Consider the following 71,554-nt stretch of genomic DNA (forward strand, 5'->3'; position numbering starts at 1 on the left):
CCACCGGGTATTATTATTCCATACTCATACCCACGACAAAAAAATAATCTCGTCGGGTTACCCATATCCGCTAGCGGGTATAGATTTATCCCCATACCCATACCCGCATGGGTACGGGTCACCCGTCGGATAACCCATACCCGCAAAGATTCAAGCATCATCAAGTGTATCCATGATCCATCTAAATACCATTACAAAAAATTCAAGCATCATTCAAACATCCATTCAACATCACCATAGGTAATTGCATAAAGTAGCAACACTATGATAGTACCAAATATAGCATTATATGTTTTATTACATGGTCATCATAAGTTGTTAAGCCTTCTATGACATTAAGACCCAAAAGGTTGGTAAATAGTCAAAAGATAGATGACTGAAGTCCTAAGCTGCTAAAGTGCTAACAGCATGGCATCACTTGACTTGTTGAATGGACAGACTTGCTTTAGCTACAAGCTTAACGTTCAACTTCCTGTACACAAACATACAAACAGTGCAACAAATGTTAATCGTACTAAAACATACAAATATGACATCAGACTAAAACATAAATCACTGTAGAAAACACATGTACACAAACATACCTGAAGCCCCTCCTGAATGTCCTGGAGGCAAGACCAAAAGGTTGCAGCATGCTTTTCTTTCTCATCAACTAAGGAAATAAATTCAATGATTAGTTTATAGTCACATAATATAAGTAAATAAGCTGCAATAGAAAAAACACATACTTTTGTATTTGTTTTGAAGCCAATCAAATGAGCACATGAGAGCCTCTAACATCTTAGATGTAAGCCTACTACGATGCTCGCTAAGCACTCTCCCACTAGTGCTAAAAGCAGCTTCTGAAGCAACTGTGGTAATAGGAATTGCATAAATATCTCTTGCAATCCTCGTCAAAGTTGGATAGCGTGTTCCAACTACCTTCCACCAATCTAAAACCTTGAAATTCTTTGTTTCTAGAGGGACCAACTCATCTTCTAAGTAGCGATCTACCTCAGATTGCAACCTCCTAGATGGTGGCCTTGTACTTGCAACTCTTGCACTAAAGGAAGATAAAAACTCCATATCGCCAAGTGCAGGTGCTGATGATTCATTGTTACATTCATCCTCTTCCACATGATACTCAAGCATTAAATTCGTTAACAAATCTTTGACTTCAGCACACTTTTCCTCACAATCTTGACCAGATGTACCAAGCAGCCACTCAAAACACATTAGCAAACTCAAACCTTTTAGTCGGGGATCAAGTATAGTTGCAATGCCCATGAGTCCTTGAATATCAGACCAATATTTATCAAATTTGGTTACCATACTAGCTGACATGGCTTCAATTATTTGATTGCCACAAGTTGACCATTGTCTAATTTTCATTCTTATCTCACATATCTTGATGAAGTATAAATTGGCAGTGACATATTCAGTTCTAGAAAATAATTCAGTTATGTCATTGAACACTCGAAGACGTTCTACAACATCAGCAGCAAAGTTCCATTCATCCTCACTAGGCAAACAAATATATTGTTTGTCAACATGCCTTGCTCTAATAAAAACAGCCTTGTATGGTATAGCAATACTAAGTGTCGGCGTTTCGAGACCGGGGGGTCCCCAAGCCGACGAGTGAGTGTGCTGCGTGCCCCAGCCCAGATGGGTCGAGCGCGTGGGCGAGCGCGAAGGGGGGAGAGGCAAGGTGGCCGGAGACGGGCGTGAGAGAGGTGGAGATCCCGCGGCCTTCGTGTTCGTCCCGCGCCCAGGTCAGGTGCGCTTGCAGTAGGGGGTTACAAGCGTCCACGCGGGTGAGGGAAGCGAGCGGTCCCAAGAGAGCGCTTGTCTCGTCCTCGTCCCCGCGCGGCCAACCTTCTCTAAGAAGGCCCTGGTCCTTCCTTTTATAGTCGTAAGGAGAGGATCCAGGTGTACAACGGGGGGTGTAGCAGAGTGCTACGTGTCTAGCGGAGAGAGAGCTAGTGCCCTAGGTACATGCCAATGTGGCAGCCGGAGAGGTCTTGGCACCTTGCTGGCGTGATGTCGTGGCTGTCGGAGGAGCAACGGAGCCTGGCGGAGGGACAGCTGTAGGAGCGGTCGAGTCCTTGCTGACGTCGCCTTGCTTCCGTAAGAGAGCTGAGAGCCGCCGTCGTCATAGAGCTTGTGGAGCGCCATCATTGTCCATCTGGCGGAGCTAGCCAGATGGGACGCCGGTCTTGTTCTCCGTGACCCGAGTCGGCTCGGGGTAGGATGATGATGGCGCTTCCTGTTGACGTGGCGGGCCTGCGCCCTAGGTCGGGCGACGTGGGGGCTCCTCCGAAGCCGGGGTCGAGTCTGTCTTCCGTGGCCGAGGCCGAGCCCCCGGGTCGGGCGAGGCGGAGATCGTTCGGCCGAGGCCAGGGCGGAGTCCGAGCCCTGGGGTCGGGCGAGGCGGAGTTTCGTCGTCTTCTGGGGCTGAGCCCGAGTCCGAGCCCTGGGGTCGGGCGGAGCGGAGTTCGCCGTCTTCCGGGTCTTAGCCCGAGTCCGAGCCCTGGGGTCGGGCGGAGCGGAGTTCGCCGTCTTCCGGGTCTTAGCTCGAGTCCGAGCCCTGGGGTCGGGCGGAGCGGAGTTCGTCGTCTTCCGGGTCTTAGTCCGAGTCCGAGCCCTGGGGTCGGGCGGAGCGGAGTTCGCCGTCTTCCGGGTCTTAGCCCGAGTCCGAGCCCTGGGGTCGGGCGGAGCGGAGTTCGCCGTCTTCCGGGTCTTAGCCCGAGTCCGAGCCCTGGGGTCGGGCGGAGCGGAGTTCGCCGTCTTCCGGGTCTTAGCCCGAGTCCGAGCCCTGGGGTCGGGCGGAGCGGAGTTTCCTATGGCGCCTTTGGCCAGGCCTGACTGCCTGTCAGACTCACTCTGTCGAGTGGCACTGCAGTCGGAGTGGCGCAGGCGGCGCTGTCCTTCTGTCAGACTGGTCAGTGGAGCGGTGGAGTGACGGCGGTCACTTCGGCTCTGCCGGGGGGCGCGTGTCAGGATAAAGGTGTCAGGCCACCTTTGCGTTAAATGCTCCTGCAACCTGGTCAGTCGGCGCGGCGATTTAGTCAGGGTTGCTTCTAAGCGAAGCCAAGGCCTCGGGCGAGCCGGAGGTGTGTCCGCCGTAAAAAGGGGGGCCTCGGGCGAGACGGAAGTCTCTCGAGGTCGGCTGCCCTTGGCCGAGGCTAGGCTCGGGCGAAGCGTGATCGAGTCACTCGTGTGGACTGATCCCTGACTTAATCGGACCCATCAGGCCTTTGCAGCTTTATGCTGATGGGGGTTACCAGCTGAGAATTAGGCGTCTTGAGGGTACCCCTAATTATGGTCCCCGACAGTAGCCCCCGAGCCTCGAAGGGAGTGTTAGCACTCGCTTGGAGGCTTTCGTCGCACTTTTTTGCAAGGGGACCAGCCTTTCTCGGTTGCATTTTGTTCCGGTGGGTGCGCGCGAGCGCACCCGCCGGGTGTAGCCCCCGAGGCCTCGGAGGAGTGGTTACACTCCTTCGAGGTCTTAATGCCTTGCGTAATGCTTTGGCTGGTCTGGTTGTTCCCTCATGCGAACTGGCCGTAGCCCGGGTGCACGGTCGGGGCCCAAGCTCTCGGGCTGGTATGTTGACGCTGTCAACGGTTTGGCCGGAGCCGGGTTTGCGAGAGCAGCCCCCGAGCCTCCGCACAGGGCGAGAGGACGATCAGGGACAGACTCGGCTTTTTTTACATACGCCCCTACGTCGCCTTTCCGCAAGGAGGAGGGGGGAGAGCGCCATGTTACCCTCGATGGGCACCGAACATGGTGTCTCCGGTGAGCTGCAAGCGGGTAATCCGAGTGGACGTCCGTGCCCCGTTCGTTGGGGGTCGGCTAGGGGCCCAGAGGCACGCCCAAAAGTACCTGCGGGTGATTTGCCGGACCCGGTCCCCTGGCGACGGGGTCCGAGGGCTCGATGCCTCCCTCCGATGGGATTCCGTTACAAGATCGTTCCCGCTGGTCTCGGAAATGTCCTAGGGTACCTCGGGAGCGCAGCCCGAGCCTTGGTTATGTATCGAACGTACCCCTGGTCATCCCTCGCTCGGCGTCTGAGGCGACTGTGAACCCTTCGGGGGCCAGCCTTCGAACCCCTGATCAGTAATGGGCGCGGAGCCCGAGTAGCCTGAGGCGGCCATGGAGCCCTTCGGGGGGCTGGCCTTCGAACCCCTGACCAGTAGTGGGTGTCGGGCCCACGCGATCTGAGGCGACTGTTGAACCCCTCGGAGGGCCAGCCTTCGAACCTCTGATCAGTAGGGGGGCTCGGAGCCCGGTTCCTTCACAGAGAAGGATCCTTTCCTGGTCCCTGTTGCAAGAGATAGAGAAAGAGGAAAAAGGAAAAGGATACGAAATCGAACGACGTGGCGTACCTTTTTTGGCGCGGTTATTACGGCGAAGGCGAAGCGTCGCTCGCTTCTCCTGCCAGAGGCGCCGCGTGTCCCGCCGCGGAGTTAATGCGACGGGGCGAGTGGTTGGCGGGGCAGCCGTTGCGCGTGCGCGAGTCGTTCGAGGAACGGATCACGGGTGCACCGTCTTCACGCCATGGGAGGAGGCTCTCTTGCTGTCCCAGGATGGGACGTGAGCCTGGCTGACGACGTGACTTCTGCGCCCGCCCGCCTGCCACCGCCATTACTGCCGGCCCACTTTCGGCCGCTTTGACCGTCGCGCCAGGCTGGCGCTGCTGGGTCGCCTCGAGTCGCGGCACAGGCTCCGCGACCGAAGAGGTGCGACGGTGGCACAAGTGGCGGTGCGGTTGCTTGATTGCAGCAACTGGCGCGCTGGTTGCGCGACGCGTGGGCCTGGGCCTCCAAGCCGGCGTGTCAGAAGTCGGAGAAGCGCGTCCACCTGGCGCGGTTGCATGCCGCCTGCATGGCTGCCCGCCCCTTCCGCCCGTTGGTCTGGGCGAAAGTGGGGAATCGCTTGTAACCGCTGGGCGGTTGTGTGCACCGCGCGCGGTGGTTTGGCTTCTTCTGCTTCTGAGCTGGTTTGCATGACATGCGGGACCCAGCCCCCGCGCCGCAGGGGAGGGCCTTGGAGCGTGTTGGAGAAGACTCGGCCCATGGCGTTTGGGGGCGCACGTAGGGAGAGTCGCCTTTAAAAGGAGGGCGACCCCTTTCGGAAGGCAACCATGTCTTCTTCCTCCCTTATGCGTCGTGTCTTTCCATCTTCCAAGCCCCCGGATGGGGGGTACCCGCCATCTTTCCACCTCCTCGTTGGAGGAACGCAACTCCGTGGGAGTTGGTACCTTTCAGCCATCGTTCGGCTTCAAGGATTTTCATCATGCAGCCCGGTCGCACCCCTCCACCGGTGGTCACCCAGGATGGTGACCTCCGGCTTGATGGTGGGGGAAAGCGAGCCGGGCTGCGGCCCCTTCCCTTCCCTCAGCCTCAAGGATTTTCATCACCAAGGCTGGGGAGGGGAGAGTGCCGCGTTGGGGTCAGCCCCTGCGCGGGCGGTGGCCCGCTCCTTCACTCAGTGATGGGGGGGAGGAGCGGTTGTTGTCCGTGGCGCTGGCAGCTGCAGCGTGCCCGGTCTTCGGACGCGAGTGGCTTTGGAGCCGCTCGCGGCGCCGGCGTCCGCCACGGCAGCTGGAAGAGGTTCTTCCGCCGGCGCGACAGCCCGGGCCGGCCACGGACTGACCTCCAACTCTACGACCTTCTGCCCGTCCTTGCCTCACGAGTTTTGGCGTGGGCGGGGGCCTCCTGGCAGCAGCACCCGCCCTGAGGTTAGTGCTGCCGCTGTTCGACCCCCCGGAACAGAAGTCGTCGTCGTCGCCGCTGCTGGAGCAGGTGACGGCGCACCGTTCGTCGGCCTTCCGTTGCTCCGCAGGCCTTCCCCCTCGGAGTGGGGTTGTTCGTACCTGCGGAGGGGGAACCGGAGTTCCGTTTGTAATGGCACTTCGAATGCCAGTGTTTTTGTTCATTGTGGCTGTCGAGGCCTGAACATGTATGTAATTTCGGCACGGAGCCGTGTTTTTTCCTCATTTTCGAGCACTAAGTCTCGCCTGTTGATTATCTGAACCGCTTCACCAAGCATGAGTCGCCCCGTGTCAAGGTGACAAGTGAGGTATCCGTATCCCGGAGGCGTAGGAATCCCTCGGCTCGATCGGCCTTGTTGTCTGAGGCTCCTCTAGCTTAGTTAAAGGGACCCCTTGGCCGCTCTTCGATGAGCCGAGGCCAGGGGTAGCGATATCAGTACGAACAGAGGCGGAGTTGGCTCGAAAATGGGAACCTGGTTGGCCGGAGCCTAGCCGGGTTGCCCGTCAGCGGGGGTCGACGTCGGAGTCGATCAGCCGAGGCCTCGGGTCGGGCTGGCGCCCTTGGAAGAGGCTTGGCCGAGGCCCCAGGGGTAACCGGCCGAGCCGCCTGCTCGGGCCGGATTCCCGGAGAAGTCCCTGGACCGCGTCGCCGTCCGAGGCTGGGTCGGACCTCGCTGAAGGCGTCGTCGATGCCGAGGGTGCTACAGCCCCCTTCAGCGTGAAGACCCGAGCCTGCAGGATCAGATCGTCTTGTAGCGTGTGCCTTTTGCGGCCGCCGAGGCCAGAAAACACACCCTCGCTGCGTTGCAAAGCCGCGTCTCCTTTCCTCTCATGTCGAGCATCTAGACTTTCCGTCGGTAACAGGGATGTTTGTGTGGGCGAGAGTTGCTTCTCGCGGAAGGTGATGAGTGAGGTATCCGTATCCCAGAGGCGTGGGAGTCCCTCGGCTCGGTCGGCCTTGCCGCTTACGCGTACTTTCGCCCGTCCATGAGGCTCTGTCACCGATTTAGTCGAGAAGGCTTGAAGGACCGTCTCGGCAGAAGAGCTTCCGAGCGTGAAGACATTCGGTCCGCGGAATCACTTTATCCGAACGCGAGTTACTTATCGCAGAAGGTGATGAGTGAGGTATCCGTATCCCGGAGGCGTAGGAGTACCTCGGCTCGGTCAGCCTTGGCTGCTTACGTGTACTCCGTCGTTTCCAGGATCCGCTTTTCGAAGTAGTCAAAAAGCACGAAAGAAATTCTGCTAAAAAGAGATCCTTTTTCGAGGAAAATTTCGACGCAGAGGGGGTCTCCCCCCTTTTAGCCCCCGAGGGAGGGTCGGGCTTTGCCGAGGCGAGGCCGACCCTTCCTTGATGACTAAACTTTGCGTGGGTGCGAGGTATATGAGCAACTTGAAAACATCTTAAGGGTAGAAGCGACGTAGCTGTTTGATGTTCCAAGCGTTGTCGTAGATCTCGCCTTGATTGTTGGCCAGCTTGTATGTTCCGGGCTTCAGAACTTTGGCGATGACGAATGGCCCCTCCCAGGGGGGCGTGAGTTTGTGCCTTCCCCGGGCGTCTTGCCGCAGTCGAAGCACCAGGTCGCCCACCTGGAAGTCTCGGGGCCGGACCCCTCGGGCGTGGTAGCGTCGCAGGGACTGCTGGTACCGCGCCGAGTGTAATAAGGCCCTGTCCCGAGCCTCCTCCAGCTGGTCCAGCGATTCTTCTCGGCTAGCTTGGTTGCTTTGATCGGTGTAGGCCCTCGTCCTCGGGGAGCCGTATTCCAGGTCAGTGGGCAAGATAGCCTCGGCCCCGTAGACCAGGAAGAACGGCGTGAAACCCGTGGCACGACTCGGCGTCGTCCTTAGGCTCCAGACCACCGAGGGGAGTTCCTTCATCCATCGCTTGCCGAACCTGTTGAGGCCGTTGTAGATCCGAGGCTTGAGCCCTTGTAGAATCATGCCGTTGGCACGCTCTACTTGCCCATTCGACATGGGATGAGCCACGGCGGCCCAGTCCACCCGGATGTGGTGATCCTCGCAAAAATCCAAGAATTTTTTGCCGGTGAACTGGGTACCGTTGTCGGTGATGATGGAGTTTGGGACCCCGAAGCGATGGATGATGTTGGTGAAGAACGCCACCGCCTGCTCAGACCTAATGCTGTTCAGGGGTCGGACCTCGATCCACTTGGAGAATTTGTCGATGGCGACCAGCAGGTGCGTGTAGCCCCCGGGCGCCTTCTGCAAGGGACCGCCGAGGTCCAGACCCCATACAGCGAAGGGCCAGGTGATGGGTATCGTCTGCAGAGCCTGAGCGGGCAGGTGGGTCTGCTTCGCATAGAATTGGCACCCTTCGCAGGTGCGGACAATTCTAGTGGCGTCAGCCACCGCCGTTGGCCAGTAGAAACCTTGCCGGAAGGCATTCCCGACAAGGGCTCGAGGCACTGCGTGATGGCCGCAAGCCCCCGAGTGTATTTCTTGCAGGAGTTCCTGACCTTCGGTGATGGAGATGCATCGCTGGAGGATGCCCGAGGGGCTCCGGTGGTAGAGCTCCTCCTCATCGCCTAGCAAGAAGAATGACTTGGCGCGTCGCGCTACCCGTCGAGCCTCGGCTCGGTCGAGGGGTAGCTCTCCCTGGCGGAGATATCGCAGGTACGGGGCCTGCCAATTTCGATCAGGCGTGGCCCCGCTCTGCTCCTCCTCGACGTTCAGTGCCTTGGCCTCGGGGGCCGAGGGTACCTCGGGCTGAGCCGAGGGTGCCTCGGGCTCGGGCGCGTCGTCGATCTTGACGGAGGGTTGATGCAGATCCCGGGAGAAGACGTCCGGGGGGACCGTCGTTCGCCCCGAGGCTATTTTAGCCAGCTCGTCTGCAGTCTCGTTGTAGCGCCGAGCGATGTGGTTGAGCTCGAGCCCGAAGAACTTGTCTTCCAGGCGCCGAACCTCATCGCAGTAGGCCTCCATCTTCGGGTCGCGACAGTGGGAGTTCTTCATGACTTGGTTGATGACGAGCTGCGAATCACCGCAGGCGTCGAGGCGTCTGACCCCTAGCTCGATGGCGATTCGCAACCCGTTGACCAGAGCTTCGTACTCGGCCACATTGTTGGACGCCGGGAAATGGAGGCGCAGCACGTAGCGCAGATGCTTTCCAAGGGGCGAGATGAAGAGCAGGCCCGTGCCGGCTCCTGTCTTCATCAGCGACCCGTCGAAAAACATGGTCCAGAGCTCCGGTTGGATCGGAGCCGTCGGCAGCTGGGTGTCGACCCATTCGGCCACGAAGTCCGCCAACACCTAGGACTTGATGGCCTTCCGAGGGGCGAACGAGATCGTTTCGCCCATGATTTCCACCACCCACTTTGCGATCCTGCCCGAGGCCTCTCGGCACTGGATGATCTCCCCGAGGGGGAAGGATGACACCACAGTTACCGGATGAGACTCGAAGTAGTGTCGTAACTTCCGCCTTGTCAGGATCACAGCATACAGCAGCTTCTGAACTTGTGGGTAGCGGATCTTGGTCTCGGACAGTACCTCGCTGACGAAGTAGACTGGCCTCTGAACGGGCAGTGCATGCCCTTCCTCTTGCCTCTCGACCACAATCGCGGCGCTAACCACCTGAGTGGTGGCGGCGACGTAGACCAAGAGGGCTTCTCCATCAGCTGGGGGCACCAAGACAGGCGCCTTTGTAAGGAGCGCCTTCAGGTTCTCGAGGGCTTCCTCGGCCTCAGGGGTCCAAGCGAAACACTCGGTCTTCCTTAAGAGGCGGTACAGAGGCAGACCACTTTCACCGAGGCGTGAGATGAAGCGGCTCAGGGCCGCGAGGCATCCCATGACCCTCTGTACGCCTTTTAAGTCCTTGATGGGTCCCATGCTGGTGATGGCTGCGATCTTCTCCGGGTTGGCTTCGATGCCTCGCTCGGAGACGATGAACCCCAGGAGCATGCCCCGGGGCACCCCGAAGACACACTTCTCAGGATTGAGCTTGACTCCTTTCGCCTTGAGACATCGGAATGTCACTTCAAGATCGGAGAGGAGGTCGGAAGCCTTCCTTGTCTTGACTACGATGTCATCGACGTAGGCCTCGACTGTGCGACCGATGTGTTCGTCGAACACATGGTTCATGCACCGTTGGTACGTCGCGCCCGCATTCCTCAAACCGAACGACATGGTGACATAGCAGTACATGCCGAACGGTGTGATGAAAGAAGTCGCAAGCTGGTCGGACTCTTTCATCCGGATCTGGTGATACCCTGAGTAGGCATCGAGGAAGGACAGGGTTTCGCACCCAGCGGTGGAATCCACGATTTGATCGATGCGAGGCAGAGGGTAGGGAACCTTCGAACATGCTTTGTTGAGACCAGTGTAGTCTACACACATCCGCCATTTCCCCCCTTTCTTCCTCACAAGCACAGGGTTGGCAAGCCATTCGGGATGGAATACCTCTTTGATGAACCCTGCTGCCATTAGCTTGTGGATCTCCTCGCCTATCACTCTGCGCTTCTCCTCGTCGAATCGGCGCAGAGGCTGCCTGACGGGTCGGGCTCCGGCCCGAATATCCAGCGAGTGCTCGGCGACATCCCTCGGTATGCCGGGCATGTCCGAGGGACTCCACGCAAAGACGTCGGCGTTTGCGCGGAGAAAGTCGACGAGCACTGCTTCCTATTTGGGGTCGAGCCCGGACCCAATCCGGATCTGCTTGGAGGTGTCACCACTGGGGTCGAGAGGGACGGCCTTAACCGTCTCCGCTGGCTCGAAGTTGCCGGCGTGACGCTTCACGTCTGGCACCTCCTTGGAGAGGTTCTCCAGGTCGGCGATGAGGGCCTCGGACTCGGCGAGGGCCTCGGCGTACTCCACGCACTCCACGTCGCATTCGAACGCGTGTTTGTACGTGGGGCCGACGGTGATGACCCCGTTGGGGCCCGGCATCTTGAGCTTCAAGTAGGTGTAGTTGGGGACGGCCATGAACTTCGCGTAGCATGGCCTCCCCAGTACAGTGTTGTAGGTTCCTCGAAACCCGACCACCTCGAACGTCAGGGTCTCCCTTCGGAAGTTGGAGGGCGTTCCGAAGCAGACGGGGAGGTCGAGTCGTCCGAGGGGCTGGATGCGCTTCCCAGGTACGATCCCGTGGAAGGGCGCAGCGCCCGCCCGGACGGAGGACAGATCGACGCGCAGGAGCTTGAGGGTCTCGGCGTAGATGATGTTGAGGCAGCTGCCCCCATCCATCAGGACCTTGGTGAGCCTGACGTTGCCGATGACAGGGTCGACGACGAGCGGGTATTTCCCCGGGCTCGGCACGCGGTCGGGGTGGTCGGCCTGGTCGAAGGTGATGGGCTTGTCGGACCAGTCTAGGTAGACTGGCGCCGCCACCTTCACCGAGCAGACCTCCCGGCGCTCTTGCTTGCGATGCCGAGCCGAGGCATTCGCCGCATGCCCTCCGTAGATCATGAAGCAGTCGCGGACCTCGGGGAACTCTCCTGCTTGGTGATCTTCGTTCTTGTCGTCGTCGCGGGCCCTGCCACCCTCGGCGGGTGGCCCGGCCCTGTGGAAGTGACGCCGAAGCATGACGCACTCCTCGAGGGTGTGCTTGACGGGCCCCTGATGGTAGGGGCACGGCTCCTTGAGCATCTTGTCGAAGAGGTTTGCACCTCCGGGGGGCTTCCGAGGGTTCTTGTACTCGGCGGCGGCGACAAGGTCCGCGTCAGCGGCGTCGCGTTTCGATTGCGACTTCTTCTTGCCTTTCTTCTTGGCGCCGCGCGGAGTAGACGCCTCGGGAGCCTCTTCCGATGGGCGGCCCTGGGGCTGCTTGTCCTTTCGGAAGATAGCCTCAACCGCCTCCTGGCCAGAGGCGAACTTGGTGGCGATGTCCATCAGCTCGCTCGCCCTGGTGGGGGTCTTGCGACCCAGCTTGCTCACTAGGTCGCGGCAGGTGGTGCCAGCGAGGAACGCGCCGATGACATCCGAGTCGGTGATGTTGGGCAGCTCGGTGCGCTGCTTCGAGAATCGCCGGATGTAGTCCCGGAGAGGATCTCCCGGCTGTTGCCGGCAGCTCCGGAGGTCCCAGGAATTCCCGGGGCGCACGTACGTGCCCTGGAAATTGCCGGCGAAGGCTTGGACCAAGTCGTCCCAGTTGGAGATCTGCCCCAGAGGCAGGTGTTCCAACCAGGCGCGAGCAGTGTCGGAGAGGAACAGGGGGAGGTTACGGATGATGAGGTTGTCGTCGTCCGTTCCTCCCAGTTGGCAGGCCAGGCGGTAGTCCACGAGCCACAGTTCCGGCCTCGTTTCCCCCGAGTACTTCGTGATAGTAGTCGGGGGTCGGAACCGGGTCGGGAACCGCGCCCGTCGGATGGCCCGACTGAAGGCCTGCGGACCGGGTGGTTCGGGCGAGGGACTCCGATCCTCCCCGCTGTCGTAGCGTCCCCCACGCCTGGGGTGGTAACCTCGGCGCACCCTTTCGTCGAGGTGGGCCCGACGGTCGCGTCGATGGTGCTCGTTGCCGAGGTGGCCCGGGGCCGCAGGCGCGGTGTTGCGCGTGCGCCCGGTGTAGACCAAGGCTTCCCGCATGAATCGGGAAGTCGCGGCATGAGGTTCCGAGGGATATCCCTGCCTTCGGGAGGCAGTGCTCTCGGCCCGTCGGGCCGCAGCGCCTTCCAGGAGATTCTTGAGCTCTCCCTGGATTCGCCGACCCTCGGTGGTTGATGGCTCCGGCATCGCGTGGAGGAGTATCGCTGCGGCTGCCAGGTTCTGACCAACCCCGCTGGATGCGGGCGGCGGCCTGACCCTGACATCGTTGGCGACGCGGTGCTGGAGACCCTGGGGCAGGTGACGTATTTCTCCGGCCGGGGGTTGGCCCGCCCATACCTGCCCGACGTCCCGGCGGATCGTCTTAAGCGCTCCTGTTCCCTCGTCGAGCCTGGCCTGTGCCCCGCGGACTTGCTCGAGCTGTGGGTCGTGACCCCCCGTCGGAACGGGGACCACAGCTAGCTCCCGCGGGATGTCGGCGCGAGGCACGGGCCTAGGAAAATCACCGTCCTCCGGCATGCCAAGATGGTTGCCTTCGGAGGGATCCCCCAGCTCAACGTGGAAACATTCGCGGCTTGGGCCGCAGCCCTCGTCGTTGAGGCTGCGGCTTCCGTCGGAACAGTCGGAGAGGCAGTAGTCACATGCGGTCATGAAGTCCCGCATGGCACTGGGGTTGCCAAGTCCAGAGAAATCCCAACAGATGCTGGGATCGTCATCTTCCTCGGACCCGGAGGGCCCGTAGGTCGAGGCGTCCGTCAACCGGTCCCAAGGCGACCGCATACGAAACCTCAGTGGGGTTGCACTCGCCTCAATGAGAGCGCCCGCCAAAGCGAGGTCGCTTGGCGGGTTGAGGCCGAGTCGAAATGACGTAAGATGGGAGTTAGTCGGTACCTTTTGGTCGACGAGGAGCGACGTAGTTACATCGGGGACTGGTTGCACCGTCATCTCAGGGACAAGGGCGACGTCCTGCAAGCTCCTCGCGAGTGCGCCGGCGTCGTCAACTTGCTCGGGGTTGGCGTGTCGCGGGGGGAAAGCGCTTGCCTCCGTCTCGAACGCGAGGTCGACGCCCGGCGTGCCTTCCGTCGGGGCGCTGGGGACGTCGATTCGCTCGACAGCCGACGAAGCGCGGCCTCCCGCTTGGCCTTGGTTGCCCCGCCTCCTCCTCCGTTGGCGGGGGAGAGGACGGGGCGAGCTCGGATGTTGTTCTTCCACCACGCGGGGAAGATGTCGCCGATTCCGCCGCCGGCGGGCGGGTTGTCGACCGCCATTGTCGTTGTCGCGCGGCGGTGGAAGGAGTATCATGTCGTAGCTGCCGTCGAAGGACATGAACTCAAGACTCCCGAAACGGAGCACCGTCCCGGGCCGGAGAGGTTGCTGGAGACTGCCCATCTGGAGCTTGACGGGAAGCTGTTCGTCAACACGCAGCGTGCCCCTACCTGGCGCGCCAACTGTCGGCGTTTCGAGACCGGGGGGTCCCCAAGCCGACGAGTGAGTGTGCTGCGTGCCCCAGCCCAGATGGGTCGAGCGCGTGGGCGAGCGCGAAGGGGGGAGAGGCAAGGTGGCCGGAGACGGGCGTGAGAGAGGTGGAGATCCCGCGGCCTTCGTGTTCGTCCCGCGCCCAGGTCGGGTGCGCTTGCAGTAGGGGGGTTACAAGCGTCCACGCGGGTGAGGGAAGCGAGCGGCCCCAAGAGAGCACCTGTCTCGTCCTCGTCCCCGCGCGGCCAACCTTCTCTAAGAAGGCCCTGGTCCTTCCTTTTATAGTCGTAAGGAGAGGATCCAGGTGTACAACGGGGGGTGTAGCAGAGTGCTACGTGTCTAGCGGAGAGAGAGCTAGCGCCCTAGGTACATGCCAATGTGGCAGCCGGAGAGGTCTTGGCACCTTGCTGGCGTGATGTCGTGGCTGTCGGAGGAGCAACGGAGCCTGGCGGAGGGACAGCTGTAGGAGCGGTCGAGTCCTTGCTGACGTCGCCTTGCTTCCGTAAGAGAGCTGAGAGCCGCCGTCGTCACAGAGCTTGTGGAGTGCCATCATTGTCCATCTGGCGGAGCTAGCCAGATGGGACGCCGGTCTTGTTCTCCGTGACCCGAGTCGGCTCGGGGTAGGATGATGATGGCGCTTCCTGTTGACGTGGCGGGCCTGCGCCCTAGGTCGGGCGACGTGGGGGCTCCTCCGAAGCCGGGGTCGAGTCTGTCTTCCGTGGCCGAGGCCGAGCCCCCGGGTCGGGCGAGGCGGAGATCGTTCGGCCGAGGCCAGGGCGGAGTCCGAGCCCTGGGGTCGGGCGAGGCGGAGTTTCGTCGTCTTCTGGGGCTGAGCCCGAGTCCGAGCCCTGGGGTCGGGCGGAGCGGAGTTCGCCGTCTTCCGGGTCTTAGCCCGAGTCCGAGCCCTGGGGTCGGGCGGAGCGGAGTTCGCCGTCTTCCGGGTCTTAGCCCGAGTCCGAGCCCTGGGGTCGGGCGGAGCGGAGTTCGCCGTCTTCCGGGTCTTAGCCCGAGTCCGAGCCTTGGGGTCGGGCGGAGCGGAGTTCGCCGTCTTCCGGGTCTTAGCCCGAGTCTGAGCCCTGGGGTCGGGCGGAGCGAAGTTCGCCGTCTTCCGGGTCTTAGCCCGAGTCCGAGCCCTGGGGTCGGGCGGAGCGGAGTTTCCTATGGCGCCTTTGGCCAGGCCTGACTGCCTGTCAGACTCACTCTGTCGAGTGGCACTGCAGTCGGAGTGGCGCAGGCGGCGCTGTCCTTCTGTCAGACTGGTCAGTGGAGCGGTGGAGTGACGGCGGTCACTTCGGCTCTGCCGGGGGGCGCGTGTCAGGATAAAGGTGTCAGGCCACCTTTGCGTTAAATGCTCCTGCAACCTGGTCAGTCGGCGCGGCGATTTAGTCAGGGTTGCTTCTAAGCGAAGCCAAGGCCTCGGGCGAGCCGGAGGTGTGTCCGCCGTAAAAAGGGGGGCCTCGGGCGAGACGGAAGTCTCTCGAGGTCGGCTGCCCTTGGCCGAGGCTAGGCTCGGGCGAAGCGTGATCGAGTCACTCGTGTGGACTGATCCCTGACTTAATCGGACCCATCAGGCCTTTGCAGCTTTATGCTGATGGGGGTTACCAGCTGAGAATTAGGCGTCTTGAGGGTACCCCTAATTATGGTCCCCGACACTAAGCATCTTGAATGTGGAATTCCATCTGGTCTTACAATCAAGGTTGATTTTATGATTCAAAGGGACTTTAACAAACTTAGTTATCTCCTCAAATTTCTCTACCCTTTTTGGTGTTGCTGTCCAATAAGCTACACTTTCATGAATATTTTCTATTGCGGTTTTGATATGTTCTAGACCATTCTTCACAATCAAATTGAGAACATGAGCACAACAACGCATGTGTAACTGCTTCCCATCATTCAAAAGCTTAGTTTTCCCAATCTTTCTCACAAGATAAGGGATTACTGCATCGTTTGTGGTGCAGTTGTCAAGAGTTACCGTTGATATCTTCTCATCAAGGTTCCAATCAACCAGGGATTCATATAGTTCATCGCCAATCACTTCAGTAGTGTGACGAGATGTCGCAACAATCGATGGATCTGACAAGGTACGAAGATGAGAAGGCCCTTGGCTGTTGATGCCCTTGCTGTGCTCGAGATCCGATGGCCGCCGCGTGAGATCTTTGACGCTCCCGCGGTCCAGTGGCCTGCGGTCGAGTTCTTCGATGTCCCTTTGATGTGGGACGAACACATGTACATTGGGATTCAGATACTCCAAGCTACAAGAGAAGGAGGCTAAGTGGAGGAGGAAGAAGGTCACCGTCCATTGTCTTCTTCACCCATGAGCTGTAGTGCCACCATTCACGCCTGCAGCTTGCTGCGATGCGATCCGTGAAGTCATGCTCGTGACTCCGTGAGCGGCGGCCGCCAGCCGGCTGTGAGCCTGTGATGTGATGTGTGCTACACACTCTAGGAACAAGGGTTAGGGTAGAAACTAGATAGTAAAAATCATATATGGGTATTACGCTTTCATTTGTTTTGGACTTTTGGGCCAGCAGCTGGCCCAAGTGCCCAAGAGGCAAGTAGGCAACAGCCCAAATTCATGTTTTGAAAAATATTATGCTGGGTATTTTATACCCGTGGGTTAACGGGTATGGGTAACGATAGAACGTTCTAATACCCATTTACCCATTGGGTGAATGTTTTTGCCCAATAATATACCCATGGGTACAATATTAAGTCCATATACATACCCTAATAGAGTAAATACCCATCGGGTATCGGGTCGCGGGTACCCATTGTCATCTCTAGCCGCCGCAAGTACTACCCGGTGGGGATGCGAGTATGGGTATGGGGATAAATCTATACCCGCTAGTCCGACGGGATTATTTTTTTGTCGTGGGTATGGATATGGAATAATGATACCCGGTGGGTATTTACCCATTGCCATCTCTAGCAAGTAGGCTTGCCAAAATCCATAAAGTTCTAGACGATCCAGTTACATAAACGCCGACATTTCATAAATCTTGGAGTTGCTTGATACTTTTGGAGCTCGGCAAGTCATTTCGGCCACGTTGTCAATGTTAGGGCTTTTGGGTTTTTCTTTAATTAACCTTGCAAGTGTTAATGTTTAAGAGGCCGGATTTTTTTATAAAGTGGATCAACTCTTTTCTGCCTTGATTGAAAGATGAGTATGTTTGGTTCGCTGTCTAATTTACCATATTTTATCTAAAGTTGGTTCTTTAATTCGGATGACTGATCTTAAGTAAAGTGTGACACAGTTAGCCACGAACCAAACAGACCCAAAGTTGCTGCTGCTTTCGGAAAAAAAATTGATGAATCTCTTCTTCACCGTGTTATTGTATCAGGATTTACAGCACCATCGCTTGTACAGGGCAGGCGGGAAGTTTTTCTATTGGACATTTCCCAATCCAGGAACAAAGAAAATAATATGAAACTAGCTAAGCGAAATTTTAGTAATAAAATAAAACAAAAACTGATGAAACTAGCTAGGCCACGTGAGGGCATGGAGCTGTTCTACGGAGACATCACAAATGCCGACCGGTTCCTCCCGGTGCCTGATTCCGTGCAGACAACCATATGGCCGGGTTTATCACAATGCGAAACAATACAATTGTCCAGTTTTGCCTTGCACTCATTATTATTAACTAGATATATGCTCGTGTGTTACAACGGGAAACGTTTATGCTGCCCATGATATGATGATGTACCATGGCCTCCTTAGAACAATTTTGCATTGCAGGGTGAAAAGTATAAAAAAGGAGATGGCGAGTTGTGGCTATCAAAATTATTTTAGCTCACAAATATAGCCCTCTTATCTATCAAAATTATTTTAGCTCACAAATATGGCCCTCTTATCGAAATATGTTGTGGCATGATTTCTACATTACTTACATATGGACATATATTATAATAGCATGTTGCTAGCAATCCCTTGACGCCTTGCATATTTAGCAACACATACATTTGTTACATACCCAAATTTTGGCTGATCAGGCTGATAAATTCGACAGTGAAGAGACGGTTTTCCAAGCTCCTGTGAATAACTTCTAGATATAACTTCTAAATACAACAAAAAAGACACATAGAGAAGGTGCAATTACACCCTACCTCAGGAAATTTCTCCCCATATAGAGGATGCCTTACACATACATCTAAGGTACCAACAACACTATTCAGGACAGTTCGCCTGATGTCATCGTTCTTTACCTGCAATATTAAGCATAAGGCACCAAAATTTTTAGCGGGAAAAAGATGAAGAAAATATTAGTAAAGGCAGCTTTAACAGAATGTAAAGTGAGATACTCCCTACGTCCCAAAATAAATGCACATCTCGCTTATCAAGGAGTCAAATTCCTTTTAAGTTTAAATAAGTATATAGAAAAATATCGATATTTATATCTTCAAATAAATTTATTATAAAATAAATTTATTATAAAATTGCATAATCAATCTAACAATACGTATTACACATATACTTGGTCAAACTTAGAAAATTTGACTCCTTGAAATGAGATGTGCATTTGGTTTAGGATGTAGTAGTTGGCAAGAGTGATGGTGTGAGGCTTTTATTAATCATTGGTTAATGGGAAGAGAGACCAGTTGGTTTGTTCATGATTCTCTGTGACATGCTTTATGAACAAAACATACTGCAACCAAGATCTAGTGACAAATCTAATGAACAAATCAAACAGAGATTGTTATCTCATACCACGACAAGACAGATATACTTCTCTCTATGTTGTTTGTTGCATCTCTTCTTTAATGCATGGAATTCCTGCAATGAGATGACAGACTCTCATACATGTGAGCCAGAATAGAAACTATTAGGATGTGACAAATTAATGTGAATATTTTATAACGTGCGTCAACAAATCTTTTTGAATAGAGGTTATTGTAATTTCTTAACATTACTTGCTACAAATAAGATGTACATCATATCTCAATTATGTTTAAGCACATAGAAAACACTACTAAGTTGTTTACGCAAGTACCTTTGATGCAAACTTTCTTTTAAAGCTTTCAACATAGCTGCAGGAAAAAATGATAAAGTAGCTGAAAGGACCATGCTAACAGTAAATGTATATAACAGTGCAGACAATAAGGAACACTAAAGAATTTTCCCTTAAAAACAAATGTCTTACCGATTGCCTGACTCATTTTCATACTGATCTTCTGCTCTCAACCATGCAACGATCTATCAATCATCAGTAAGGAGAGATGTTACTTGTAAGGCATAGTGGGAGGTAGAGTAATAAATCATAAGAGGTGACGTTATGCAAGCTATAAATATCTAGTATATGTTAGTAATCAATAGTTAGCAAGCAGTTCATCACAAGTACATGTGGAAGTTATGTCTGCAAAACAGAACAAATGAACAATATGTTCTAACAACTTAACAAGTTTATTACCCAGTATTCCTCATCGATTACAGCCTCACGAGCAACATAGTAGCCAAATAATCTTTTGTATTTGCAATCACTTTCATCAATTGAGGGTCGAAGACGATTGAACCGGAGATCAGATTGTCCAGAAGGAAGCAAAGGGGTTGGGACCACTGATGCCTTATTGGATAAACTTGACAAAAGCCCAGGATGAGACAATCCTCTAGCAACATGGAGGCTGTCAGTGTCTGTCTCCTCATTTCCACCATCTGTGGAAATCACAGATTCATCTTTCCTAGGAGAGAAAAATGACTGCGCGTGAAATTAAGGAACAATAAGCATACGATCCAAGCATAAAGTTATGCTCGATGCTAGCTCTATGACAGCAAAGCAAGAACATAAACACTGAAGACTTCAATTCAGTGGAACCTAATAAGTTCAATTTGTGGTCCTAATGTTGAGTATTCCATTCGAACTAAACCATACCAAGCCATAAGAATCACCGAAAAAGCCAGTAAGATCATTGGTACTTTCTAAACATACAAGACCCTATAATAGCTCCACCACATATTTTCCTTCTTATTTTCTATTTTTACAGCCGAAGGACAGGCCTAGCATAGTGGAGCACACTGAGCCAAAGATCCTAGGTTTGATGCAGTGTCCGGCCGCGATTGTTCCTTCCCCAGACCATGGGAGCCGCCAACACTGGTAAATCATTATGTCAGATAAATGGGCATGCTTATCCTTTTTTATAAGAATCACTATATAATTAAGGTCGAAAATGATGGCTATGAAATGGATACCAAAGTAATCATTTCATCTGCTTTTTTCTTTTCTTACCCATCTATTATAATAGTCATTCTGTAGTCTCCACCACAAAAGACATTTGCCGTCATAGTAGAATAATGGACAGTATAGTTCACCAAACCAAACAGATATATTTGTTGGAATGTTTTGGGATGCAAAATTCTGACTTATGCATGTGGGGATTTCGAACAGCAATCCTGGATGGAACGCTACTACTCTGACATCAGAAACCATACAAGTTATAAGTTCAAGCATAAATCATGAGCTCCAGTTTTACCTTAGCCAACAGAGGCAATTCACCACATATATTTTTAGATTGTGTTCAAAAGAGGACGAAAAAAATAATAAATGAATATAGAGTATAGACGACCTCTACAGGAATCAAACATAAAAAAGATATTCCAGCACATCCTCCCCCACCATCACCAAACCTAACCATTGACCTGCTACCAAACTCTCCTGTTTTCAAGCACAAATGAACAATAATTACACTACTTCAACCAAAAAGATGAGAATACATAAAAGAAACAGGCATAGAAAAGAAGAGAAAAGGAAATGACAACAACCACATTTAGCTCTCAGCTTAACTGAACCAACATATTCTCCAACAGTTTAGCTCAAATAATTGCCCTCATTCCCAGGCTTTAAGCACAAACCACAAATCATAATTCCCTAAAGCAAAGTTGTTTACTTCTTTTCAACCAACCAGTAGTTCTCATATAAATGATGAAATGACACTTCACCAGGATACTCGTGGTGGGTAGGGTATACCATAGGCTTTGCTCTTCGATCAAAAGTGCAGGCATGCATTAAGATACTGTTGCTCACCGTATGATTTCGACTGTTTAATCGTATCTGGATTTCCATGTACAGTGATATTGGATATCCTTGGGTAATTTACTATCATGTGCATACTACTACATCCTAAATTATAAGATATTCCAAATTTTTTAGGGAGTCAGTACCTCAAATTTAACTAAAATTACAAAAAAACACAGTTTCATGACACCAAATAGATACACTAAAAATATAACTAATAAAAAAATAACGATACTTTTTAGTATCATAAATGTTTTATGATATAAATTTGATCCAACTCAAGATGCTCGGACTCTCCAAAAAATGTCGGAATATCCTATAATTTGGTATACATCCTAAAATTTGCGATGGGGTACGAATTTAAAATGTAGCATGATATTGGAACTCCAATCCTTGTGCAAAATGAAACAGGCCCAAAGAACATCCAACAGTATAGTAGGGTAGAATAAACGTTGAACCGTAACATCATTACATATTCCAAACAAAAAATATATTGTGCCGGTAGAAGACACCTAACAGGTTGCAGAGGCGATTCTGTCCTAAGTTTCCATGATACATCCGGAGCTCCTAGTCAGTTCGCATTTGATATTCAAGCCTACATGTGCAGAAAAGGGAGGAATCATATCAAGTTGATTTAGTAGTGAGAAACAGTGCTTCAAACAGGCTATGCATAGGGGAAAAGGTAAAATGGAAAAACTATTTCCAGATCGAACAAATATATTTACTGGAGACAAACAAGCCATATGTATACCTTGCTCGCAATGTTGCTGGACAGCCAGTCCAGGCCCTCGTACAGACCCTCGCCAGTTGTGGCACAAGTGCTCTGGATGTACCTATCAGCAAGAACACAAACAACACGATAAGTCAATGCAAGCTATGATCACATAAGTAGCTTCCTAGTCACAGATGCTTTACAAAGTACATAACTGTTGTTTAGTTGCTTACCAGTGTCGCTGGCGCAGGGAGTGTAATCCAAGCTTGTCAGTGATCTCAGCAGCATTCATGGCATTAGGAAGATCTTGCTTGTTGGCGAAAACAAGCAGCACAGCATCACGTAGCTCATCCTGCCATACAAACAAAATGAATTTCATTTCACTATCACAAGATTTGTATTTTCAAGAGATTTTGTCTTATTTTCATTAGAGTACTGAAGACCAAAGATCTATACGATATATTCAAGATTACTAAGGCACCAAGGCAAGGTGTGGTGAGACACCGCTTCCAATCGCCTAGGCAGTTCCTAGGTGATCATAAAGCGAGGCAAGAAGATGCCATATGATTATAAGAAACTTTAAAGCAACAGCACAAAGGAAAGAAAAGGACAAGACCCTAAGTCCCAGCCCACCAGCCCATATATCCTTCCTGGCATATTGTGTGACCTACCTGTTCCCTCAGCCCTCCCCATGATAAGCATTCCAGGTTGCCGCTGCCAGTGCCCCTCTCCCGTTCTCCATTTGCGCTCGCCCGCAACCCCTTCCTCCCTACCGCTTCCTCTCCCCTGCCTCACTGCTGGTGCTGGTCCCCTTCCAGATCCCTTCCAGTTGCCATTAGATCGCAGATCAAGGGTTGCTGACTGCTGCTGCCCCTGCCAGATGCCTGATGTTGCAGAAGTTTGTGATGGCCATAGCGTCTAGAGCCGATGGGGATAGAAGCAGAGACAAGTGCTTGGCCTTCCCGGTCCTCCAATTCTTCTCTTCTGCCTCGCCTCATTTTGCTGATTTTTTTGTCATGGCGACGGGACACCCAGGTTTTTTTAGCGGCTCAACGCCTAGACGACACCATAATAGCCTTGGATATATCAATAAACAAATAATATAATATAATAAAACCAAAAAAACTTGCACAACTTTTTCATTGAAGAAGACAAATTATTTCTTGTTTGTTTCATATTCCATTTTTCAAAGTTGCTGAAGAATGACATTCACTCAGCTTAGCCGATTATGCTCTCTGCCACGTGAATGACACCAAAGATGCAAAATTCAAAAACTTGCCACACAAAAGCTTATTGATAGAAAGCAACAGCATAATAAAATGGTCTAGTAAAATGTTTTATCTCGTTCAGCATCCTGTGCAGCTCATCTCTGGCTTCAACAACACGGTCACGGTCATTGCTATCCATAACAAAGATAAGACCCTGTGTGTTCTGGAAGTAATGCCTCCAGAGAGGTCTGATCTGTTTTCATTAAACGAGTACAAGTCAGTCAAAATGTGATAAAACATGTAAATTACTGCATTAATATAGAGATGCTAAGGCTAAGACCAAGCACATTCCCAATTTCCTATGTCTAAAAATTCATATGATGTCATAATGTTACGTTGTTAACAATCATATTAGCCTAAGAAATCAAATAGAAAATCAAAAAGAATGGTGGCTCTTGGATTCTGGAAGAACAGGAAATTAGGTAGTGTTCGGTGTGCACGCGAAGCTCCCCGCCGCGGCCGCCGCCTGCACGAGCGCCGCCGGCGAGGCTCCGGGCTCCGCCAGCGCCACCACAACCGACGACACGGCGCCCAGGCGGAGGTAGAGGAGCTTCTTGGTGCGGTTCCCGATGATCTGGTTCTTGATCTCGCGCAGCGCGCGGACACGCTCGTGCTCCACCTCCTCTCCGCCAGCTGCGGCGCCGCCGTCCCACCGCCCCGAACCACCCACACCCACCACTCACCTCCGTCCCCACCTCTGCACTCCTGCAATTCGCGTCGCCGACACCCCGCCCCGCTCGGCGGCGGAGACAAAGTGTGCGCCGAGCACGCGGCGGCGGGCGTAGCCATGCTCCACAAGTTCGCGCTCACGTTCAAGACCAAGACCATCGAGTTCTTCGCCGAGGAGGACGAAGACGAGGACGCCGACCAGTTAGCGCGCTCTCAGGCGCCGGGGGCGGATGGGGTCATTGCCTGGCAGCGGGTTGTCGTGCTGAAGCCCGACCCGCCGAACCCTTCGCCTGCTTATCAGAGGCGAACTGACCTATGTGTATTTTGACAAATTGTTTTGAAGGACCCTTGCATGCTGAAGTATGCTTGAATATATTCCAAATTTTGCAGGTAACAATGAAGACCGTTCCTTCTTTTTTTTCATTTGCTGTGCTTGGTTGCAGGACCAAAATCCAAAGTATGTCAGACACAACTATCTGATTTCTCATTCCTTTGAGATTTGGACAGCAAAAACAACCTAATAATTTTTTTTAAAAAATGGTTACAAGGGCATACTTGCTGATTCAGGCATCATTTGCTGTTTCATGTACATGATGTGCCGCTGCAGTCAGCATTGGACTCCCTCAGTATTGCTAATTGCATAGTGACTGATGAGCAAAAAGAATATCACCAAATATTTCATACTAAAAACGAACAGCAAACTGCATTTTTGCAACTCCAAGTTGCATAATGAAAAAAAGCATCAAACCATAACGAACAGTGTGAAATAATCTACATCATAACTAACCCTAGCGCGGATGGGGAGGGGAAGGCGGTGTCCGGGCAGGATGCCGCCGTCGCCGCGGCGCTTGCGACAGCCTCGTCGTTCCAGGCGGCGTACCTCCACCTGCAGGCCGCCCACGCGCCGTTCCTGCCAGATGCGGCGGCCGCCGCGGACGCCGCCGCTGTGTCGCACCTCCGGAGGCTGTCGGAGCTCAAGCGGATCGCGCGTGCCGGACGGTGGTTGGGCCCTCGCGGCACACCTCGAGGTCCAAGTGCGCGAGAACCAGGCACTGCTGCGGTCGTTCGACGCCGTGGTGAACCGCCTACAGGCCGCGCTCGACGTCAAGGACGCCGCGGCCGCCGCGCTGCGGCTGGACCTCGAGGCGCTCGACGACGCCAACGCGCGGCTCGCGGGCCGCCTCGACCGCACGCTCGCGCCTCCGCCGGGCGGCTCCGCAATCCGAATCACGCACGCAACCTCGGCGGCTCCGCGCCGTGAATCTGCGCCGAATCAGAGGCCTAAATGGTGGGTCCCGCTGAAGAAGGATCCGTTGTGGTGCGGCACCTGATGCGGCTGTGCGGTTCGCGGCGAAGCGGTCGCAGCGGGCTTTGCGGGCGTGCGGAGCGGTCGCGGCGGGGTAGGGAGGCGGGGGCAGTCTACAATAGACCCTTAATAGTTAGTAGAGATTAGCTAACAGGAAACAGAAACATGGCACTGAGACGATGTGCCTTTATCCACCATCACATCAACTACTGACAATATTAGTTATCGATCATGCTATTGATTGTCATTAGCTCTTATCTACTTAGCACCCTAATGCAACTTTTACTGTCAATCAACAACCACATTTTGAGACAATAAACTTGTTCGACTCAAACACTAGCTTAAAGCCATCACGACATAAAAGAGAACCACTAATAAGGTTCCTATTTATTCCAGAAACGTGTTGCACATTCTTCAAAGAGAGAGTCTTTCCAGAGGTCAACTTCAGATCAACTCTTCCTATTCCATGTACAGCAGCCCTTGACCCCATTGCCCATCAAGATGGTGCTACTGTCGGTAGCCTGATAAGAAGAAAATAAGTTTAGATTAGAACAAACATGTACATTGGCTCTAGTGTCTAACCACCAATTGGTGAATTGACATGCTAAAAGAATTTGAGGGACATATCCAGAATTCCCAGCATCAGCAATAGCCACATTTGCATTTTTTTTACCATCACCTTTCTTGTCCTTCCTATTATGATATTTTCTGGCTATGTGACCAGATTCACCACACACAAAGCAAGTCAGGTCTGCAAGGTTTTTCTTCTTTTTAAAATCAGTGTTCTGCTTGGCCTTTGGTTTCTGGTTCGACTTGTTTTTGTTTTCCCACCAGATTTGTCTTCAACCACGTTGGCATTAGAGGTACCATTATCCATTGGACCAGAACAGGGCACATCCATAGATCTCGCCTTCTCCTCAACATCAAGAGTAGCAATTAGACTATCAACAGTCATTGTCTCCTTCTTGTGTTTGAGAGCCGTGGCAAAATTCCTACGGTAATTTGGCAATGATGCCACCAACCACGAACTTGTTAGATAGGACACAATCAAAGTGAGCAAGTTCCCCACTAGAAACTGAATTCCATGAGCCTGTTTCACGACAGATGGGTCATCGACCATCCTGTATTCATGGTACTGCTCATTAACATAAAGTTCACGTCCAACATCTGATTCAATATACATCCGGTCCAAGGTCTCCCATAAATCACGAGCCACTTCGTGATGCATGTGTATGTCATATAGTTGATCTAACAACAGTGTCAAGATACAACCAACACATGTTTCGTTATCGGACTCGAAGTTACGGTCTTGCTTTTTAGTGAGAGGAAGAACTGGGGAAATCACCCACCAGATCCTCAACGACATGAGCCATAATTTAACCCTAGTCTCACATATCTTAAAGTTTTGACTACCAGCAAACCGGTCAGGTTTCAGTGCATCCGAAGGTCCAGCCATATTAATTCTATCAGGTTTCTGGATTGTTGAAAAATTAACATGGCCTAAGATTAATTTGATAATGCAGCATAAAACGAAAAATCCAGATCTACTAGCAGATAATATCAACAGCATTAGAACATAACAGATCTAAACTAACTCAACAAGATTAACACATAACATAAGAATCGACCATAGATCTAACCATAAGACCGTCATCACAATAAACTGAAACCACAAATTTACTCACGTGATTTCCACGAGTGTTGAAGAAGAACCCGAGCGGACGTGCGCGAAGCACTTCCTAGAAATCTGATTCGCTGGCACCCGTGCAGGTCGTCAAAACGCCGATGGTGGTTCGGAGACACCGCTCTCCCTTGATCTGCTGCACGACAGACGAAGGGACGGCAAGGCAGAGAAGCGACGACGCAGATAATTGAGAAGAAGAGGATGAGTCGGTTGCTATTCGCCTCTGACCTCCGACGGAAGGACGCCTGCCCTTTATAGACGGGCCGACGCAACCCCTTGATTCGATCTGCTATATTCCAGAAACCGCCCCTGGAATATCTCTACGTGCAACCGCCCGGAGATCTCGCACGTAACGTGCGTGCCCGTTGCTTCTGGTTAACGTGGCAGTCTAGGTGTGATATTTGATAACCAAATAAACAAAAAACCAAAAAATAAACTGCCGTTTAGAACACGTCACAACACGATCGCGCATCGTCACAAGTCATGTGATAAATAACGCGAAAAACGCGAAACGCGAGCGAGCGCGTGTGCCAGCATCCATAGCCCTTTATTTATCTCATGTGAAGAGTATGGAACACTCCCATATATAAACTGATTCCATTCTATTCAGATGGTCGATATGTGACTAAAGTCTCGTGCCATCTCTACACATTACTTTGGCTTACTTATTAAATTGGGCCACGTACAAATGAGCCTAATTCAGACAAGGATTTGGGTCCACCTCGGCAGTTGCTTAACGGAATGGCAATCAGATTCAGCACAGCTGGTATTGTTTACACTTTAGACTAAAAAAATTAAGGAGATTATTATTTTCTCGATCGTTTCCTTACAGCTCAACGCAACAAGTAGAGAAAGGAAGAAAGCGTGACAAGACCCAGCCAGGAGGCAACTAGCAAGGCTGCAAAAGAGCAAAAGCCACCACGCTCCACGCCACGCAGCTGGTCTTTTCGTCGATGAAATCGGAAGCCCGTCTAACCGTTTCCCGTTGACTGTTCCACGGCTCCGTCCGACCAAATCCGGTAACGCCAATACATACCGACACGCACACCACTGACGCGGCAAGGGTCTCTGCTAACGGACCCATGCCTTTGCAGCTCTACCTGTCAGAGAGTGAGCCGCGCGCCTCGCCACGGACCCTGGCAGACAGAGACAGCCTTCGCCGTCGCCACGTGCTCCGCCCCCGAGGCCGAGCCCCGCCCAGACAATAATCCGCTACGGCCACTCCGTCGCGCACCCCCACCAGCAGCAGTTACCCTTTTGGCTTTTGCGACGCGCACAGACGAATCGGAATTTGATGCGGTTACACGCCTGAGAGCGAGCGGTGGCCGGCACGCATGGCGGCAGAGAAGCAGGCGGCGATGGACGGGCGGAAGGACGGGGTGGCGCGGGAGGTCATCCGGATGGAACGGGAGGCCGTCATCCCCATCCTCAAGCCCAAGCTCGTCATGCGCCTCGCGTATCTCATAGGTAAGCCACCACGACGCCGCTTCTCCCGATTTCTCTATTTACTCTATGTAGCAGCAGCAGCAGCGAGGGGCGCTCGTGGTCTATGACTGACAGGAAGTCTGGGGGACCGGCGCGAGGTGTCGGCCGGATTTCGTCTACTCAGTTGTACGTAGTGTTGTGCTCTACTCATTCGGCTCGAAGCATCAGCGTTCATCGGTCAATTTTGGTCGGTTCTGGGTCCAGAAGTAGAGATTCCTCTATCTGACCTTCGGCACGACTGCCAGTCATGCTTAATCGTCTGCTGGAATCCCATGGGGGCTTACGCTGCAAAAGCCAAAAGGGATTAGTGCAGACAGTGTTCTTTGTATCCAGGATTCCCCGTTGATTAACTATTCGTGTTCGAAAAACTGCACGCAGAGCATGAAGCTGATCGGAACGAGTTCCTGAAGCTGTGCAAGAAGGTGGAGTACACCATCCGGGCCTGGTACCTCCTCCAGTTCGAAGACCTCATGGCAAGCCTTCGATTTGTCTTTGTTCTTTTACTTCTGTTTGATTGCTCAAGGGGGCACTGATGGTTAATTGTCTGTTTTCTGTGTTCTCGATGCAGCAACTGTACTCACTGTTTGATCCTGTTTCTGGTAAGGAGAGGTTACAGCAACAGAACCTGACGCCGGAAGAAATCGAGACCCTCGAATTCAATTTCATGACATATCTTTTCCAGGTCGGTTAGGTACATGTTCCTCTGTTTAGCGTTACACACTTACACTATTACTATGGGCCAACGTCTTCCTCATCTTCATGTACACTTGTTCCTTATTACTTCACACTGAATGCATAAAATCCATGAAAGAATGTTTAACATGGATACAGCAGCTGTAACTGATTTTCTACAGACCAACAGGAGCCACATGGTGGCAACCATTGTTCCGATTTAGTACTCCCTCTGGTCCAGTTTATAAGGCGTAGTCTGACATATCTCGGTCTCCTAAATTAAACTTTGACGATTCATTTATTTATGTTATATTGTGTATGATTATAGTTTTCTATTATATTGTGTATTGTTATAAACTTATGATTATTTGATAGTACCCTTATTTACAAATATAATAGTGTCAAGTTTGTAGTACAATAATTAAAAGGTGTTTGCTAAATTAATGGCAGAAGATTGTAAAGTTTGACTCTTAACATACACAAAATGCCTTATTAACTGGACCAGAGGGAGTACCATGCATTTATTCACACCACTGAGCTTTGACTTTCTGGCCTTAAGTACATGGTTTATAATTCAAGACCTAAATCCTCATGGGAAATGGATTGCTTAGCATATTTTGTTCACTGTTACTTTTTACCAAAAGCATTGAAAATATGTGAAAAATGTTTAACATGGAAAATGTTTAACTAGTTTTGTTTAATCATTTTTATTTGTGTTCTGTATCAAGTAGGTGATGGAAAAGAGCAACTTCAAGTTGCTATCAGATGAAGAGTTTGATATTGCGCAATCTGGAAAATATTTGTTGAATCTTCCGATCAAAGTTGATGAATCTAAGGTTTGATTTTTTTTTACAGAAAAATTAAAATAGACTTAGTAACTTACATGACTAGTATTTTGTTGACGATCTATTTGCTAACCTTGAAATGCAGCTAGACAAGAAGTTGTTGACAAAATATTTTAAAGAGCACCCACATGACAATCTACCAGAGTTTTCAAACAAGGTATTATTCGTTCATGCAACTTTTCTTTTCATCCTGATGATACTTATGTTTATGAGGGATGATTAGAAATCTACAATAGCATTGGATGTTTTCATCATCCTCTGTTTTTTCTCATGGTTTCCTAAGACACATTCTTCATTGTCCACATCTTGTAGTATATCATCTTTCGTCGGGGCATTGGAATTGATCGAACAACTGACTACTTTTTCATTGAGAAAGTAGATGTAATGATATCCCGAGCTTGGAGGTCATTGCTCAGGGTTACCAGGTATCTGCACTCTTTTGCAGCAACCTTTTGTTTTTTGAACCCAATGTACTCCAGTATACAAAAATATTGTATGGTGTTATACCAATGAATTCTTATTTTTACTACAGGATTGACCGGTTATTTTCTAAGAAACAACATTTGAAGCCAAAGAATGGTACGAAGAAGACTGATGAAATTAATGAAGATGAAGAAGATCCAGAATTGTTTGTTGAGAGAATTCGATTAGAAAAAATTGAACTAAGGTTGCTCACTGTTCTCAGTAAAATTTGTTAGACTGCCAAAGTGCCAAACATAGATCTAACATGCAGTATCTTTACACATGTGAAACAGTTTGAAAAATCTCATGAGTAAGATGACAATTCAAGAACCTACATTCGATAGGATGATTGTGGTGTACAGGTAGATTCAATGTTCTGATTGCTCAACCTTCAAATTCATGATGGACTCTGGTGTTATTATTCTTGATGCAGTTATATTATCTGGCCTGATTGTGTATGTACAGGAGGGCTGGTACAAAGACTGAACCTGATCGGGGAATATTTGTAAAGCACTTCAAGAATATCCCAATGGCTGACATGGAAATTGTTCTTGTAAGCTAGATCACAAGAAGTTAAATTGGTGTATAGCAGTTTGATTATCATTGTAGTTGCATCTACGGTTGTTATCAGTGACCAGAATTATTATTTTGTAGCCAGAGAAGAAAAATCCGTCACTAACACCAATGGATTGGGTCAAGTTTCTCATTTCTGCTGTTATCGGTTTGGTATGTTTCTAATGTCTTGGATATCCAGCTACAGTGATGTTATTAAATATCAATAGCTTATGACTTGCAGGTCACTCTAGTTGGCTCTCTTGAAATGCCAAAGGCTGATGTATGGGTTGTAATAGCAATCTTGTCTGGTGTGATTGGATACTGTGCTAAGATATACTTCACGTAAGTGCTTAATTGACAGATCTTTTCCTTCTTACCTTGAGCCTCATTCGGTTGTTAGTGCTCTGTAACAAATTTAATGTTAGTGCTATGTAATAAATTTTAAATTCTCCTTATTAATCTTGCTACCTTTTCCATACTAGTGCAGTGATTCTAGTCTTTTGCTGGTATATGACAGTATGACACATTTATGTCTTGTTATATACAGATTTCAACAAAATATGACAATGTATCAGAATTTGATTACAAAATCAATGTATGACAAACAGCTTGATAGTGGGAAAGGAACTCTTCTTCACTTATGCGATGACGTGATACAGCAAGAAGTATGAAATAGTTGAAAACCGTACTTCAAACCACAAGCTCGTACCTATGCCTTATGTTCACTGATATCCCATCATCCATGGTGTAGGTTAAAGAGGTCATAATTTGTTACTACATTTTAATGGAGCAGGGAAAAGCCACTATACAAGTAAGTATAGCTAACTGGTGTTGAACTCGACATTAATTTTTCCTTTGTATTGCTTTGAGCATTTGTGTCACCTTGTTCCTTAGATTCACTCGTTACACATTTCAGCAACTCAGACCTTGTTTGCTATTAGATTGTTGGGAGTTGTGTTAACAGCTGTAGCTGAGTAGCATTGTTCAAGTTTGTTTTGTCTTTTTGTTAGAATGCAGCACGTCCTATCCAGATGCTAAGCCAATACATACAAGACCAAACCTTTTGTGTGATTCTTGGTTGTGGCATGTTGCATCAAATACACTGTTTCGACTGAAGGTTAGATTAGCGATTATAGTTAGACAAAATTGACCTGTGCAGAACAGTTGTGATAAGAAATTTCTGTGGGTTGTAGTTGTCAGGAGAGCTTGACAACAAATTTTAAAAATTTGGCTCCACTTGGATGTCATTTGCTCAAACACATTACACATGGTGTAATCGTGGTTACGAGATGTGTTCCAGCAAACACCATGCAAGTGGTACAGCAGCCACCTGTGCTACTTTTTTTTTGCTTTATCTCAGGACAAATTACTGCAAATTTAGCAGTGTTATTAAAACTACGTTTAAACGTCAAAACTCTAATTAGAGGTTGAAATCGCGTTTTGACATTTTAAACTGTAAAACATAGTGTTTCATGCGTTTTAGACCATTAGCTACTTTTGGGCCCAGTCTGTTAGTTACTTTTGGGTCCAATCCGGCTCATGGGTGAAGTTTTGGTAAGCCACTAACCTCTTTGTTTTGGTATTTAATTTCATGTTATTGTCTGAAATTATGATATATTGGTATTTTTCCTATGTTGTTTAAAACTACGTTTAAACTTTGTTTAAATGTTTATAAGTCAAAACTCCACCTATGAGCGTTTTATCGTTTTAATAACCTTGAAATTTAGAGAGCTTCATTTTTTTTGTTCCTACCAGGATCTTGATTTACGGTGTGAAGAGCTAATCAAAGAAGAGTTTGGCGCAGATTGCAATTTTGATGTTCATGATGCTATAAAGAAGTTAGAGAAGCTTAGCATTGTTCATCGGGTAAATCTCAAATCAATTCTTTCTAATGCTGAAGTATATATTACTAACTTTTACGCACATTAAGTCACAGTCATCAGTGTTTGCGAACTGCATCACCTTCATTTTATAGGTTAACACTTATTTTGGTCTTGTTTGCTGCCAAGTATGTGAGCCATGCTTGTGTGCTATATGAAACATGCATGGCTGCATCTTTGTTTGAAATTTGAGGTTCATAGGTTCCACTAACATGGGGGATACTACATGTGATTCCAGTTAGTTACAACAGGCTGATAATCATTATATGATTTTAACTGTTTTTACTTAAATCCAACATATTTAAGCTGTTTAGATTTGAAGGAGCAGGCTGAGATAAGAACATTTTGCTTACTCTCGTATGGAGCTCGATTGTGATTTTGCCCCTATTTTTTTAACTTCCTGATTTTACCCCTACATGTATTCGTTGTATTTACTCCAATTTCTAACTCCATTAGCTAGAGGCTAGAGCAGAAATAAAGGAACCCAAAAGAAAAGAACTTTTTAGAAAATTGGAAAAACGACCATTCTGCGTCACTACCTCATGAGAAGCCGTGGCCCTGTGACCCTTCCTCGGTTTCCCCCTCTTGTTGCATAAGTGACAGTGAACACTGGGTGCTGTGTTAGACTCGGCTGGGCACGGCACGGACGGCACACGGCGTTGTCGACAGGCTTAGGGGGCTAATTGGAGGTGGGTATTTTTAATTGTACTGACACCATTAGATCCTTCCAATGGTATAGGGGCAAACTTAATCTTTAATTTGGAAAGGCAGGGTAAAATCACTAGGTTGAAAAAGTTAGGGCAAAATCACCATTAGGCTGTCTTTAGCAACATCCTCTATATTTATCCTTTATATACGTCCTTTTCAGTCTCCTTTAAAAGATTTTATCATCTATATTTCCTTCCTCTCCAACAACGTTCTCTAAATCACGTCCCTTATACGCAAATACCTATATTAGAGACATTTTTTATTTTTTATTTTTGTACATACGTATTTATCATACTCTCAAATGTATTGTACATATTTTAGTTTTGTTAAACCGGTTATTTAAAGTATTCAAATGGATAGAGGACCGTTCAGAGAAATTCTATATATAGATAATCCAGCAGCGTCATCTAAATTTAGAGGACCGTTTAAAGGACGCTGTTGGAGAGCGTTTGATCCTCTATATTTAGGATACATGAGGCTTTGCAGAACCTTGCTGGAGCCAACCTAGTCCCTAGAGCTGGGGCATGAACACAGAAGCCCCCAAATAGAAGTGACTAGAATCAGCAGGAGCAATATGTGATTTTTACAATCTCAAACTTATTTTCCACTGCTCTTGCCACAACAGTTTTTTGTGTCCTGGGTAGACAACTTTGTCAATAGCAGATACGTGCAATAATAACTGAATAACAAATGGATAGGTACAGTCGACAATCAAAGTAAGTTGCATGGTGTACTAAACCGCACAGTTCACGATCTGCACAGCACGAGTAATAAGGCTTTCCTTTTGTCGCAGGATTCGATTGGAAGGATCTTATGCGTTCCGTTGAAGCGTGCGAATGAGATCATTGGTACGACGACCGAAGAACTGGTGATGCGAGCACAACAGAACCTTGCTTCCTGATTCCATTTCCAGTCACGATGGATTGCTGTACCTTCCCTGTCATCTCCCTGCAAAGCGCGCACCAGAGGGGAAGCTTAGCTTCTGATCATCCCGGAAGTCTATTCCTAGTCTCATCTCCCTGCAAAGCGCGCACCAGTAATAAGGAGGAAGCTCCTGGTCATCCTGGAAGTCTATTCACCTGTACATGTGTACGTGTGTATCTTTGCATTGCAGTGCCTTCCCTCTCGTTTGGTTTAGCACGGAGTGTATATGTCAAACCCTGCTGTTACACAGTTGTACATAACAATTATATGTATTTTTTAAATATATAACAGTACAAATTCGTTAGTTCTCCCTAACAGTATAATCTTATTGCATGTCGCAGCTGTTTTCTCTGCGTCTCGGCTAACATCCGTCGACGTCGTATACTCCGTCTCAAACTATGTTTTCGCCTGCATCTCTGCATGTTAGGTTGCAGCTAGTCTCTGTTCAGAATTCAAGGTTCACGAAAATGGAACGGCTAATCCGGCTTACCGACTAATCGATAATGGGTGCCGGGGATCCGCAGGTTTTAGATTTTGAATTTGAGAGAATTTATAAATTTTGAAAACTTTTAATGTCAATTTTCATATAAATACTGTGGATTATTTGAAGACTTTCTGTTGAAACCAAATTTCAAAATGAGATCTTAAACTAAAATTTATGGAAGTTTTGGGAGAAAATAAAAAAAAAAGAAAAAACTGCTATATTGACTAGGATTGCTGATGAGCCACTCCTCAAAGCTAATAAATCGAGTGTAGGACTGATGGGCAGTAGGAGCTAGTGTTTCGGGGATTTTTTTCTTCTTATTTTCACTAGAAATCTTTTTGAACTACCACTATAGATTAACAATATTTGTAATAATAGATTATGTTATTGCTATTTTCAGGAATGTCGGATCGAATCGATTCGGTTTGGGAACACGAGGACGACATATATCCTAGATTTAGCTGCAAGTATTGCAAGGGACAGTTGATGATAAATGTAGGAAATCATGGACGTGGTGACACAAATTAGTTCAGAACATGTGGTTCAGACTGTCACTAATAATAGAGCAAACTACAAAAATTCATATCGTATGATAGTCACGAAGCATCCTTCTATTGTGTGGTAGTCGTGTGTGGCTCATACCATAATTTTGATGTTGAAGGAGACTTGAAATTTTCCTGAGCATGATGCTGTGATTCAAAGTGCTAGACGAATATCATAGTTTCTTTACAATCATAACAAGTTACATTCCATAGTGAAGGAGGCGATTAGTGGAGAGTTGGTTCGATGGAATGCCACCAGATTTGGAACAGACTACGCATTCTTATAGAGCTTTCTTCGCCGGAAAGAAAAGTTCATGGAATGGATGTTGTCGGGTACCTAGAAATAGGGTACCCAAAGATAGCCCACGAACCGACGCGATCCAACTGCCAAGTAGCTCGGTGTGAAGGTCCAAAAGCCCTCTCGGGGACGGCCCGCCAAGCCGACCAGCTCACCCACCGAGCAAATACCCGCTGAGCAACCTAGCGAGGCGGGGCTGCCGAGCAACCTACCCGCTGAGCAACTCGGTGAGGTAGGGCTACCGAGCAACCCGCCTACCGAGCAAACCAGCGAGGCGGGGCTACCGACCAAACCGCCCGCCGAGTAACCCAGCGAGGCGGGGTTGCCGACCAACCTGCCCGTCGAGCAACCCAGCAAGACGACAACCGACTCTCGGTCGGACACCTCTACTGAATGGAAGAGCCGACCTAATACCATTGGGCCATGTCGGCACGATGGGACATCACCAAGCCATGCCCAGACCATAGAAGCGGTACCGAAGGGTCTCTATCAAGCATGATGCCGGATACGTATCCACACTGACCAGCGGGACCAGACGACCCTAGTCGTAGGGACCTCAACTAGGGCTAAAAAAAGCTCAAGCTCGACGAGCTGGCTCGGACTCACAGCAGCTCGGCTCGGCTCGGACCGGCTCGACGCTCAGAATGAGGCCGAGCCGAGCCTGTTTTTTGTGGCTCGTAAAAAGAGCGAGCCAGCTCGGCTTGGCTCGCTGCAGCTCGCGAGCTGGCTCGTGACTCGATACAACAACAATTTATTACATAAAATCTTAATTAGCATATAATATTAGTACCGATTAGACAATTAATTTATGTTATTTGAGACTACTATACAAAATTAATCTATTTTCTGTATAATATTAGTGATATATCTATTTTACTAATTTAAAATATGTTATTTAAAATATTTTTAAGATTTTATATTATAATTTAGAGAGCAGATCTACGTTTATGGCTAGGCTCGTTGGCTCGGCGAGCTGGCTCGCGAGCGAGGAGAGAGCCGAGCTGGGCCACTTTTTCAAGCTCGCCAGATGGGCGAGTCAAGCCGAGCTCGGCTCGTTGCATGAGCGAGTCGCAGTGCGCTGAGCTCGGCTTGACTCGTTCCACCCCTAACCTCAGCATTGGGGTCTCTACAGTGACCCATACTCCATAGGGGACAGGAAAATATGCCATACCAGGCATACGCCTATGCATGATGAAAGGTGACGCTAATGGGATGACGACAGACGAAGCTGTACCGAAGACATCCCTAAGCCACGCCATGAGCTGGCTCAACAGAACCCACCAAACACTGCCACATCTAAATCTGAGTAGCTACAGGAACCCATCGAAAGGCGGATGGGTCATGCCGCCAGACTAGAGGTACGACAGTGTACGCCACGACAGACGACTCCACAGGGGCTAAGAGGGCAAGAAGCACAACCCAACAGACGAGACCACAGGAGCTACGAGGCCCAGAAGTAGGAGGCCGAACACCTCCCTAATAGAATATAATTTCTCATTGTAACGTGTACCCTTGAGCTATAAAAGGGCAAGACAACCCCCATCCAAAGAGATCCCATATCCCGCAGCTTCATACAAGCAACCAGCTGTAACACGTTTTGAGCAATACTATTATTAGCACTGCACTGGACTAGGTCTCTGGCTTGAACCAGTATAACCGACTCGCCTCAGATCCACCTCCGAGCCCCCCGTAGCTCACCATTCGGAGTGAGTCTACACTAACACCCCTGCCGAACACAAATCTTATTGTCCCCCGGTTCAAGAAACCACAACAGTTGGCACGCCAGGTAGGGGACAGGGCGCTCAGCCCCTTACCAATGGCATTCGTTCGTCCGTCGATGAGCTCGACCGAGGAGGATTCATCGACGTATGGCGAAAGGCTGAAAAGCGACATCTCAAGATGCTCGCCATTGATCCCAAACGACGCCTCAACAGTCGCGCCAACGCCATCAGGAAGAACGTGGTGGGAGGCTCAAGCACTTTGCTTGAGGTTACCACCGTAGGCTCCCCCAGGCTCCATCTTGCCCGAAATCGCAGGCGGCGACCCCTAGTGGAGCACAGTGGTATTCGAGGTGGCCATTGCCATCCGACAGCCAAGAGTGAGCAAGGCCGCCGGCGGCAATCAGTCGCTATGCTCCATAGTAGGTGGAATCACCTCCCCCGCTCGCGGGGAGTGACTTCTTCTACTTACCAATGGGTTTCAGGAAGTCATAATGACGAAGGCTACGCATTCGTCAACATGACCTCCCTAGAATCCATTGGTGGGGCCCCATGAGCCAGGAACAGTGGCTAGCGCAGTCCGTTGCACTGGTCTATTCCTGGTTCCCTGGCACGTGCGGTGGCCATGGCCTGCCGCCGCACAAACTCACGACGTGCTCAGTCTCCACTGTCGCACACATTCAAGGGGGTTGAGTCCCAAATCGCTCAGTATGCTGGTGGAGACCGGCAAGCAAGCCATTAGTGGGTTGCGCCTTCGGCAACCTCATCACACATGAGGTGGCTAGCCACGGCGAGGAGGGCCCATGGAAGCTCTCCACGCAAGCCGGTGTTCCCCATACCGACACATCGGCCATAAGCTCCATGGTGTTTGGAGTAGCAGCCAACAACCTCAACCAGGCACTGCTTACCCCTCGAAGTTAGACATGCGACAGAGCTCAAACGGTTTAGGACGGCTCTAAACCTTACGCTTGGAAGGTAGCATGAGAATGAACTCTTCCTGCGTAATGGGGTTACATTTGTTAAAGTCCCAGTCCGGTATGGTCGTCCCCCGTAAACCCGGGTCTGGCGCCATCCATGGCCTAGCCTGGTCAGAGCCGCCCTGATAAACATGGTATCGGGTGAAACATGTACCCCATTGCGAAGGAAGACTTAGTCCTCATCCATCGGTTTCTTTTCCTACTTACGCATGTTTGATTCTTTCTACCCCTTTCGAGGATCTAAACTTTTGTTGTGCCTAGAAAAACCGAATAATAGTGCATATTATTGTATTTGGCTTGGAACATCATTTGACAATGAATGAGGATCGGATCAACCAAATGTTTAGTCCAGGAAAAGGGCCACATTCTCAGGGATGGTCCGGAGCCGTGTAGTCGCTTATCTTGGTCCTGCACCATAAGCTAACACACCCACCACCCTAGAACAGCTGATCGAGTACCTTGGAATGAATACTTAGAGGTCCGGACCTCATCCAAACTCGGGACATGCTCCAAACTAGGACCAACTATAATAAGCACTGATATTGAAGGATTAATTGATTAATTATAGCAGCACCCAAAGCGAGATCCGATTTCTAAATACATTCATGAAACCTAGATTATGCTTCCACTTTGTCACCCCTTTTTCATATCCTCCCTTGTGACAGGTAAGGCCCGGGTCATGAAGGGCTAGGTCCAAGGGGAGAGGAACATGTTCTCAGTGGTGGTCCGAAGCCGTGTAACCGCTTAGCCTAGTCCAGCACCCTAAGCCTACACACTCCACCATCCTAGGATGCATGTTCTAGAACCTGGGGCTGGCCCCTAAAGGCTTAGGCCTCATCCTGACCGAGGGACAAGTCTTGAGACATTGCTCGGCAAGGTTCAGAAACAAAATCCAGATGATTAAAAGCATTAGGAACAACGACCCGCAGATACGCTGTTGAGCACCATAATGAGGCCATGTGTAGGGATGCCTTTTTTGCAGATCACCACGCGAGGAGGCGGAAAGGAGCTGTCACAAGGAAGAGTCGTGCCGACCGCTGCTCCCCTCACCAGGCGAAGCCCGGAGCTGGCACGTATGCTGCGACACATAACATGGACCAGCGGGGAAACCCGGTATCGACCTCTAGAGTACAATGCGCCTCAACATTAACTGCGGACAAGACGTATACCTGCCCACTCTAGCAGCGGGCGCTACGACCGAAGTACATGGACCACACAGTGGCTCGTGCATTACCGAGGCGGGACCTTTGACTCTCTGCACCGCGTGGGCTGCTGCCATCATGGCCCCCACTATAGCATGCGAGGTACCAAGGCAAAGGGTGACAGGCGGAGAAGACAGGATGACGTCGCTAGAGCATCCCTACACATGGTAGCGCTTCAGCCTACGACGCAACCTACTCCTGCACTCTGCCCCGATTAGACGAGGCAAGGGTATGATGTCACACCCGGTTTTGGAAGGTAAACCGAATGTGAACCATGTACGTGCCAGGATCAGAAATTCACGTACACATCGATTACATAAATGACTCATCATAGCACAATGCTTCGAATTACAATAAAGAGTAAGTAATGATATTAAAGACTAGAGTCATTTACATAATATAAATCAAAGTACACAGAATCGAAACGTAGCCAACATAAATAAACCCACCACAGGCAGCTGACTCGGGGAGGTCGCTAGCCTAATCATCAAACTCGTCAAAGCCCTGGAACTCTTGGAGATCCGCCTCGACACCTTCTTCTTTACCTGAGCATAGATTGCACCAAAGGCAACCTGGTGTTTTGTGAAAGCAAGGGTGAGTACACATCAACGTACTTAGCAAATGTCTTGTTTGGCTGTAGTGGACTAGCTTTATGTGGGGTTAAGGTCAAGCAGTTGCTTTTAGTTGGTCAGATTATTATTACTAGTAGAGGGCCAAGTTTTAGCATTAACCCAAGTTGTTAACCCAAAAGTACCCTTTCCAAATGGAAATAATACCAGAAACCATTACCATAATCATAATCAAAACCATCATCCTCATCATCACCTGTAAACCAAACATCTCTGATCAATGTGTCTCTAATCAATGGAGCTCCCTTGGCCGCTCATAACCGCAAGCACGACTGATATATCAGTTTCATAACACTCTGCAGAGGTTGCGCACTTTACCCACGAGTCGTGATTCCCTTTCTGCCCGGGGAAAGCTACTCCCCATTGACCACTACCTAGGTGGCCTGACAGGGTATCACTACGAAGCCTTTATAAAGATTCCCCGAGGCTGTAGCCACCCATTAGGTTTCCTAAATGTACCACACTCCTCCCTAAGGGGCAATCCACCCTCGACAGAGCGAGCCGCATACACCGAGCCTCATTGACGGCACGACGGCGAAGCGAACTACACCCCAGTTCCTCTAATTATTCAGCTAAGGGCGTCCCATACCACCCCCATGGTTACACTGTTTTCCCGGGCGGTCATCCAACGAACCAGTCCTTACGGAGAGGCACTCGAGAAACCGCTCGAGTCCCCTTAAATGGCACAATATCATCATCATAATCAAAATGGAAAACAACGTATCATAAATAATCTCATCATGTTCATTGATTAGGGTGAAGCACTAGCATAAAGCTAAACCAAAATAATCCAACCCACATAGGTAAACAAGGACATGATAAACAAAGCTAGTCAATCCTTAGATATAAATTGTGTAAATGCAGGAAGTGAATAATAAAATGAATAGGACATAGATGGATCAAGGGACACTTTCCTTCACCAAACAGATGCTCAGGATCTTAAGCCTCGTAGAACTCGAAGAGTTTGATCTCTTGGTCGCCGAAGCTTGACCGTCGATTCCTCAAAACTCGGGAACTAATCACGATCTATTCTCGACACGCAGCGAATACGAACAGGCACAAGCAAACATATACATGCAAAGGAAAACATTATAAAAATATGTAATACAGAATATAGCTCGCTTCTACGATCACGCGAGGAAAAGAAACGAGACAGTCAGACATATAACATTTAATTCGACACTATAAAATATGAATTATATCTACTATTTAGTTTTGACTAACTTACTATTTTAATAGTGGAGGATTAAACAAATATTTAATTAAATGACATGAGTGATTATAAGCGACCGGTTTAATATCGCGCGTGGACAACACGCGAAACAACGCACGAGACAACACGCACGACCATAGCGAACGACGCTCGAACCAGCACACAACCTTGTACGGAACAGCACGTGGACAACGCGATGACGTGCATCTCATCGCTAACAAATATCGTGTTTATAATACACAAGTATTAAATGAAAAGCATTTGAGTCGGTATTAATCGAATTAACATTTATATTTATAAAAACGCGAGTTAAAAACTATAAACTAGTTTTAATTAGAAGGTCATCTTGGAATAACTATAGAATACCGAAATTATAGATAATTAGTTAATCAATTAAACTTGCGACATAACTAGATAACATTACTAGTACAAAATCGACATTGCTATAGAGTTGACGTGACTGAAGCGAATATAAACAAATTTATGGCACATTATATATTGAATAGCTAACAATTCGCGGCTAATAAACAATTTTCTTAAAGCACGCGAATTGTGACTTGCGCGAACGACGACACGTGAACAGCACACGCGAACGTCGTGCGGATAGAACACGCAGTACGCGTAGAATAGAGCACGCGACACGCGCGAAATGGGCGGTGACAGCGTACGCGAACAGTGCAGGCGGGTAGCGCGCGGACAACGCGCGACATGCGTGAGCGACACGTGACTCGTGAAGCAGCACGCGAACACGGGAGAATCATTAACTAATTGTTGTTTTTATACTAAACACTAAATAGATATTAATATAACATCTAAGTTGTTAAGATCACATTACCACGTAATTACAATCACATAATTAAAATCGTAAATTGATCCGATTGAGTATTCAATTTAATGACTCACAACTAAGTAGGAAATTAATTAGCGCAGGGAGTAGATGCGGGATTCTCACCTTGCGACGACGGCGGGCGGCGAGGCGAGTCGACGACGCGCTGCGCGCACGACATACAGCACGAGCAACGGCGAGGCCGCTGCTTGGCCAGGGGCCCCGGGATCCACGACCTGGGGCTCGCCGGCCGAATAGGGCCACAAGTCGCACTGCCGCAAGCTGCCTGGCTGGTCACACCGCCGCGCAGGCAGGCCGTTGGCCGCCGTGCTAGCTGGCTGAGGGCCACCGAGACGGGCGAGCTAGCGGGCAGAGGCCGGGAAGCGAGGCAGGCGCGCAGGGGCCGACGAGCAGGCTGTCCTGGCCGCTCGGACGCCATGGGCGAGCCTCGCCGGGGATCGGGAGTCGGCTGACTGACATGGAGGATGGCACGATCCGGGCGGCTGTGGAGGGGTTCTCGGGCGAAGTACCTAGGCAGGCATGCAGGGATGTCGTGCCGCCGAGCTCGGTTAAGAGCCGCGCGGGGGAGCTCGGGCCGGAACGCGGCGCAGGACGTGTGCCTGACGAGATGCGGGGAGTGGGGTGTTTGACAGTTTTTGAGGCAGGGGGAAGGAAGCCAGGGGGTTGAATGGTGGCTGGGCGGCTCCGGTTCCTGGGCGTGCACAAGGAGAATGAGATTGGATCAAGCGGAAAGGTGGTTTCATAGAGGATGTATATGACAGATGGGGGCCCATGGCACAGCCACAGGGGCGTGGCGCGCGACCTAGCGCTTGCACGAGCACGCCAGGAGGCGCGAGCTGGAGGCGGCTCCACGTCCATGGGCGCGTGCTATCCCCTGAGGTCATGCTGGGCCGCACGGGGAAGAAAGTGGGACTAGTGGGCTGGCTGGCGGCCCAGGAAGGGGGGGAGGAGGAGTTGTGCAAGAAAAAAATGGGAGAGCGGGCCAACGGGCCGGCTGACGCGCATAAGCGGTATGGGCTGGGGGAGATTGAGTGGGCCGCGGGCGCGAGACATGTCGTGGGGAGGGGCGTTGGCCTAGTGGGCCGCGCGAGCTCGGGCCCAGGGGGAGGGGAGAAGAAGGGTTGGGCCAGTTAGGGACTTTGGGGAAAGGCTTTCTATTTCTCCCTTTCCTATTTATCTCTTTTATTTAGGTATAAGTACATATGAATGTATTTGCTCATTTTAGATCATGACCAACTAGCGTAAATGCTGTAACAAACGAAAACTGTTCTTCAGCATGGAATGCAACAACCAGAGTTTTTTCTAGGGTTTTATTTTATTACGCTAATATATATATATATATATATATAATATATATATATAATAAAATAAGTCTCCACTATTAAAAAAGAAGAAAAGCAGGTAAAGGAGAGGCTAACACCTGAATTTGGTGGATATTAGGAAAGAAATTTTATACCCCCAAATTCAGGGTGTTACATATGATGGGCAACAACACTTCAGCCTACGCCGCAACCTATTCCTGCGCTGTGCCTCGATTAGACAAGGCAAGGGCATGATGGGCCAGGAAATCTACACGAAGACTAGAAGAAGATTTGTTCCCCGCGCGCGTCTGGTCGATGCGAACACACGCGCCCGAGAGGCCGATGGACGCGTGCTCGGTGTGTGATGAACCATCGCAGGAAAGGCTCCACCCCTTACACTACAAAACATCTGAGCAATCCACATGGATTACTCGGGGGCTGATGGACTATGTCTAACATATGCACTTGCGCGCACCCAAAAGACGAACCGCACAAGAAAACCCTCTGTGCAACTCCAAGGAGTTACACAAAGGTTTGGGGGCTGCTGTCGGATACCTGGGAACAGGGTACCAAAGAAGGCCCGAAGGCCTCCCAAAGACGACCCACAAACCAGGCAGCCCACTTGCCAAGCAGCCCGGTGTGAAGGTCCAAAAGCCCCCCAGGGACGGCCCGCCAAGCTGACCAACTCACCCCACCGAGCAACCCGGCGAGTCGGGGCTGCCGAGCAACCCGCCCGCCGAGCAACCCGGTGAGGCAGGGCTACTAACCAAACTGTCAGTGAGCAACCCAGCGAGGCGGGGTTGCCGAGCAACCTGCCAACCGAGTAACCTAGCAAAACGACAATCGACTCTCGGGCGGACACCTCTACTGAATGGAAGAGTCGACCAGTACAATCGGGCCACGTTGGCAAGATGGAACATCACCAAGCCATACCTAGACCATGGAAGCAGTACTGAAGGGTCTCTATCAAGCACGACGCCGGATATGAATCCCCACTAACCAGCGGGACCGGACGACCCCAACAATAGGGCCCTCAGCAGTGGGATCTCTACAGTGACCCATACGCCGGAGGGGACGGGGAAATACGTCGTACCAGGCATATGCCTACGCATGATGAAAGGTAACACTAAGGGGATGATGGAAGACGAAGCTATACTGAAGATATCCCTAAGACACGCCATGAGTCGACTCAACAAAATCCATCAAACACTGCCATGTCTAAATCAGAGTAGCTACAGGAACCCATCGGAAGGCGGATACGACACGATGCCATACAAGAGGTACAACAATGCACGCCTTGGTAGATGACTCCATAGGGGCTACGGGGCCCAGAAGCACGACCCAACAGACGAGACCATAGGGGCTACAAGTCCCAGAATCAGGAGGCCGAACTCCTCCCTAGTAGAATACAAGTTCTCATTGTAATGTCTACCCTTGAGCTATAAAAGGGTAAGGCAACCCCATCCAAAGAGATCCCATATCCCGCAGCTTCACACAAGCACCCAGCTGTAACACATTTCGAGCAATACTATTCTTAGCACTGCACTAGACTAGGGCTCTGGCCTAAACTAGTATAACCGACTCGTCTCAGATCCACCTTTGAGCCCCCTGTATCTCACATTCGGAGTGAGTCCGTGCTAACACCCCTACCGAACACAAATCTTATTGTCACCTGGTTCCAGAAACCACGACAGATGCATTCTTAGGGATTCTTATAAAGCAAGTTCATGGCAGGTGGAAAGTACACATATGGAACCTATGAGCTTGTCATTGTGGGACCAAGTGAAGTATGCGGTTGATGTAACACAGCTATTATTTGGTTTTCTTCATTTCACCGGCGAAGACAGAAAGGGAACACTTAGTATGATTTTCTATGATCATGTCATAAATCATTACTAATTAACTACTCCCTCCGGTTTCATATTAGTTGTCGTTTAGGACAACGACACGACCTCCAAAATATAACTTTGACTAATGTTTTTTTTTGTTAAAATATAAATAAACCCTTAATACATTTATACTTTTATAAAATTAGTTTATATGACAAATCGGTGCATATAAATATTAGATTTTAAAACTAAATAACAAAATAATTATTTGTAGTCAAAATTTAAGTTTGACTCGAACCTTGTCCAAAATGACAACTAATATGACACTAGAGGGAGTACATCTTCACAAGTGCTGCTTTGAACCCTCAGACACACTATGTGTACGGTTTTTGATGCATTTGAAGTGCTAAATGTTGTTATTGGACTTGTGATAACTTTTGGAACATTTTTGTTGAATTGTTTTGAATTAAACGTGCTTTTATTTTCCAAAAACAAGAGGCTCGATTTCACTTGATCTACTGTCAGTTTACACTAATAAATCACGATTAATCGCTAATCGGTCCTGATCGGTTTTTGATGCCCCACCAATTTGAACCCTGGTTCAGATTCATTAAATTGATATTCAGATGGTGTTTGGTTTCTTTTACTAAAGTTTAGTTTGTGTCACATTATATATTTGAATATCAATTATGAGCATTAAATATATAATTGATTAGGTTTAATAAATTTGTCTCATCATTTATTATTTATCTATGTAATTAGCTTTATAATTAAACTATATCTAATAATTGTGTTTATTATTCAAACATTCTATATGCAGGAAAACTTTAGTTGGGTGTAACCAACATTCCCTCGCGTCTCATTTTTTAGTCAAACACATCGTATCCATTGGGTGCTCTAAAAACTTATGGATTTATGGATTTTCTTAAGTACCTCATTGAGTGCTCTCAGGTCTCGCGCCTCATTGAGTCAAACACATCATATGCATCAAAACATCAAACCTGAGAGCCAGATTCCCTTCAGGATTGAAGGGGATTTGAAGAGAAATGAACTAATTTTTCCTCTCAATCCCCTTCAATCCCGAAGTGAGTCCAAAAACCGGAGGGGATTAGAGGGACTAAAATCCCCTCCTTATTCAAAATCCCTCCAATCCCCTCCGGTTTTGTGGCTCCCAAATTAGCGCTAAGTGATTTTTAAATGACACTTCAATTCCTTGGGAGGATGTTCCCCACTCGGGTATATTTCCCTGCCATTGTTTGGCAACTAAGGGGCTAAAAACCTCTCCTGAGACAAAATACTTCAAAAAATCAGAAAAAGTCAAAGAAAATAGGAAATATTTAGAAAAAACACCATGAAACACCACTAAAATATAAAAAATGCACCAAACATAATCATCTAATATCCAACAAAGCTTAACTTAAATAACATCTAATATCCAACCAACAAAGTTAATATATCCATCATCCCATCACATAAGATCATCTCCATTCACACGTACAAATAGACAATATAACATAAAAGCAGAGTACAAGTCTCTTCATTAGAAACTTCGGCACTAGAAGAAATTATGAGTTGAACTCCTTTACATGTGGATTGTCATTGCATTTTTCTTCTCCATGTTAGCTTCATGTGTTGTTCCCCTTACCATTTCACAGGTAACATCAATTGACACATGGTTTAGTAGCATAGATGAAACCTCAGTTTAGTAATGGCAGCAGCAAAAGGAGGAAGTATCATTACACAAAGCTCCAACAAACCACAAAGCTAGCCAGCTCCAACAGTGGGAAAGTAGGTGCATGTAACTAGTGTGTGTAAACAAAAGTACAGAGCATCATTACACATAACTATAGCTTAAACAAAAGTGGGAAATGGTGCTAAATCGTTTTCAGCCATATATAATGCTAAAAATTAAAATGCGCACGCTAAGTCTCACAGCAACACACAAATACATATATAGGACTATTCTGCATGCGGTTGTCAAAAGATGCAGAAGAAACATATGTAGCAGACCCCATCTTGACTCCATATTAAGTTAACTACATAGTTGATAGTACATTAAACTTGACTCCAAATTAAGTTAACTATATCATATCTTGGTTTACCTTTGCTTATATGTAGACCTCATCTTGAGTTCTCAGCCTGCTACTGGTTAATACAACTACTCAGTTACAGAGACCAAGAACTGATGCTATACTGGTTAATACTACATTTTCCAATAAATATTCAAAGCCATTAGTAGAATAAAAAAGAACATACAACATTACACTATGGATAGTTGAATAAAGGCCAAAACAAGAGAAGAAACAACAAGTGTATTGCGTCACATTGTAACAATTTTGACTTGTAACTCTTTTGTTGAAATAGTTTTGACACACAAACTATAAATACTGTACATCAAGCTGCATATAATACTATGGCATCTTCCGTGACAAGCTCTTAGGTCTATATGTTTGCAGCATTGGTGATGAATACAACTATGTGGATCAAACATTCATGGCTATGAACAAGGGAAATGGTGATCTCTGTCGAGATTGTGCAAATCGAATAATAAGTTAATCACTATCTAACTTCTTTTAAGTTTATCCTTGATCAGACAATTTGACAACAGCACAAGCAACACAACCGATGGTAAAATTTGGGCCAACATCTGTGAATATTCATCTATTTATGAGCTCCACATAAAACTCTCAATCCTGCTCTTGAGCTCTCAACAGTATATAATAACTCTAAAATGGAAATCTGAAGTTGTTAACTTTTGGTCACTTGTTCTCAAATGCTATGAGATAAGAACAAGGCAACACAAATGTTAATGGTTAAAGACATTCGTCCTTCGAAGCATTATCTCCCTTAGGATATAATGATCTTCAGACGAAGGTTATGAAGGGCAAACCTTCATCATCTCAATATGTCATAATAAAAGCAGGAACATATAAGACATATAGGGGACATGAATAATCATATCAAAACATTAGATTATCTATCTTATCATTATATGATCATTAACAAACATTAATGATATTGAGTTACATTTATACCTTCGGCTTGAAAGAAGGTAAGAATTCGAGAGTGACGTGCGAGTGAATACAAGTCAGCGTGAACAGTACGGGGGTGCTGTTCATCTATTTATAGGCACAGGACGCAGCTCGGACAAAATTACATTTATGCCCTTGACAACTAATCACAATCATGATACAAACTATCAAGGACTATGCGGTCTTTTCCTCTTTAAGTCGGTGCCATCCTTCGTCTCAAGCGTATCATCATGCCGAAGCTCTTCCGATTGTAGCTTCGGCATACATCTTCATGTCACACCTGTTTACATGTGAAAGGGAAATAGGGTCAAACCTTTTCCTAAAGTAATTTTGGTGGTTGAATTGCCCAACACAAATTATTGGACTAACTAGTTTGCTCTAGATTATAAGTTCTACAGGTGCCAAAGGTTCAACACAAACCAATAAAAGGTCCAAGAAAGGGTTCAGATAAAAAGGAGCAAAAGAAACGAAGGCAGCCCTGGTCTGGCGCACCAGACTGTAAGTTCTACAGGTGCCAAAGGTTCAACACAAACCAATAAAAGGTCCAAGAAAGGGTTCAGATAAAAAGGAGCAAAAGAAACGAAGGCAGCCCTGGTCTGGCGCACCAGACTGTCCGGTGCACCAGGGTGAATCCACTCGAACTGCTCAGCTTCGGGTTTCTAGAAATAGCTCTCCTCTATAATTCACCGGACTGTCCGGTGTGCCAAGCGGAGCAACGGTCGCCAGCGCAACAGTCAAGTTCAACGGTCGGTTGACAATGCTACAGTGCGCGGAGAGAGCGTGTAGAGTCAGAGCGGCGCCAGAAGACGCACCGGACAGTGAACAGTACCTGTCCAGTGCACCACTGGACTGTCCGGTGGCCCCACATGTCAGAGCTCCAACGATCGAACCCTAACGGTTGGGTGACGTGGCTGGCGCACCAGACAGTGTCCGGTGGCGCACCGGACTGTCCGGTGCGCCCGTCAGCAGCAGCCTTCCCCAACGGCTACTTTGGTGGTTGGGGCTATAAATACCCCCAACCACCACACTTCAAGGCATCCAAGTTTTTCAGCCAACACATTCAATACAAGAGCTAGTGCATTCAATACAAGACACAAATAGATTGAATCAAAATATTTTCAAGTCCCAATTCCACTCAAAGCAATTAGTGACTAGAAGAGAGAGTTTTTGCCCATGTTCTTTTGAGCTCTTGCGCTTGGATCGCTTTTCTTCTTCCCATTTCTTGTTCCCAAGTCATTTGTAATCAAGGCAAGAGACACCAATTGTGTGGTGGTCCTTGTGGGGACTAAGTGTCCCAATTGATTGAGGAGAAAAGCTCACTCGGTCTGAGTGACCGTTTGAGAGAGGGAAAGGATTGAAAGAGACCCGGTCTTTGTGACCACCTCAACAGGGAGTAGGTTTGCAAGAATCGAACCTCGGTAAAACAAATCACCGTGTCACACTCTTCATTTGCTTGTGATTTGTTTTCGCCCTCTCTTTCGGACTCGCTTTTATTTCTAACGCTAACCCCGGCTTGTAGTGGTGCTTAAAGTTCATAAATTTCAGATTTGCCTATTCACCCCCCCTCTAGGCGACTTTCAATTGGTATCAGAGTCGGTACTTCATTAGAGCCTAACCGCTCGAAGTGATATCGGGAGCTCACGCCAAGAAGGAGATGGTGACTGGCGAGAATCCCGCCACAAGCCACGGGAAAGCTCCATCGGGGGAGTCCGGTAACAAGAAGAGGGGGGAATCACCTCCCCGCGTCAAGTCGCACCAAAGTGGCGACAAGAAGAAGAAAATGAAGAAAGTGGTCTACTACGAGACCGACTCTTCGCCGCCTTCCACCTCCGGCTCTGACACGCCGTCCATCACTTCTAAGCGCCATGAGCGCAAGAAGTTTAGTAAGATCCCCTTACACTACCCTCGCATTTCTAAACGTACTCCATTACTTTCCGTTCCATTAGGCAAACCACCGGTTTTCGACGGTGAAGATTATTGTATGTGGAGTGATAAAATGAGGCATCACCTAACCTCACTCCACACTAGTATTTGGGATGTTGTTGAGTTTGGAGCACAGGTACCATCCGCAGGGGATGAAGGATACGACACGAACGAAGTTGCCCAAATCCGGCACTTCAACTCCCAAGCCACTACTATACTCCTCGTCTCTCTAAGTCGAGAGGAGTATAATAAGGTGGAAGGGTTGAAGAGTGCCAAAGAAATTTGGGACATGCTCAAGACCGCGCATGAAGGATATGAGGTGACCAAAATCACCAAGCGGGAAACGATCGAGGGAGAGCTCGATCGATTTATGCTCAACTAAGGAGAGGTGCCACAAGCCATGTACAACCGGCTCAAGACCTTGGTGAACCAAGTGAGCAACCTCGGGAGCACAAAATGGGATGACCATGAAATGGTCAAGGTTATTCTTAGATCACTCGTTTTTCTTAACCCTACTCAAGTTCAATTAATTCGTGGTGATCCTAGATATAAGCTAATGTCTCCCGAGGAAGTGATAGGAAAGTTTATGAGCTTTGAGTTAGTGATCAAAGGCTCCAAACAAATCATCGAGCGAGGCGCCACCTCCACACCCGAGGTGCAACCCGTCGCATTCAAAGCGACGGAGGAGAAGAAGGAAGAGTCTACGTCGAGTAGGCTTCCCATCGACGCCTCCAAGCTCGATAATGAGGAGATGACGCTCATCATCAAGAGCTTCCGTCAAATCTTCAGGCAACGGAAGGGGAGAGACTACAAACCCCGTTCCAAAAAGGTTTGCTACAAGTGTGGTAAGCCCGGTCACTTTATAGCAAAATGTCCTATTTCTAGTGATAGTGACAGGGGCGACGACAAGAGAGGGAAGAAGGAGAAGAAGAGATACTACAAGAAGAAGGGCAGCGATGCCCATGTATGCCGGGAGTGGGACTCCGACGAGAGCTCCACCGACTCCTCCTCCGACGAGGACGCCGCCAACATCGCCGTCAACAAGGGTCTCCTCTTCCCCAACGTCGGCCACAAGTGCCTCATGGCAAAGGACGGCAAAAATAAGGTAAAATCTAGAGCCTCCACTAAATATGCAACATCTAGTGATGAGGAAAACTCTAGTGATAATGAAGATAATTTGCTTGCCCTTTTTGCCAACCTAAACATGCAACAAAAGGAAAAATTAAATGAATTTATGTAACACCCCGTCCAATCCCTGGACCGGCGGTACTTACTCCTGGCAGCTCTCTAGGATCATATATTGTCCCCACAGACCAACACGAGTCTTTTGTGCGCACTTTGTCCTCACTCATGCGCACCCGAGAAAACTTCCCAGTCGGTCACCCATCCCAAATTGCTCCAAGCCAAGCACGCTTAACTTGGAGGTTCTTTCGAGATAGGCTTCCGAAAAAGAAGATGCACCTTGTTTGTATGATTACACTATTAATTCTATTAAGCCTTGGGCCAGGACATCCCATCCCAGGGGCCAGGATATCACAATCCACCCCCCTTAGAAGACCGACGTCCTCGTCGGTCAACCCCAATCCAGGAACCTCCCCTCTTGGCCACGTCTGTGTGTCTAGTGTCGTCATATGCCATGCCATGTGACCACTCCGGGCCCACATGCGCCATGCGCCATATACCCGAACCCCCTAGCCCACACACGCCCGTGAAACCGCGAGGGTCGGCTCTGATACCACTTGTAACACCCCGTCCAATCCCTGGACCGGCGGTACTTACTCCTGGCAGCTCTCTAGGATCATATATTGTCCCCATAGACCAACACGAGTCTTTTGTGCGCACTTTGTCCTCACTCATGCGCACCCGAGAAAACTTCCCAGTCGGTCACCCATCCCAAATTGCTCCAAGCCAAGCACGCTTAACTTGGAGGTTCTTTCGAGATAGGCTTCCGAAAAAGAAGATGCACCTTGTTTGTATGATTACACTATTAATTCTATTAAGCCTTGGGCCAGGACATCCCATCCCAGGGGCCAGGATATCACAATTTATAGGTGCTATTCATGAGAAGGATGAACTCTTGGATAGCCAAGAGGACTTCCTTATTAAGGAAAATAAGAAGCATGTTAAAGTTAAAAATGCTTATGCTCAGGAGATAGAAAAATGTGAAAATTGACTAGTGAGCTTAGCGTTTGCCATGATACTCTCTCCAACCTTAGAAATAAGAATGTTAAATTAATTGCTAAGGTTGAGAAATTAAATGTTGGTGATGATTCTCTTGTCAAACTTAAAAATGATAATGCTAATTTGATTGCTAAGATTGACAAGTTGAATGAATCAATTGCTAGCCTTAAGATAGAAAATGATAAATTGATTACTAAGGCTAAAAATTTAAATGTTTGCAATGATATTGTTTCCAATCTTAGAAATTAAAATGTCATGCTACATGCTAAGATTGATGAGTTAAATGTTTGCAAACCCTCTACATCTACCATTCAGCATGTTACTATTTATACTAGATGTAGAGACATTAATATTGATGCTATTCATGGTCACCTAGCTTTAATTAAACAACAAAATTATCACATAGCTCAACTTAGTGCTAAAATCAATGAGCATGACTTAGAAAATGAAAATTTTAAATTTGCTAGAAGTATGCTCTATAATGGGAGACGCCCTGGCATTAAGGATGGCATTGGCTTCCAACAGGGAGACAATGTCAAGCTTAATGCCCCTAAGAAATTGTCTAACTTTGTTAAAGGCAAAACTCCCATGGTTTAGGATAACGAGGGCTATATTTTATATCCTGCTGGTTATCCCGAACACAAAATTAGGAGAATTCATTCTAGGAAGTCTCACTCTGGCTCTCATCATGCTTTTATGCATCTAGTTCTAGGCAATCCACTCATGTTAAATTGCCTAAAAGGAAATCTCCTATTGCATCAAATGAGCCTATTGTTTCATTTAAGACTTTTGATGCATCATATATTTTAACTAACAAATCAGGCAAAGTAGTTGCCAAATATGTTGGGGGCAAACACAAGGGCTCCAAAACTTGTGTTTGGGTACCCAAGGTGCTTGTTTCTAATGTGAAAGGACCCAAGACTGTTTGGGTACCTAAGAACAAGGCCTAAACTTGTTTTGTAGGTTTATGCATCCAGGGGCTCAAGTTGGATCATTGATAGCGGGTGCACAAACCACATGACTGGGGAGAAAAGGATGTTCTCCTCCTATGAGAAAAACCATGATCCTCAAAGAGCTATCACATTCGGGGATGGAAATCAAGGTTTGGTCAAAGGACTTGGTAAAATTGCTATATCACCTGACCATTCTATTTCCAATGTTTTTCTTGTATATTCCTTAGATTACAACTTGCTTTCAGTTTCTCAATTATGCAAAATGGGCTACAATTGTCTTTTTATGGATATAGGTGTCACTATCTTTAGAAGAAGTGATGATTCAGTAGCGTTTAAGGGAGTGTTAGAGGGTCAGCTATACTTAGTTGATTTTAATAGAGCTGAACTTGATACTTGCTTAATTGCTAAGACTAACATGGGTTGGCTCTGGCATCGCCGACTAGCCCACGTTGGGATGAAGAATCTTCATAAGCTTCTAAAGGGAGAGCACATTTTGGGACTAACAAATATTCATTTTGAGAAAGACAAGGTTTGTAGCGCATGTCAAGCAGGGAAGCAAGTTGGTGTTCACCATCCACACAAGAACATCATGACGACTGACAGGCCGCTTGAGCTACTCCACATGGATCTATTCGGCCAGATAGCTTACATAAGCATCGGCGGGAGTAAGTACTGTCTAGTTATTGTGGATGATTATTCTCGCTTCATTTGGGTGTTCTTTTTGCAGGATAAAACTCAAACCCAAGAGACCTTAAAGGGATTCTTGAGATGGTCTCAAAATGAGTTCGGCTTAAGGATCAAAAAGATTAGAAGCGACAACGGGACGGAGTTCAAGAACTCACAAATAGAAGGCTTTCTTGAGGATGAGGGCATCAAGCATGAGTTCTCTTCTCCCTACACGCCACAACAAAATGGTGTAGTGGAGAGGAAGAATAGAACTCTACTTGACATGGCATGGACCATGCTTGATGAGTACAAGACTTCGGACCGGTTTTGGGCGAAAGCAATCAACACCGCTTGCTACGCCATCAACCGTCTCTACCTTCACCGGATCCTCAAGAAGACATCTTATGAACTCTTCACTGGTAAAAAGCCCAATGTTTCATATTTTAGAGTCTTTGGTAGCAAATGCTTTGTTCTTGTTAAAAGAGGTAGAAAATCTAAATTTGCTCCTAAGGCTGTAGAAGGCTTTTTACTTGGTTATGACTCAAACACAAGTGCATATAGAGTCTTTAACAAGTCCACTGGACTAGTTGAAGTTTCTTGTGACATTGTGTTTGATGAGACTAATGGCTCTCAAGTAGAGAAAGTTGATCTTGATGAGCTAGATGATTAAGAGGCTATGTGCGTCGCGCTAAGGAACATGTACATTGGGGATGTGTGTCCTAAGGAATCCGAAGAGCCTCCATAAGCACAAGATCAACCATCATCTTCAATTCAAGCATCTCCACCAACCCAAGATGAGGATCAAGCTCAAGAGGATGAAAATGAGGATCAAGAAGATGAGCCACCTCAAGAGGAGGACAATGATCAAGGGGGAGATGCCAATTATCAAGACAAGGAAGATGACGAGGGTCCAAGACCGCCTCACCCAAGAGTCCACCAAGCGATACAAAGAGATCACCCCATGAACTCCATCCTCGGTGATATCCATAAGGGGGTAACCACTCGATCTCATGTCGCTCATTTTTGTGAACATTACTCTTTTGTGTCTTCTATTGAGCCATACAGGGTGGAAGACGCATTAAAAGATTCGGATTGGGTGTTGGCAATGCAAGAGGAACTCAACAACTTCATGAGGAATGAGGTATGGAAATTAGTTCCACGTCCTAACCAAAATGTTGTAGGAACCAAGTGGGTATTCCACAACAAGCAAGATGAGCATGGTGTGGTGACAAGGAACAAAGCCCGACTTGTGGCCAAGGGATATTCACAAGTCGAAGGTTTGGATTTCGGTAAAACCTATGCACCTGTAGCTAGGCATGAGTCAATTCGTATATTACTTGCCTATGCTACTTACCATGGCTTCAAGCTTTATCAAATGGACGTGAAGAGTGCCTTCCTCAATGGACCAATCAAGGAGGAGGTCTATGTTGAGCAACCTCCCGGCTTTGAAGATAGTGAGTACCCTAATCATGTGTATAAACTCTCTAAGGCGCTTTATGGGCTCAAGCAAGCCCCAAGAGCATGGTATGAATGCCTAAGAGATTTTCTTATCGCTAATGGCTTCAAATTCGGAAAAGCCGATCCTACTCTCTTTACTAAAACTATTGCAAATGATTTGTTTGTATGCCAAATTTATGTTGATGACATCATATTTGGGTCTACTAACAAATCTACTTGTGAAGAGTTTAGTAGGATCATGATTCAAAAAATCCAGATGTCTATGATGGGGGAGTTGAAGTATTTTCTAGGATTTCAAGTCAAGCAACTCCAAGAGGGCACCTTCATCAGCCAAACGAAGTACACTCAAGACATACTCACCAAGTTTGGGATGAAGGATGCCAAGCCCATCAAGACACCCATGGGAACCAATGGGCATCTCGACCTCGACACGGGAGGTAAATCCGTAGATCAAAAGGTATACCGGTCGATGATAGGATCTTTACTCTATTTATGTGCATCTCGACCGGATATTATGCTCTCCGTATGCATGTGTGCAAGATTCCAAGCCGATCCTAAGGAAGTTCACCTTAGGGCCGTAAAATGAATCTTGAGATACTTAGTGCATACACCTAAGTTTGGTCTTTGGTACCCCAAGGGATCCACTTTTGATTTAATAGGTTATTCAGATGCTGATTGGGCAGGGTGTAAAATTGATAGAAAGAGCACATCGAGGACTTGTCAGTTCTTGGGAAGATCCCTAGTGTCTTGGGCTTCAAAGAAACAAAATTCAGTAGCTCTTTCTACCACCGAAGCCGAGTACATTGCCGCAGGCCATTGTTGCGCACAATTGCTTTGGATGAGGCAAACCCTTAGGGACTATGGTTACAAATTAACCAAAGTTCCTCTCCTATGTGATAATGAGAGTGCAATCCGCATGGCGGATAATCCCGTTGAGCACAGCCGCACTAAGCACATAGCCATTCGGTATCACTTTTTGAGGGATCACCAACAAAGGGGGGATATCGAGATTGCTTATGTTAGCACCAAAGAACAATTAGCCGATATCTTTACCAAACCACTATATGAGAAAACCTTTACCAAACTTAGGCATGAGCTAAACATTCTTGATTCTAGGAATTTTGATTGATACTTTGCACACATAGCTCATTTATGTACCTTTGATCATATCTCTTTCATTTGCTATGACTAATGTGTTGTCAAATGTATTTTATACCAAGTCATAGATTGAAAGGGAAATGGAGTCTTCGGCGAAGACAAGGCTTCCACTCCACTCCATCATGTTATTTATCCTTCACCGACACTCCGGATCGCTCTCCAACTTTGGTATAATCCTTCAATCCTATATTATTTGCCAAAGGGGGAGAGAGTTTGAAAAGGGCTCATATTTCACTCACAAAATATCCATTTTTGGTGATTCATGCCAAAGGGGGAGAAAGTATTAGCCCAAAGCAAAAGGCTCGCACCACCACCAATTTCAAAACAAAATGTTTAAATGAAGTCTTTCAATTTGTATTAAACAAGTTTTTTTAATTGGTATCTTATTTTTGATATAATTTCAAATTGGTATGACCTCCTTCAAAGTTAATATCTAAAACCATCTTGAAAACTAAGAGGAGAATTTCTTTGAGGGGGAGTTTTGTTTAGTCAAAGGAAAAGAATTTTGAAACAGGGGGAGAAAATTTCAAATCTTGAAAATGCTTCTTGAAATCTTATTCATTTACCTTTGACTATTTGCAAAAGGCTTTGAAAAGAATTTCCAAAAGATTTTGCAAAAACAAAACAAGTGGTGCAAGCGTGGTCCAAAATGTTAAAATGAAGAAAGCAATACATGCATATCTTATGAAAATGTAAATTGGTTTAATTCCAAGTAACCTTTGCACTTACCTTATGCAAACTAGGTCAATTCTGCACTTGTATATTTGCTTTGGTTTGTGTTGGCATCAATCACCAAAAAGGGAAGATTGAAAGGGAAATAGGGTCAAACCTTTTCCTAAAGTAATTTTGGTGGTTGAATTGCCCAACACAAATTATTGGACTAACTTGTTTGCTCTAGATTATAAGTTCTACAGGTGCCAAAGGTTCACCACAAACCCATAAAAGGTCCAAGAAAGGGTTCAGATAAAAAGGAGCAAAAGAAACCGAAGGCAGCCCTGGTCTAGCACACCGGACAGTGTCCAGTGCACCAGGGTGAATCCACTCAAACTGCTCAGCTTCGGGTTTCTGGAAATAGCTCTCCGTTATAATTCATCGGACTGTCTGGTGTAGCACCGGACTGTCCGGTGTGCCAAGCGGAGCAACGGTCGCCAGCGCAACGATCAAGTTCAACGGTCGGTTGACAACGCTACAGTGCGCGGACAGAGTGCGCAGAGTCAGAGCGGCGCCAGAAGGCGCACCAGACAGTGAACAGTACCTGTCCGGTGCACCACCGGACTGTCCGGTGGCCCCACATGTCAGAGCTCCAACGGTCGAACCCTAACGGTTGGGTGACGTGGCTGGCGCATCGGACAGTGTCCGGTGGCGCACCAGACTGTCCAGTGCGCCCGTCAACAGCAGCCTTCCCCAACGACCACTTTGGTGGTTGGGGCTATAAATACCCCCCAACCACCACACTTCAAGGCATCCAAGTTTTTCAGCCAACACATTCAATACAAGAGCTAGTGCATTCAATACAAGACACAAATAGGTTGAATCAAAATCTCTCCAAGTCCTAATTCCACTCAAAGCAATTAGTGACCAGAAGAGACTGTCCACTTTGGTTTTTGCCCATGTTCTTTTGAGCTCTTGCGCTTGGATCGCTTTTCTTCTTCCCATTTCTTGTTCCCAAGTCATTTGTAATCAAGGCAAGAGACACCAATTGTGTGGTGGTCCTTGTGGGGACTAAGTGTCCCAATTGATTGAGGAGAAAAGCTCACTCGGTCTGAGTGACCGTTTGAGAGAGGGAAAGGGTTGAAAGAGACCCGGTCTTGGTGACCACCTCAACGGGGAGTAGGTTTACAAGAACCAAACCTCGGTAAAACAAATCACCGTGTCACACTCTTCATTTGCTTGTGATTTGTTTTCGCCCTCTCTTTCGGACTCGCTTTTATTTCTAACGCTAACCCCGGCTTGTAGTGGTGCTTAAAGTTCATAAATTTCAGATTTGCTTATTCACCCCCCCTCTAGGCGACTTTCAGCATGTCATCTTGCCGAAGGTGTTTTTGCTTAGAGGACCTTCGGCAGAGAAGAAGGCCCCCAACAGTAGCCCCTCCGCGGTGCTAGATTGTTTTTCGTAACGAGCTCGATCCGCGAAAAAACTCGAAGGCTTCGGAATGTCGAAGGTCCGAAAAACATCTTCCCTGAGCTCGTTGCCGAGAAACAATTATAATATTCTGAGCGATGTGTGGTCCACCATTCAGCGAGTGCGTGCGACCTGGCGGTTCGCCTTCCCACCTGCAGCACTATATAAACAGACGGGTTGGTGAGGAGTTACCACAGCATTCATTGCCATTGCACTGTTGCGCAGTTAAAAAATTTAACCATAGCCGAAGCTTTCCGCACTGCGCTATCAAGCGAGCACTTCATCATTTGAAGTTAGCTTCATCAGACGAGTTAGCTTCGTCAAATTGTAAAAACCATCAAAATGGCCAGAGTGCGATCAACTGCAAGGGTGTCTCGTGAGGGAGAAGAGACTGAGGTCACTGAGACAGCACCATTTTCAGAAGTCATGGAACGATCAGGTCTAGTTGTGACAGAGGGAGCTATTGACGAAGGTGCTCCTGATGCCGAAGCTGAACATACTGTTGTTGAAGAAAATGTTGATGAAAGTGAAGAAGATTACAGTATTTTGATCCCAACAAAGCCCAGTCATCTAGATTTTGAGAAATCTACTGTGTTCGAAGATGACATGGCCATGATGATGAAACCGGGCTATTTTGGAGAAGCTGAAAGTAAACTTGTTCGATTTGCTAGAGAAGAAACTACCCCTGCACCGAAGAATGATGAAGTAGTGGTTTTTAAGAGCTTCTTCAGAGCAGGACTGCGATTTCCTCTGAAAGAGATGATTGGGGAAGTCCTAAAAAATTTCGAAATATATCTTCATCAGCTGACCCCTAACGCCATTGTTAGCCTCATCATCTTTGTTTGGGCCCTTCAAAGCCAAGGAATGAGCCCTGATGTCGAAGCTTTCTACCGCGTGCATGAGTTGCACTATTAGATAAAGGCCAGGGTAGATGGTCTTCACGAAAATTTTGGTTGTTACAATTTTGTGTATCGCAAGGATACGAAGGCACCAGTCCTCAGCTACCGCACAAAGTGGCCAACTGGCTGGAAAAATGAATGGTTTTATATGAAGGCTGATGAGAAAAGCAGAGAGAAGCTGATGACCTTGGTCATGAGTCCGCTGTCTTTAAACTTCGGAATGACCAGGCCCCTATGCAACATGCAACTAGGGTCGCCATGTCAGCTGGTTGAAGTGGAGTTCAGAGAGGTAGTTGAGCAAATGAGTACCAGGGACCTGGTGCAGAAATATTTGGCCAACCGGACATATCCGACGTCAAGCGGCTGGGGAATGCCGGAGATGAAAGAAACGATGAAGAAGCATGAACTTGTTTGACTAGCTTATCGTTTCAAGTTTGAAAAACAGTTTAAAGAGTCCTGCCAAGAATGGTTGGACATGATCGAGACAATGTGCAATGAAATACTTGGAAACTATACCAGAAAGGAAAACCAACTGATGACTGCAGCCTTCGGCACCCGACCCAAACGAAGGTTGAATCGGGTGATGGATGCCTTGAAATTTGAATATCCTGATTATGAAAGGTTTGATAAGGGTGTCGAAGGTGTAAAAAGAAAGAGAATTGTTAGTATTCTGAGCAGGTAAGCTGCTAGAATGGTAAAGGAGGATGAAAAAGCTTCAAAGAAAAGAAAATCCACTCCTGAGCCGAAGGCTGCTGCTTCGAAGAAGAGGAAGGCTGAAAGTCCAGTGCCAAAGATATCCGAGGCAGCAGAGGAGACTCCTTCAATGCCTCCTGCTGCCGAAATAACAGAAATTTTAAAGGTAATGACTGAATCTTTACCCATGAAGCTGCTAAGTCCTCTGGGGCCAGAACTGATGAAACTTTTACAGAAGAAGGACGAGCCTTCGGCTACAAAGAAGAAAAAGGATGGGCAGAAAAAACAAAGAATCGTTACTGTTATGCAAGCCATTGAACGGACGCCACCATCGGCCTCGTCATCCAAAATAACACCCATTACAAGCGCCAAAGCTGATGCCTCTGCCGAAGCTGCAGGTGCCAACCTTGAGAGTACACTATCTGGGATTGATAAAATGCTCTCGGATATGGCTGCGGAAGAGACAGCTACAGCTGCAGAGAATGTCATGGCCACAATGCCAGACAAAGAGAAAAAATTTCCGATGCCACTTCGGAAGAAAAGTGCTTCGACCTTCGGAACCTGGTCGGTCAAGGATTATCCGAGGCTGAAAAGAAGGAGTTACAAGAATATGCTATATCATGTGGCTATCAGCTAGGGGCTATGATGTTTGGTGGAATCGATGAAGGGGCCTTAGGATGTATTCGAGACCGTGCCAGGGCAAAGATAATCGGCACTCTGTCGAAGGGTGTTGGTTTCCCGAAGCTTGAAGCTGATATCAGCGGCTACCTACGACAACATATCGTCGGCAATTTGTTCTATTCCAATTTCAAGGTAAAACTCCTTTCGCCAGGTTCCTTTTATTTTTGTGATGAAGCAAAGTTTTCTGATGAAGGCTTATTTCTACAGAGTATGTTGCTAAGTAAGGCACTGAGGATGCAACAAGACCTCGAAGACAAGAAGAACGAAATCATAATCGATGGCTTGGAAAATAAAATCAAAGACTATGAAGCTTCCCTTGATAAGAAAGACTTCCTGCTTCAGGCAACGGAGGGTCCCCTCGTGGAGCTTCATATTGAAAATGCCAGATTAAACGAGGGGCTTCTCAAGGCTCAAGAAGTCTTAAAGAAAAATTCAGAATGCTTCGAGCAAGAGAAACAAGAACTGCAAGCAAAATGCAAAGCCAAAGCTGACAATAATACAAAGCTGCAGAAGTCTTTGAAAGAGCTTCAGAATAAGTGCCTGGAATTCGGTAGCCGTTGCGTGCAACGGTTGAAAAAGGTCTTCAGCTCGGTTGGGGCCATCTCCGAAGATATTACCCCTTTGGCTGAAGACATACCAAACACCTTCGATCGTATTGAAAATGGAGTTGATGCTCTTGATGAAGTGATAGCCGGGCACAGTGACTTTTGTGCCTTGCTAGCTTCTCGCGACACAGCTACAACATTTATGAAGGCTGGTTGCACGCACGCAAAGACTCTGAATAAACCAACCTTCAGCCTGTCTTCAACAGATTTGATTGATATCCCCAGTGAAGCCCGGAGCATAGGGAACAAATTTATAACACAGATTTGGGCTAAGGGGGCGAGAGTTGGCTGGTGATGAAGCCTGAAACTTACTCAAACCGGTATGGAACTTATTCTTGTTGCTTGCCTTCTCTTGTAATTACTTTTTACCTTATATCGTTTGTTTGTTTGTTTGCAGGATGGTGGTGCCGAAGATTGATAATCCGAAGCATGTTACAAAGGCTGCTGAAGCTTCTCTTTAGGCCTGCCTGTATACAGCTTAGGAGCATTTGTATTAACTTTGTAGAAAAACTGTAATCGAGGATTGAACAATGCTATGTATAACTGTCCATACCTTGTAATATATTTTTACCTTTTTATCCATGTACAAGTTGCTTTGCTGTGGACGAAACTTGTATTTTTTGAGCCGAAGGCGAAAAACACCTTCCCTTCTTTTCGTACACAACGAAGCATGTTGTTTAGTCACATGTATTCGTTTGAAACGAAGCTTCTTTGTATTCATCGAAGCACTATCATCGAAGATGGAGTATTTCTGTTCATGCTTCATGTTATGATGATGATGATCCTACAAATGTCTAAATGAATGTGTATGAATGCAATGTATGATGTAATGTAATGTGCAAATGAATGTCTCGAACACACACGAAGCCACACCTAGACTCTGCATCCCCTTATGAACGACTTTGGAGTCTTTAAGCTCTGCATCCCCTTAGGAACGACTTTAGAGCTTCTTCACCTAATATTTCGGTGGCATTTAAGCTCTGCATCCCCTTAGGAACGACTTTGTAGCTTCTTCACCTTCTATTTCGGTGGTATTTGGCTCTGCATTCCCTTAGGAACGACTTCTGAGCAAAAAACTTACTCTGCGCTCCCTTAGGAACGACTTTTTGCAGCTTCGTCACCTTCTATTTCGGTGATATTTGGCTCTGCATTCCCTTAGGAACAACTTCTGAGCAGAAAACTTACTCTGCGCTCCCTTAGGAACGACTTTTTGCAGCTTCGTCATGCTCTGCATCCCCTTGGGGACGTCTTTTGAGCTTTTCCCTGTTTTCTTTTTGCACTCGATGGTGCAGGCTCTGATTTTACATATTACATCTTTGGGGGATTTTGGCCCTTGTATTGTGTAGGGCTAAATAAGAATGAAAAATTACAAGCTATGGCCCCATTAAAAACCTTTCTCCCCTCCTGAAAGGAAAAGGGTGCCATAGAAAAAATGAAAGAAAAATACATCAAATTACACATAGTATCGTCGAAGCTCATCCGCATTCCAAGATCTGGGTATGTCGTTGTCGTCCATATCCTTTAATTTGTAAGAACTGGGTCTTGACGAAGATACTACCAGAAAAGGACCTTCCCACTTCAATTGTAACTTTCCCACTGTATCTGGGTTGGCCACTCTCCGAAGCACCAAATGCCCTGGCTTAATGTTTTTCAATCGAACTTTCCTGTCACGCCATCTTATTGTTTCGGCCTGATATTTATTGATGTGTTCTATAGCCTGAAGTCTGGTCCCTTCTATAGTATCTTTTGTTGTTTGATAATTAGCTTCGTCTTCCGCCGAAGGTTTTGTTGCTTCTTCTGGTGTTATTGCTTCATCACCAAACAGGAGCTTGAAGGATGTAAATCCTGTTGACCTTGACAAAGTTGTGTTGTGACTCTAAACCACTTTAATCAACTCATCTGGCCACTTTCCTCTGGGCTGATTGAAGATTAACTTCATTATTTCTGTCATTATAATGCCATTTGCTCTTTCTACTAGCCCATTTGACTCTGGATGCCTTACTGATGCAAAATGAATCTTTGTACCAATTCGGTCACAGAAATCTTTGAATGTTTCAGCATCAAATTGTGTTCCATTGTCCACAGTTATTGCCTTCGGCATGCCGAAGCGGCAAACAATGTTTTGCCAAAAGAATTTCTGTACTATGGCCGAAGTTATTGTGGCTAAAGGTTTTGCTTTGATCCACTTAGAGAAATATTCCACTGCTACAACGACATATTCAAATTTCCTTGCGCAGGTGGAAGTGGACCTAACAAATCTAGACCCCACCTTTGCAGTGGCCAAGTAGGCTGTATTAACTAGGTTAGAGATGAAGGTTGTTTCTGGTCTCTTGCACATTTTTGACAATTTTCACACTTTTGAACTAGATCTGCTGCATCCGAAGCTGCCTTCGGCCAATAAAATCCTTGTCTAAAAACCTTTCCTAGCAAAGGCCTAGACCCAATATGAGATCCACATAAACCTGCATGTATTTCCTTCATCAGCTCTTGACCTTCGGTTCTGGATAAACACTTGAGTAGTGGAGAGCAGACTCCATGTTTGTATAACTCCCCTTCTATTATCACATATGGTCTTGTCCTTGCTTCCATTCTTTTATTATAAACTTTATCATCCGAAAGACAGTTACCTTGGAGTAAAACTATAATTTCAGTCCTCCAATCTTCACTATGTACTGGTGATATTGCAAGCACTGCTCTCTCCATAAGTTCAATCGAAGGTGCTTTTATTGTATCAAAGAATACTTCTGAAGGCAGAGGGACCCTTGAGCCGCTGACTTAGCTAGCAGATCTGCATGCTCATTTTCCCCTCTTGGAATATTTTTTACAGAAAATCCTTCGAAAGAAGCCTCCAATCTTCGGACTGTATCCAAGTATTTTTCAAGCGTCGGATCCCTTGCCTTGCTGCTTTTGTCTACATGGCCAGAAATAACTTGAGAGTCAGTTTTAAGGACTGCCCTTCTTATTCCCATTGCCTTTAGCTTGCGAAGCCCTAACAGAAGGGCTTCGTATTCAGCAATGTTACTTGTACAACTGAAGTCCAGCCTTGCTGCGTAGCATGTCCTGACTTTAGAGGGCGCTACTAGAATAGCAGCCGCTCCTGCGCCGAAGGTTCCCCAAGAACCGTCACAGTATACTGTCCAGGCTTCGGCGTCTTTTATCTCTTCTTCTCCCTGAGCCCCTGGCGTCCAATCAGCAATGAAATCTGCTAACGTTTGAGACTGAATTGAGGATCTATGTACATAATCAATAGTGAATTCATTGAGTTCCGCAGCCCATTTTCCTATTCTTCCTGTAGCTTCTTTGTTTCTCATTATGTCCTTCAGGGGTTGTGATGAAGGTACAATTATATGATAGGATTGAAAATAACCCCGAAGCTTTTTGGAGGCCATTAGCACAGCATACAACACCTTCTCCAATTCTATGTAATTTTTCTTTGATAAACTGAGTACTTCGGAGACGAAGTATACTGGTGCTTGTCTTTTTACTTGGCCATCTTGCTTCTCCTGTACAAGTGCCGCACTGACTGCAGAATGAGAGGCTGCCACATACAGGAGTAACGGAGTCCCTGATGAAGGTGGAGTTAGAGTTGTTAGATCTATCAAGTATTGCTTTAAATCTTCGAAAGCCTTTTGTTGAGCCGGACCCCATTGAAAAACTTCGGCTGACTTCAGTATTTCAAAGAATGGCAGATTCCTTTCTGCTGATCTTGATATAAATCTATTTAACGATGCCAGCCTTCCTGCCAATCGTTGAGCCCCCTTCTTTGAATTTGGCGGCTCCATCCGAAGGATAGCTTCGATCTTACTTGGGTTAGCTTCGATTCCCTTCGTTGATACCAGACAGCCAAGGAACTTGCCCTTCTTTACTCCAAAAACACACTTTTCTGGATTTAGCTTAAGACCAGCTTGCCTGAAATTGGCAAATGTCTCTTGCAAGTCAGCAATATGATTCTCTTGTTTCGTGCTTTTTACTATGGTGTCATCAACATAAGTCAGCACATTCCTGCCTATTTGAGAGTGAAGGACCTTGGCTGTCATTCTGCTGAAGCTTCCTCCAGCATTTTTGAGCCCCCTCAGGCATCCGAAGGTAACAATAAGTACCACTGGGAGTTATGAAGCTTGTTTTTGGCTCATCTTCTTTCTTCATCCAAATCTGGTGATAGCCTGAGTAGCAGTCCAGTAGGCTCATAAGTTCCGAAGAAGCTGTTGCATCGATAAGGGAGTCTATTCTTGGTAAAGGGAACTCGTCCTTTGGACATGCCTTGTTGAGATCTGTGAAATCAATACACATTATCCATTCCCATTAGCCTTCTTCACCATAACAGTGTTGGCTAGCCACTCTGGATATGTTACTTCTCTGATAACACCAGCACTGAGAAGTCTTTTTACTTCATTCCGAGCACCTACGACTTTATCCTCAGACATTTTTCGAAGTCTTTGCTTCCTTGGCCTGAAAGTTGGATCCACGTTGAGTGAATGTTCAATGATATCTCTGTTAACACCACAGAGATCATTAGCTGTCCAAGCGAAGACATCCTTGTTGTTGAACAAAAATCTTAGCAAAGTCTTTTCTTGTTCATTAGATAACTGAGACCCAACAGTACCCTTCGATCTACTATATCTTCACACAAGAGCATAGGCTTCGGCTAATCTGCTGAAGCAACCTTCTCTCTTTTGTGCTTTTGTTGACAAGCTTCGACTCCATCTATGTTATGGATCGCCTTCGAATTCGTCCAACTCCCTTCAGCTCTCCTGGCAGCTTCTTGACTCCCATGAACAGTAATGGGCCCTTGTTCCGAAGGTATCTTCATGCACAAGTACGCTGGGTGGAGTATGGCTTCGAAGGCATTAAGCGTCCCTCGACCAATGATTGCACTATATGGGTATTCCATGTCAACGATGTCAAAGACAACTTATTCAGACCTTGTGTTGTGGACATAATCGAAGGTAATTGACATTGTCATTTTACCAAGTGCCATCTGTCTCCCCCCGAAGCCACAAAGAGGGTGTGTTGCATCATGAATCTTGTCCTCTAGTTCTTGCATCTGTCTGAAAGCCTTTGCAAATATGATGTCTGCTGCACTGCCTGTGTCAACCAGATCATTGTGGACTAGAAATCCCTGATAACACAAGGTATAACCATGGCATCATTGTGAGGATAGTCTTTAAGCTGAAGATCCTCCTGGGAGAAGGTGATTGGGATATGAGACCACTTGGATCTGATGAAGGGTCCTTGCACCCCCAACATGCTGCACTCTTCTCTGTGCTTCCTTCTTCTGCTTCTTGTTAGCTAGCTCTGAGCTTGAACCGCCTGTCATTAGGAGCACCAGCTTCGTGACCGAAGGTGCTACAGCTTGGTCATTGTACGAAGCCATTGGCACAACAGTGGAAGTGAGTTCACCGGAGGTGGGCGCCAATGTTGGTCACTTGTTCTCAAATGCTATGAGATAAGAACAAGGCAACACAAATGTTAATGGTTAAAGACCTTCGTCCTTCGAAGCATTATCTCCCTTAGGATATAATGATCTTCAGACGAAGGTTATGAAGGGCAAACCTTCATCATCTCAATATGTCATAATAAAAGCAGGAACATATAAGACATATAGAGAACATGAATAATCATATCAAATCATTAGATTATCTATCTTATCATTATATGATCATGAACAAACATTAATGATATTGAGTTACATTTATACCTTCGGCTTGACAGAAGGTAAGAATTCGAGAGTGACGTGCGAGTGAATACAAGTCAGCGTCAACAGTACGGGGTACTGTTCATCTATTTATAGGCACAGGACTCAGCCCGGACAAAATTACATTTATGCCCTTGACAACTAATCACAATCATGATACAAACTATCAAGGACTATGCGGTCTTTTCCTCTTTAAGTCGGTGCCATCCTTCGTCTCAAGCGTATCATCATGCCAAAGCTCTTCCGATTGTAGCTTCGGCATACATCTTCATGTCACACCTGTTTGCATGTCATCTTGTCGAAGGTGTTTTTGCTTAGAGGACCTTCGGCGGAGAAGAAGGCCCCTAACAGTAGCCCCTTCGCAGTGCTAGATCGTTTTTCGTAATGAGCTCGATCCGCGAAAAAACTTGAAGGCTTCAGAATGCCGAAGGTCCGAAAAACACCTTCACTGAGCTCGTTGCCGAGAAACGATTATAATATTCCGAGCGCTGAGTGGTCCACCATTCAGCGAGTGCGGGCGACCTAGCGGTTCGTCTTTCCACCTGCAGCACTATATAAACAGACGGGTTGGTGAGGAGTTACCACAACATTCATTGCCATTGCACTATTGCGATGTTAAAAAAATTTAACCATAGCCGAAGCTTTCTGCACTGCGCTCTCAAGCGAGCACTTCATCATTTGAAGTTAGCTTCATCAGCCGAGTTAGCTTCGTCAAATTGTAAAAACCATCAAAATGGCCAGAGTGCGATCAACTGCAAGGGTGTCTCGTGAGGGAGAAGAGACCGAGGTCACTAAGACAACACCAATTTCAGAACTAGCCCCTATAGATCTTGTATGGTGCCCACATGTGCATATTTCTACTGAGCGTATGCGTATTGAGTACTATGACCACTACTACAAGGCAACATAACTCTTGACAGCCCTACACAGGTTGGCGCCATTTTCCCCTAGATCTACGACAAACTGAGTGAGAACCAACCGACGGATAGCAGCAGGGGCACAGAGATGCGAGGAGATGTGGTTGATCCCTCACCCAAGGAGGCAGAGTAACGGAGGCAATCGCGTGCTCAGGTGAGAGGAGGCGGCGTGCTCGGGTGACTCCAGTCGAGAGGACGCGACAGCATGCTCCATCGATTCTAGGCGAGACGTGGCGATGTGCTCGAGCGACTAGCGAGGCGGCCGCGTGCTCCACAAGAGGCGACCGCATGGGTCGGGAAAGACGCCCGACGTCCGGAGGCCGGGCACATTTCCACACGACTTGAGACAGGCCGATATCCCCCACCAAGTTGTCTTCCAAACAGGCCAAATATGTGTCCTCTGGAAACTTTCCATGTGGGATGTAGGCACAGAGAAATGGCGAGGATCCCTACGAGGAAATGGGCTGCCAAACGAGCCTAATTAAATATAAGATACAAGTTTACATAATCTATTATATAGCAGCACCAGTCTGGAAACTTTCCACATGGGATGTAGGCACAGAGAAATGGCGAGGATCCCTACGAGGAAATGGGCTGCCAAATGAGCCCTAATTAAATATAAGATACAAGTTTACATAATCTATTATATAGCAGCACCAGACTGTTCGATGGATCATAGTGCATGTATTCTAACTGATTTCGTGGATGAAAAGTGCATCTATGATCATTGCATGTCTTTGAGACTTTGCATGCATTTTAAGATCCTCTTCGTCGCATCTAGGAAGGTGTATTGATCTAAATCACTTGGTTTCAAAAACACCAATTTGGAGATCTATAGGTGATGAATTACCTAGATCTTGGTCTCTAGAGTTTGTAAGTGCTTAATCTTGATATGATGCTTACTTAACATGGATGAGGCAAATCACTTGGGGGATGGGATGGGTTGCCTTAGACCATGTTTGTTTTAGATTATAATCACTTGGGACAATAAAATAGTTGATGAAGAGTTTGATTGGTGCGATCGAGATGAGAACTACATGCCTTTTACATCAACACATCAAGATAGTAATGAGAAGACCTAAAGGGGGTGAATAGGTGTAGCATCCCGAAAATTCAAATCTTGAAACTTTCTCAAACTTGCTCTAAATTCAAAATGAATTTTAAATTTTGTTTCAAAATGTTTGTTTACGAGTTGATCTCAACAAATAAAATATAGTGGTCTATATTCTCTCCAAAATACTCCTACAAATATTTCCTCAGTAATCCCCCTCAAATTATTACCAGAAATACTGCCCAAATATTCCATCGATATTTCTCCAAATATTTTCCTCCTGAAAAATACCTTAAAATCATTTTTAAAGTCTCTAAAAATATTTTCTTAAAAATTTTTCTCATGCGCATACATATACATATGCCTCCGGTGTCATACAATGAGCTCTACAAGCTAATTTTGCTTATACATGGCTAATACATGCTTATCTCCCACTAATCCTTGCCTCCTCCCACTAATCCTCGCCTCCTCCCCCTAACCCCCCACCTTGCCTATAAATAGAGGGGCAAGGGTCTCCCCTCCAAGCCACTCCAAGCCATTTCATGGTACCTCACTCCCTCCCCTCCACTCCCACCCTCACAGAAGCACAACACAAGCACAAGGATCGTTCGGTTGTTCATTTGATCATTCGTCCACTCGCTCATAGTTTGTTCGTTCGTTCGATCATTTATGGTTCGTTCGTTCATCCAAATAATCTTTGTTTAGCCTTTATGCTGCCGAAATTTTGATCGTTCATTTGTCCGTTCATTCATAATCCATATTCATCGGTCATCGTTCGTTCATATGAACCATTCATCGTTCATCGGATCGTCACTATTCATCGTTCATCGTTCGTTCATACGAACTAGCCATCTTTCGTTCATACGAACTATTCACCGTTCATTGGATCGTTCATAGTCACTATTCATCGTTCATCGGATTGTTCATCCTACTATTCATCGTTACTATTAATCGATCATACGATCACCCAAATATACAACTGCTCATCCATCATGCTGTCCAGCTCACCTAAGACCCGCCAGACCAATATTTCAGTCATACAGACTCCGGTGACTGTGATTTTCCTCCGAGTAAGAACTTCCCGTCTGGTCACGCATCCCAGATTTCTCCAAGTTGAGCACGCTTAACTTTGAGATTCTTTCGAACCAGGCTTCCAAAAAGAAAGGCGAACCATGTTTGTATGGATATATTGTCAATCCTATAAAACCTAGCCCAAGATAACATAGCCCACCCGGACCAGAATACCACAATATTCTAGCTATTTGGGTCTCACCTTACTATTGTCCCATGTAACACATTAGGTAGGAATATTTGCCACCAACATAAACCTCTGCCCAAGAATAGCCCAGAAATAATTCCTGTCACTCCGCTCAAAAATACATTTGAATTTTTTATTTTCCAAATATCTCTAAATATTCAAATTCTAGAATATTCCAGGAATATTCCTTTTCCCTTTTATTTTTATTCCTATGATTATAAAATCCAAAACTCCTCCATCCAAACTCTGATTCCAATAATTTTTGTTTCTAAATTCTTATCAAATTATTCCCTATCCAACCATGTCATCCCTTGAGCATGGTTCATATTCCAGAAAACTCTAAAAATACTCTTGTCCCATATTCTGCCTATAATTTCCCTATTCGGACCGAGTCAAAAGATTCATTCGCCACTATTCTCACAAACAGTGAACTCTACCGTACTAAACCACATGTACCAAGCTATAAATACACCCAGTTACCCTCTCCCTCTCCACACCCTCAGCCAAGGCAAACCTCCACCCACTCAGTTACCCCGCTCTACCGGCTACAAGCCTAGTGTCGCTTCGCCTCTAATCCACCCTTATGGTAACCACATCCACTCCACCATCAATAATATCACAACACCGCATGACACGATTCTGCTCAAGACTCTACCCATCCATATATGGCCATTCTGACCACTACACTAAATATTTGTTGATATGCTTGCTGGTTTGTATGTTTGCTTGTTCATGTTGCATAGTTATCGGAGCATTCGTGTCGTCCCGTGAAGGCCAGTTCTGCAAGTATATGCTAGACAGTGGAGCAAGAAGCTAGTTCTGCGAGCTCTCACTCTTTAACTGGTTAAAGCAAAGGCAAGCTCACTGGATCCCTTTGATGCATAAATTACCTATGTTTGTAAAACACAACCCTCAGTCTGTTATTTTTTGCATTATATGATTTTTACTGCTAAGAGACATGTTAATATGGCCACCCAGCCTTAGAACTTTGTCGCAATTCATCATTATACTCCTTGACATTTTTGTTACAAAATGATTTTGAGAAACGGTGTGAGCTTTTCAAAAAAATGTTTTTCAAAATGGGTATGATGAAGGGTTATCACCCTTATCACCTTTGAGTGGGATGATCAGGGGCTCCCTGGTTTTGGGTGGGCCTTAAGGTGATGGCTCAGTCGGGTTAGGTGTGAGCATGGAGGATTGTCCCTCTCGCATAAGGATCGGTTTGTGAAAGGGAAATGTGCCATTTCTATAAATGTTTTGGTGATTAGTTGCCCACCACATATTATTTTGGTTAATATGTGCTAAGTGCAAAAGAGATGCAATTCTA

The 71,554-nt window shown here is 47.3% G+C and overlaps 3 protein-coding genes across 5 annotated transcripts; 1 reads left to right on the forward strand and 2 right to left on the reverse strand.

Moving 5' to 3' along the window:
- Positions 1-17,548: 17,548 nt before the first annotated feature.
- LOC103642310 (uncharacterized) lies at positions 17,549-19,420 on the reverse strand (the record flags this gene model as incomplete). Its single annotated transcript, XM_020545287.3, has 6 exons — positions 17,549-17,751; positions 17,826-17,924; positions 18,427-18,492; positions 18,710-18,746; positions 18,860-18,912; positions 19,127-19,420. Coding segments are annotated over 6 exons (678 nt in total), but the record flags the coding sequence as incomplete, so codon positions are not given.
- Positions 19,421-21,082: 1,662 nt separating this feature from the next.
- On the reverse strand, positions 21,083-23,055 carry LOC103640874 (ADP-ribosylation factor 1). The gene is made up of 5 exons (XM_008664328.2): positions 23,041-23,055; positions 22,779-22,898; positions 21,671-21,789; positions 21,477-21,558; positions 21,083-21,320 (listed from the first exon to the last, which is right to left on the reverse strand). The coding sequence occupies exons 1-5, from the start codon at positions 23,053-23,055 to the stop codon at positions 21,315-21,317; spliced, it is 342 nt and encodes a 113-aa protein (XP_008662550.2). The 3' UTR covers positions 21,083-21,314.
- Positions 23,056-27,269: 4,214 nt separating this feature from the next.
- LOC100193553 (uncharacterized) lies at positions 27,270-34,210 on the forward strand. Of its 3 annotated transcripts, XM_035962900.1 has the most exons (16): positions 27,270-27,383; positions 27,459-27,831; positions 28,228-28,322; positions 28,418-28,531; positions 29,253-29,357; positions 29,452-29,523; positions 29,679-29,791; positions 29,899-30,033; positions 30,122-30,190; positions 30,294-30,381; positions 30,483-30,554; positions 30,625-30,725; positions 30,931-31,048; positions 31,135-31,194; positions 32,139-32,249; positions 33,765-34,210. In XM_035962900.1, the coding sequence occupies exons 2-16, from the start codon at positions 27,699-27,701 to the stop codon at positions 33,870-33,872; spliced, it is 1,494 nt and encodes a 497-aa protein (XP_035818793.1). In that variant the 5' UTR covers positions 27,270-27,383; positions 27,459-27,698; the 3' UTR covers positions 33,873-34,210. The 3 variants fall into 3 exon arrangements, with proteins under 3 accessions (XP_035818793.1, XP_008661419.1, NP_001132136.1); XM_008663197.4 differs by lacking the exon at positions 27,270-27,383 and having other exon boundaries at positions 27,597-27,975; NM_001138664.1 differs by lacking the exon at positions 27,270-27,383 and having other exon boundaries at positions 27,668-27,831; positions 33,765-34,177.
- Positions 34,211-71,554: the final 37,344 nt, after the last annotated feature.

Source organism: Zea mays, chromosome 10 (genome assembly GCF_902167145.1).
Source record: "Zea mays cultivar B73 chromosome 10, Zm-B73-REFERENCE-NAM-5.0, whole genome shotgun sequence".
In the NCBI taxonomy this organism is placed as follows: domain Eukaryota; kingdom Viridiplantae; phylum Streptophyta; class Magnoliopsida; order Poales; family Poaceae; genus Zea; species Zea mays.

What these genes read in the sequence shown, in the direction of transcription:
- LOC103640874 (XM_008664328.2), bottom strand. An exon ending in TGCACAGGATGCTGAACGAG is followed by an intron (nt 21,790 to 22,778) that starts ATAAAACATTTT and finishes TTTGTATGGCAG; the next exon opens with GATGAGCTACGTGATGCTGT. An exon ending in TCCCTGCGCCAGCGACACTG is followed by an intron (nt 21,559 to 21,670) that starts GTAAGCAACTAA and finishes TCTTGCTGATAG; the next exon opens with GTACATCCAGAGCACTTGTG.
- LOC100193553 (XM_035962900.1), top strand. Translation starts at nt 27,699, where the DNA reads ATGGCGGCAGAGAAGCAGGCGGCGATGGACGGGCGGAAGGACGGGGTG. An exon ending in ATGACGTGATACAGCAAGAA is followed by an intron (nt 31,049 to 31,134) that starts GTATGAAATAGT and finishes TCCATGGTGTAG; the next exon opens with GTTAAAGAGGTCATAATTTG. An exon ending in AGCTTAGCATTGTTCATCGG is followed by an intron (nt 32,250 to 33,764) that starts GTAAATCTCAAA and finishes CTTTTGTCGCAG; the next exon opens with GATTCGATTGGAAGGATCTT.